The following is a 72089-nucleotide window of genomic DNA, read 5'->3' on the forward strand; positions in this document are numbered from 1 at the left end:
TACAACCATGAGAAATATGTAGATCTTCTTGTCTACGATCGTCGAAACTGGAAATTTGCAACACAAATATTGTGCAGAAGTACGAGATTAGGCTGCTGGTCAAAGAAAATTTCAAACAATCGATTGTGCACGATGAATCTGACAAAATTCGTCCAAAACAGCTCCAAACGGGAACAAGAAATTGAGCATGTACGGTCGACAAAACTACAAATCGATCGCCTGAATGAAACCGTAGCTTCGATGTGCATCTTTTTCGTGTAGAGATTACCTCGAATCGAAGCACCATTGTGTAGATTAGAGGGACATGGAAGAGAGGAGTTTACTGGAGGTTGAAGAAGACACCACCTAAACACCTCCCATCCCTCCCCCATCTCCACTTGTGCAAGGGCCCGCTCGCTTGCGCTCGCCTCGGCCTAGCTCGCAAGAAACTGCCGATCTGAGCGTGTCCAGCAAGTCAGGCCCAGAGGTGCTTTAAGAAGCATGCGATGCAGTCCTAACCGTGAAACCACACAACCAAAAAGGTCTCTTCCTTCCCGCGCTGGCCTGTTTGGACTCGATGCGGACAACCAAACACGCTCAATATGCATCACACCGTGCAGTTGGTGTAGTTTGAGTGCAATGCAGTGCGCGTGTAAAGCAGGAACCATCCACTACATATAGCCAATAGGTAGCCTAGCGTACCTGAAAAACAAATGGGAAACAAATAAGAAAAGAGAGAGCACGAGTGCTCGCTGCTCCGGCCCTTTCCACGGGTGCCAAACAATTAAGAACAGCACGCACGATCATCGATTACAATCTTGTGCAGGTGATCTCTCTTTGGACACGAGATCTTGGTTTCCTTTTGACCTCATCATTAGTCATGGGTTGTCAACTTAAGATAGTGAAAATCAAGACACACCGCAACAATAATACCTGGTAGACGACAGAGCAGAAAGGGACCAACTAATTAGACTGCATCAGCAACAACCCAACTAACTAAAGGAAGTGCCTCATCGTGTGCTTTGGTTTTGAAGGGTTGTGGGGATGATAATGCGTGGGGGTCATTAGGCTAATTTATAGTATTTTATAGCTATATGTGATGCAAACTACTAATCACGATGGTGATCTACCATACACCCCACTATGGATATCCAGACAGATAAGAGAAGGAACAAGCAAAATGTGTATCAGCAACTTCACTAATTAAATGGTTTTCAGATTAAAAGCTTACCCCAATTAAAGTGCTTGAAAAGAAAATCTAGCTAATCGTGGATGAGCTACGCGAACATTGCTAGCACTGAAGTGACAATATACGTAGAAACAAAGAGAATGTGGGATATGGCGCTAAAACCTAGTTGTAGCATCTACACTAGCCTAGCCACTGCTGAATATGTATGCACGGTTGTTGGGGTGTGATCTCGGAAGTGATCTCTGGTGCTGAAGCAAATGGGCCGGTAATGGTACAGTTAATGTGATGCTGACATTGATGTGGCAGGGTGTGTACCTATGCATGTACCAAGACTTGACGCCCATGTCTGTGCCGCCAATTAGCGTGAGCAACATGAACAGTCTTTGCTGCACTCGAGTTCAGGTTCTCTACTCTTCTAGATAGTTTCTAAAGAAAAGTTCATCGAGCGTGTGGATGAATGACACAGTGAGAGAGCACTAACAAGTGACAACTACAACTCAAGGACAAATGATAAACTTGTGACTGACGTGTAATGGAAAACTACTACACATTGTACCCTATTCACAATTAGTATATAGGATGGTCATATTGTACAAGACCCTAGGGCCTTGAAGACGTGTTAGGCATATCCAAGGGGACCCTCAAAATTCCGGTATATGTCTGACCGGACACTTTTGTTCACTTTCGCTATCCAACGTTGTCCTGCATCAGTACACGAAGTGGTCCGGACGTTCGTTTCCAGCAAAGTGGAGACAAACCTGGTATGTTAGTCAACATATCCAATTCTATATTGCATTTTTCTAAAGATGAGATTATTAATAATGCCAACCAATTAGGAGTTTCGCTAGGGAGTACTAATAGTGAAATTTCTAACTCGGTTAATGATATTCTAGATTTGGAAGCGGAACGCGCTTTAGAAACAATTCGAAACCTAGCAGCCGTAAAACCTATGAATGATGCAGAGATTGATGCGTTAGGGGTAAGAGTGCTAGATAATTTTTGTGCGGATCTTGCACCATCCACTCTTGAATCTGAGGAAGAGGATGTAGTTCTAGAGGAGGTAGTAGCAAGACCAACTGACCCAGGTTATGAGGACCGGGAGGAGGACTATAGTAAACCTAAGCACAAGTCGAAGCGGAAGGTTTATCCTGCTTCCGCGGTTCGTAGTAGTGCTAGGATCCGAAAGGCCAAAAAATTTTATGATGACTTATGGAAGGAATCTTTTGGAATAGCAGAGGTCTGAAGGACTTGGCTAAAAGAAGGTTTCTTGCTGAGGCGTCTCTTGAGCATCGATTAGATTTCATTGCTCTGTCTGAAACTGGTAGGGATAATTTTGCGCCCCAGTTTCTCAACACTTTATCGGGTGGTGTCGATTTTGATTGGCATTGCCTTCCTCCGAGAGGAAGATCGGGTGGGATCTTGCATGGAGTGAGATGCGATTCGCTGGAAGTCCGAAGTGTGGTGATGGGTGACTTCGCGGTTAAATTTCGGGTCAGGTCCAAAGCTGATGGGTTTAACTGGGCTTTAGTGGCGGTGTATGGTGCCGCACAACCCGAGCTTAAACCGGAGTTTTTGGCGGACCTGGTTCGAATCTGCGGATCCGAGCAGCTACCAATTTTGGTTGGAGGGGACTTCAACATCATAAGGAGGAGAGAGGAAAAGAATAATGATAATTTTGACGGCAGATGGTCGTTTATGTTCAATACCATTATTGAAAGCTTGGATCTGAGAGAGATAGAGCTTTCTGGTAGAAAGTTTACCTGGGCTAACGCTTTGCCAAATCCGACGTATGAGAAGCTAGATCGAGTTCTAGCGAGTGTTGAGTGGGAACAGAAGTTTCCTCTCGTCACGGTCCAGGCTCTCTCGTGCGGAATATCGGATCACACTCCTTTATTCGTGGACTCAGGTGAGCCAAACCACGTGGGAAACAAAAACACCTTTTCGTTCGAACTTGCGTGGTTTGAACGAGAAGGTTTCTTGGATCTAGTTGCCAGGGAATGGGCTAAAGATGCAGGAGGTACGAATTCTGTCCAGCGGTGGCAGAACAAGATTAGGCATTTGAGAAGTTTCCTACGGGGATGGGCTAAACACCTTAGTGGTGTTTATAAAGTTGAAAAGGAAAGACTCCATTCTCCGATTCAGGCCCTAGATATAAAAGCCAAATCCATGATTTTGCAATCTGCAGAGCTACAGATTAAAATAGATGCGGAGATGAGGCTGAAAGAACTTCTCCGCGAAGAAGAATTGAAGTGGGCATTGCGGGCTAAGGTTCGCAGAGTGGTCCAGGGGGACGCAAACACTCAATTCTTTCACTTGATTGCTAATGGCAAGCACAGAAAGAAAAGAATCTTTCAGCTTGAGCAAGATGAAGGAACGATTGTAGGGCAGGACAACCTGAAAATGTACATCACCGAATATTACAAGCAGTTATTTGGACCTCCGGAGGATAGTTGTGTCTCCCTCGATGAGTCCAGGATTGGGGATGTGCCTCAACTAACTGCTTAGGATAATGATGTTCTGGTTGCCCCTTTCTCGGAGAAGGAGGTGTTTGATGCTATAGCGCAGATGAAAAACAATAAAGCTCCCGGGCCTGATGGATTCCCGGCGGAGTTTTACAAAAGATGTTGGCACATTATTAAGGGGGATTTAATTCCAATGTTCCACGATCTGTTCTCTTGGCAGCTTCAGTTATTTCATTTAAATTTTGGAACAATAATATTGCTTCCTAAGAAAACGGATGCTGTGAGAATCGAGCAGTTTAGGCCGATCTGCCTTCTGAATGTTAGTTTCAAAATTTTCACCAAGGTAGGGACTAATCGGCTCACGCAGATTGCTCATTCTGTGGTGCAGCATTCCCAAACTGCTTTCATGCCAGACAGAAACATCCTAGAAGGGGTGGTGGTCCTGCATGAAACGCTCCATGAAATCCACTCGAAAAAGTTGGATGGAGTCATCTTTAAGGTGGATTTCGAGAAAGCGTACGATAAAGTAAAATGGCCATTCCTACAACAGGTGTGCGTATGAAAGGCTTTGATGAAATCTGGCGACGCCACCTGGAGTCGTATACGCAAAAAGGGAGTGTTGGAATCAAAGTGAATGACGAGATCGGTCATTATTTCCAGACACAAAAGGGCATGCGGCAAGGGGATCCGATGTCCCCTATATTGTTCAACATTGTAGTGGATATGTTGGCAATTCTGATAGGAAGGGCAAAGGAGGCTGGTCAAGTGGGTGGCCTGGTACCTCATCTCGTTGATGGTGGTGTATCCATCCTCCAGTACGCTGATGATACAATCATCTTTATGGAGCATGACTTGGCAAAAGTGAGAAATATGAAGTTGGTGTTATGCTTATTTGAACAATTGACCGGGTTAAAAATTAACTTTCACAAAAGCGAATTGTTTTGCTTTGGTAGGGCCAATGATGAACAAGAGGCTTATAGGCAATTGTTTAGGTGTGATTTGGGGGATTTACCTTTCACTTACTTAGGAATACCCATACACCATCGTAAGCTGACAAACAGAGAGTGGAAGTGTATCGCAGATCGTTTTGAAAAGAAGCTGAGTTGCTGGAAGGGCAAGCTTATGTCATACGGAAGCCAATTAATTCTGATTAATTCGGTTCTCACCAGTATGCCTATGTTTCTGTTGTCTTTCTTCGAAGTCCCAGTTGGAGTTAGGAAAAGACTGGACTTCTATAGGTCGCGTTTCTTTTGGCAAGGTGATGAGCTAAAAAGAAAATACAGGTTAGCCAAATGGGATATCATCTCTAGACCGAAAGACCAAGGGGGTCTTGGTATTGAGAATCTTGAAGTTAAGAACAAATGTCTTCTCAGCATGTGGTTGTGGAAGTTATCAAGTGGGACTGACGCCACTTGGGCGCAAATCCTCCGTAGCAAGTATCTTCAAACCAAAACTTTGTCTCAGGTGACAATAAGACCGACTGATTCACCCTTCTGGAAAGGGCTTATGAAAGTAAAGCTCTCCTTGTTTAATAGGACAAAGTTTATTGTTGGTGACGGTGCCAATACGAGATTCTGGGAGGATACTTGGCTTGGAGAGGCACCTTTAGCCATCCAATACCCGTCTTTGTATCGTATAGTTCAAAGACGTGAGATTTTTGTTGCAACAGTATTACAATCGATCCCCCTGAATATTCAGTTCAGGAGGGCATTAGTGGGTAATAGTTGGGAAGAATGGCTACATCTAGTTAGGAGACTAATGGACATTCAACTTTCCCAACAACCAGATGAAATACACTGGAAGCTCACTAGGTCTGGAGTTTTTACTGTTAAATCAATGTATATTGATGTTATCAATTCAAACTCGATCCCTAGTTCCAAACATGTTTGGGCTGTCAAAGTACCTTTGAAAATGAAAGTGTTTATGTGGTTCCTCCATAAACAAGTTATTTTAACCAAGGACAACTTGACAAAGCGTAATTGGACAGGACCTACTAGGTGTAGTTTCTGTGATCGGGATGAGACGATCAAACACCTCTTTCTTCATTGCCTGCTAGCTAAAGTTTTATGGAGGACGATCCATATTGCTTTTAATATTACTCCACCGAGTTCCGTCAACACGTTATTTGGAACGTGGCTTAACGGGGTGCAGCCCGAGTTAGCAAGACATATTCGTGTAGGAGTCTGTGCCTTCCTGTGGGCGCTCTGGAATTGCAGAAATGACTTGGTTTTTAACAGGACAGCAAACATTCATTTTTTGCAGGTTATTTTCAGAGCCACGGCGTTGATCCGTTCGTGGTCGCTACTCACTCCGACGGAGGCCAGGGAGCGTTTGGTTACTGGATATATCCGCTCGGAGATGGTAGCTCGGGATATCTTCAACCGGTTTGGATGACGATCATGTAATAGGATAGGCAATTAGTTTACCTATCTTTTCTTGTGCCAGCCGGGTGTGGCGTTCTTTATTTGGCTAGTTTGTGGTTCTAGCCCATTTTGGCTCTGTGTGAGCTTTGTTCGATTTTTTAGTTGGAGACTTGGAGACCTTGTTGGAACTTATATTTTTTTGATTTAATAAGATGGCAGTATGCATCGTTCTGATGCAGAGGCCGGGGAATTCCCCCTTTTCGAAAAAAGCTATACCAGAGACCAGACATCCACTTGACCAACCAAAATCCTCCGTGTGGTTCTCCTGTCTTCACTCTCTCCGCACATGCATGGCCTCCCTCTCCTCTCTCTCCTCCCGACCGGAGACCACACCACAATATCCTACCACATGCATGGTCACCACCTACTTTCTCTCCTCCTAGTGGCGGAGCCAGAATTGGAGCAAGCCCCGGGCCCAAAAAAAGTGTTCGCCACGAGGGAAAGACTTAATGCCCATAAGGGTTTTAGCTACCACCAAAGATACCCCATACAAAATATAGTGAATTGTACGAAAATTTCAAAATTTGAACTCAATACTTAGCGATACAAAAAAACATGATAAAAACTACAAAGAAAAGTACATGATAAAAAAAGTACCAAATAAATGTTTTTCTTCATCAATGCCTCACATAACCTCATCAACGGTGGAAGAAGAATCAACACCTTCAAGACATCAAAAGCAAAATTTCATAAGAGAAGTCATAAAAATCAAGTGAAACAATTATTATTTATACAAATCTACAAACTTACCACTTCCTTGATTAAAGCCCTTTGCAAGACCTATATGATTGAAAGCTTAATTCCCTCCATCTGAAATGATAGGTTTAGACACCCCATTGCAGACACCGGTGAAAAATATCTCTTCTTCCTTTTTCTACAATATATATATGAAATGAGATTGGCGATTACATCGGGATGAGTTCAACAACACCGTAAATATATGACTGTATACGTACACTGACACACACACAGACATTGACACATACATTATTTCAATTAAATTTCAGTTCACATTAACATTGTAGAACATGGTACAGGACTACAAGTGGAAAGCATCAGGGGAAATCAGGAAATCATCACAAAAAAATACCAAGATGCAGCAATCAAGCAGTCAGCAGAGGATGACGCTCCACGCGGATGAACCACGCACAGGAGGGCGGTGTCCAGGAGCCCTGGCAGTAGGTTGAAAATGTGAGGGGCGGAGGCCGCCAGTGGACGACGCCGCGGCGGCGGACGGCGGCGCCACGAGCGCTAGAGTCTGAACTGTCGAGCTTGATGGTGCGTGAAGCGAGTTAGGTCGGCGGCGGCCACCATCGCCGAACGTTTCCTGTGCGTACACAACTACGTACGCTACGAGTTAGATCGTGGCCTCATGGAGAGTGGAGGTGTTGCCTCATGCGTCCGTTTCAGCCTTTCACGTGAGACAACCCATCAGGCTTTGAGCCAACTTCATTTCCACGCCCTGGGCCTGCTGAAAAACATATGTATAATAGCCTGTTTGAATTTCCACGCCCCAGGCCTGGGCCCTGGGTGCCCGGGGCCCAGCTCCACCCCTGTCTCCTCCCAAACAGATACTTTATGAATGACATTGGATGGCTCTCTTCCGCATCATATTCACGGACCACGTCCAGACATAAAAAGGGACATTTACCGGAGCTATTTTGCGGGTTTGCGTTGTTGATGCCCTTAGTGAGCCCTTGGGATAGTAGTTCCCCTGAAGGTACCTGGAGCTAAACCTTAGCACAGGCAGCCTGACCCGAAAGCTAGGGTCCAAACTGGCGCGGGCCTTAGTTTTCAGCACATGGCCCATATCATAAGCCCAAAAAGCAAAGGAGAAATTGTTTTCGAGGGTTTGCTGACAAAATAGATATAATAATTCATCTTTAATCTTGAAAATGATAATTTATTGTTGTTAAATACAAAAACAACTATTTTCTGTGCTATCAGGTCGGCCGATGCAGGATTTCACATTTTTAGATTGGGCTCTTGCAAGCCCGGCCCGGAGTATGCCCAATTCTACACGGAGTACATGCCAACCAAGCTTATTTGCCCTTAGGTGAGTGCCATCTACAAGCCCTACACAAAGATGAGTCCAAACCTTGCTCGTCAAGACACTGTGACTACATAGAAGGCCTAGAGGCCTCTATAGAGAGAGAAGTGACTTAATTCTCACAGCCTTAAAGAATCCACAAGACGCACAAACTTTAGATCTTCTGAGGAGCCATGTTGAGGAGATTCTCCACATCCTCTGGCTAGTCATATATCCCACTTAGTTTAGCTACCCACTCCATTATTTTCCTCCTAAAGATGAAGTGAAATGCATGCCTAGTGCAGTTACCGAAGAGGGGGTTTGAACCTATATACATCAGCTAGTTCGAAGATCGCCTATGGAATCTCTGCCTCTCCTCAACAAAACCCTACTTCATAGCAGCATCAATACATCGACGATAGTACGAAGAATTTGTTAAGGGGGATCTTAAAAATAATTTCCATATGAGTAAGATCAGTTATAGTTGTCCATGTGAATTGAGTACATGTTAGTTGTCTACCACAATGAGATAAAGGAGGCAATAAATACCCTAGACATCAATAGGAGGACCACCCACATTTTCAATCTCCGCTGGTTCTCCTTGATAGTAGCCACTCTAGCATCAAGATGTGGGGAAATACATGGATCACATCAAGCGAGATGATTTGTTGGTACCTTTTTAGTAAGGTTTGTGGGTCCTTGGTGGTGGAGGCAACGTCATGCGGAATAAATTTCTTATTACTTCATCCTCGTCCCGTTGTTGCTATCACGGCCTACCCCATGGTGCCCGTGGTTCTTGCGACTCATCTCTTTGTGCTATTGCTCTTGTTCCTCATTAATTCAGTGATGGACTCGTGGTTTCATACATTGCATTGCAAATGGTATTGCCCTCGACTGCCACATATTTAGTGATATTAGGTTCGCACTTATTGAGTTGTCATAACTCATGCATCTCTTCAAAACCTATGGGGTAATTAGTTTAGTCTATGCATACTTGGTATTATATTGTTGTCGACAACAATACATGGAGAAATATCAGTATGCCCTAGTGTGGAACCCCCATTAGTGGCGTGTGGGTGGCATGCCACTCGTTAACGTTACTAGTGATATCTTTTATGCAAAAAATCGTGAGGCACACAACCTTCTTTGCTTCATCAATACTACTAGGCAACAAGGCCGCCGCGGAAAACACTTTGTGTAGAAACCTCAATGTCTCATCAAGGCTTGTGTCCGTTCTTTTGTATTTTTCCTTGATGTATAAAAGTTTAAGGGTGATATTGAGGTGGTGTGCTAGGGATCAAAACCATCATACGATGGAGTTTTTGAGTCTTCCTCCAGTTTTGCCAACTTAGTGGCCTCTACGAACAACCCTTTAATTAGTCGTCTATTTCAAAATCAACACTATGAATATTAGGGTTCTGCACCATTGCCGCCAACATGTATGGCCTATTCATCATGTCCGGCATCTACACCATGTCTGGGCGCCTCTTGGTGCTCTACCCCTCCTTCTTCCAGCTCTTCATCGTCATTTCATGGATAAGGTATTCTTTAATAGCAATATATCATTCTACTTTCGCCGCTCATATGCAACATCTTATCGGCAGATTGTCCCTAAATCTCCACTAAAGTAAGCATGTCATGATGTTAAAAATGATCACTTTTAAGATGGTCCCTCGTTGAGGTAAGAGAAACCTTAAATCTTAGCCATCCGTTGATGATGGTTACTTTTGGGCAAACTAAATAAATCTATTAAAGGAAAGTACCCACCCTTTGATTAAGCTGCACACGAAATTGAAAGTAGCAATCCGTTCAATCCTTGCAGAAATCCAAACCAAGATAGTTCATTAGTTCATTTACGTGACTGCTGCCTTATACAAAATTATGTCTACACGTATGATGATCAAATTACATACTATGTTACTTGGTCAAAATAATCATCATTATTAAAAGAAAAGAAACAAATTATATTACAGTTTTTCTGATTCAAATGTTTATACTCAGGAAAACAAAATACAATGTCTAAAATTAAGCATTAGTAAGAGTATGTAGTCATCTATTTAATCCAAAAGCAAGTTTTCGAACTTCACAATGCCTATATTTTATAACTATGTTAAAATTTAATTTGCAAATTTGCTCAAATAACAAAAACAATATTCCATGCGCATCTTACAACTTTTGTATGCTACCAAAATGTGTGAAAATGAGGGATTTAATGGCGGTATAAACTTTCATAAGTTTCCTTCCTTCAAAACATTGAATATTTTCCCAATTTTTGCATCTAGCATTAATGGCACGTGATATGCAAAGACACTTGTACCCTTTATATAATCATATCTAATAAAGTGTTCTAAAGAGCTTATAACCGAGTTGTTGATGTATTCCTTTTTGTTTATGTTTTATGGTAAAATATATCTTATATATATATGTTCCAGAGGGTTCAATAATCAAGTGAAAATGTTGCTATGTACTTATATTGAAAACTATCACTTATAATAACAACCAATGAATATCAAATTAATGTCTTACTCACAAAATATTAAATGTTATGGATTTTACTACTTTAGCATATTGTGAGAAGACAAGGTTGTGCATGCCCATAATTAGTAAATAAGTTCTGCATATGCCTTTATTTCTTACGTCATAATCTTCAAAACTAATGTTCGAGGAAAGTAGTACTTAAACCCCAGTGTAGGCACACTCCATGCATAGACATTTATCTTTTGTATTTCTCCCAAACGACACAACATATACACTTTAAAAGATCAGATCAGTAACACATTAGAACTACAATATGTAGAAATATTTTAAGTGTTTTTGGCGCAAAATAAATATCTAAGTGAGAGATTTTCAAATAGGCTCTATAATTTGAAGTATTGTCCAGATGCTTGATTCATAGTTGGACACAAAGTTGGAGGAACGGCGGAAGAGGAGTAATGGTGGGGATGAGAATGTGGTATGGCGAGCAAGGCTGCCCAACAATGGTGAGGTCGACAAGGTGCCCAACAGGTAATGAGCTTCCCGCGAATCTTAGAAGAAGACTTTACATCACCTACGGTGGTGGCTGTATTGGACCTCACGAGTCATTAGATCAAGCGGAAAGTAGTGGCTACTCTCGGGTGTACTACACCCAAGTTTGTCAAAAATATGACAAAACATTATCAAACAAAATCGAAGAATTCTGAAATTTTGCGACATCAAACTCTATCAAATGTTTGAGGTTGTTGCAAAAATTTCATCAAAAAATAACATTCTAGGTGCTCTCACAAAAAAAATGCTGCTCAAAGTTGTACGCACTTTTTCAGCAGCAGATTTTTTTGCTGGAGCTCCTCGGATGTTATTTTTGGATGAAAATTTGCATAAACCTCTAAAATTTGATCGATTTTGATGTAGCAAAATTTCTGATTTTTTTGGATTCTGCGTCATAACATTTTTTTCAGCTTTTGGACAACTCGGGTGTAGTACACCCGAGAGTAGAAAATCCACTCTCCAATGAAAAGGAGGTAGCGATAGGGACGCGAGAGATTGACGAGGAGTTTCATAGGGAGAGATTAGAACCAGGAAACGGTAGAGCGATCATGTTACGAAGAGGTGAAAACTGACAAAAAGAAGAAGATGGGGTGCATGTGCCCTAAGGGCATCTCCAGCCGTTGGCCCCCCAGGACGCATAAAAATCGTCCCCTGGGGGCGAGCCGGCGATACAATCGGCGCTGGGGACTGTTTTGCGCCCAGTCGTCGCCCCCAGCTCATCCCCAGGCGCCGAAATTGGCCCACTTTGCAGCCCAATTTCGGCGAATAAAGAGCCCATATGGCCGAGAATAGGCCCATATTCGGCGTGGTTTCCCCGTGTCTCGGCGTTCACTTATCAACACAATTATTTCTTATCACATATTTCATCACAGAAAAATCAAATACTTCAACAAAATAGTACAACAACAAATAGTTCAATACAAATTATATAGTTCAACAAATAAAAACTTGTATTTCATCACATGGCGTCCCCCTTGAGCCTCCATAGATGCTCAATCAGATCTTTCTGCAGTTGATGATGCACCTGTGGGTCTCGGATCTCCTGACGCGTACTGAGATAGGCAGTCCAAGTTGCCGGTAGCTGGTGATCAACTTCGGCTAGAGGACCCTTCCTGTAGTATGGTTCAGTGTCAAACACTGGGTCTTCTTGCTCGCTCTTGATGATCATGTTGTGCAAGATGACACAGCAAGTCATAATCTCCCACATTTGATCTTTGGACCAGGTCTGAGCGGGGTACCGAACAACAGCAAATCGAGATTGGAGCACACCAAATGCCCGCTCGACATCCTTCCTGCAAGCCTCCTGAACCTTCGCAAACCAGGCGTTCTTGCCTCCTGCCACAGGGTTTGAGATCGTCTTCACAAATGTCGACCATCTCGGATAGATGCCGTCAGCTAGATAGTACCCCTTATTGTATTGGTGCCCATTGATCTCGAAGTTCACTGGAGGAGAATGGCCCTCAACGAGCTTGGCAAAAACAGGAGAGCACTGCAGCACGTTGATGTCATTGTGAGTTCCTGGCATACCAAAGAAGGAGTGCCAAATCTAGAGGTCCTGTGTGGCTACCGCCTCAAGCACCACACTGCAACCGCCTTTGGCGCCTTTGTACATCCCCTGCCAACCAAATGGGCAATTCTTCCATTTCCAATGTGTCGTGGTTTTGTCACGGCAGATGTCCTAGAGAAAGGACTTAGTCGTGGAGTCGTCGCGACGGGTTAGCTTGAAGGCGTTAAAGCGGACATAGGGACGCAAGAGAGTTTATACTAGTTCGGCCCCTTCGATGAAGGTAAAAAGCCTAAGTCTAGTTGTGATGGAATTGATGGGGTTTCGATGACTAGGGAGCAAACAAGCTTCGCCTATGTCTCGAGTTGTTGTCTGTTGTCCTTGAACCGCCGCCGGGTCGTCCCCTTATATACACGGGTGACGCCCGTCGATTCACAGAGTCCTAATACCGGCTCATAGATCTGTCCGGTTTGATCTCTACTTATTCCTAACTTACAATACAAGTTACACTAGTAGAAAACAGGGCTATGGTCCAGGCCGGCTCAGCCCATTAGTCCCGGTTCAGTCTAGAACCGGGACCAATGTGGGCATTGGTCCCGGTTCGTGAGCCCAGGGGGCCGGCCGGGCCACGTGGGCCATTGGTCCCGGTTCGTCTGGACCTTTTGGTCCCGGTTGGTGGGACGAACCGGGACCAATGAGCCTCGCTCCTGGCCCACCACCATTGGTCCCGGTTGGTGGCTTGAACCGGGACCAAAGGCTTCCCTTTAGTCCCGGTTCATGTTATCAACCGGAACCAATGAGGTGCCTATATATACCCCCTCGCGCAAGAGCAGAGCTCAGTGCTCTGTTTTTTCTGGCCGAGGGGGAGAGGGCTTTGTGGTGCTCTAGCTCACCTCCTATGCACATGAGGTGTTCGATGGAATGCCCGAGCCACACTACTTAAGCTTTCTCCTCTCGAAGCTCGACCTCCAAGCTCCATTTTCCTCGAGATTTGTCTAGATTTAGCGGTCCGTCACGCCCCGTCCCCGTCTTCACCGCCGTCGATCACCCGCGCCGATCTCATCACCGACACCACCGTGGTGAGCCTCTTGTTCTTATCTTCTTTCTGAAAGGAAAAATATTCTTACTTGTATGTTTATATAGATACTTGTATCATTTTCTTACATTTATTATTGCATCTTATATAGTGCGATGGTTTTGGTATCCGCCCCCGTCGGCCCTCGTCCTGTCTATGATTCGGATTTGGTATGTATATTATCTTTATAACTATTGGTTCATTTATTGTTTATGAAAATTATGCCGACCAACGTGACATAGATTTTATTTATCTAGGATGTATGTGAATCGGAAATGCCAACCGACCCTATTGTCGAGAGGTTTAATTTGTTGAAGAAGAAAACAATTTGTTGAAGGAAAAAATAAAAAAAATTGAGGAGGAGAAGATGATATTGGAGTTGCATGTTGCGGATGTCGTCGATGATTTTATGTGTTGTCCATGCACTGAATGTGGGAATACGAGGTCTTACTCTAACCGGAAAATCCTTCACTCCCACCTGCTTTACAAGGGTTTCATGCCACACTATAATGTTTGGACGAGGCACGGAGAAATAGGGGTTATGATGGAAGACGGCGAAGAAGAAGAGTACGATGACAACTATGTGCCCCCTGAATAGGGTGATGCTGCAACGGGGGGAGCTAGTGAAGATCAAGAGGAACCAGACGATGTGCCCAATGATGCTGCCACGGGTGAAGCTGCTAAAGATCAAGAGGAACCAGAAGATGTGCCCGATGATGATGATCTCCGCCGAGTCATTGTCGATGCAAGGACGCAATGCATTAGTCAAAAGGAGAAGCTGAAGTTCGATCGCATGTTAGAGGATCACAAAAAAGGGTTATACCCCAATTGCGAACATGGCAACATAAAGCTCGGTACCGTACTGGAATTGCTGCAGTGGAAGGCAGAGAATGCTGTGGCTGACAAAGGATTTGAGAAGCTACTGAAAATATTGAAGAAGAAGCTTCCAAAGGATAACGAATTGCCCGACAGTACATACGCAACAAAGAAGGTCGTATGCCCTCTAGGATTGGAGGTGGAGAAGATACATGCAAGCCCTAATGACTGCATCCTCTACCGCGGTGCATACAAGGATCTGAACGCATGCCCGGTATGCGGTGCGTTGCGGTATAAGATCAGACGAGATGACCCTGGTGATGTTGACGGCGAGCCCCTCAGGAAGAGGGTTCCTGCGAAGGTGATGTGGTATGCTCCTATAATACCACGGTTGAAACGTCCGTTCAGAAACGAAGAGCATGCCAAGTTGATGCGATGGCACAGTGAGAACCGAAAGAAAGATGGGAAGTTGAGAGCACCCGCTGACGGGTCGCAGTGGAGAAAAATCGAGAGAAAGTACTGGGATGAGTTTGCAAAGGACCCAAGGAATGTATGGTTTGCTTTGAGCGCGGATGGCATTAATCCTTTCGGGGAGCAGAGCAGCAATCACAGCACCTGGCACGTGACTCTATGTATGTATAACCTTCCTCCTTGGATGTGCATGAAGCGGAAGTTCATTATGATGCCAGTTCTCATCCAAGGCCCTAAGCAACCCGGCAACGAAATTGATGTGTACCTAAGGCCATTCGTTGAAGAACTTTTACAGCTGTGGAATGGAAACGGTGTACGTACGTGGGATGAGCACAGACAGGAGGAATTTAACCTTAAGGCGTTGCTGTTCGTGACCATCAACGATTGGCCCGCTCTCAGTAACCTTTCAGGACAGACAAACAAAGGATACCACGCATGCACGCACTGTTTAGATGACACTGAAAGTATATACCTGGACAAATGCAGGAAGAATGTGTACCTGGGCCATCGTCGATTTCTTCCGATCAACCATCAATGTCGAAAGAAAGGCAAGCATTTCAAAGGCGAGGCAGATCACCGGAAGAAGCCCGCCATGCGCACCGGTGATCACGTGCTTGCTATGGTCAATGATTTACACTACGTAATCTTTGGAAAGGGTCCCGGTGGACTAGCTGTTCCGAATGACGCTGAGGGACACGCACCCATGTGGAAGAAGAAATCTATATTTTGGGACCTACCCTACTGGAAAGACCTAGAGGTCTGCTCCTCAATCGACGTGATGCATGTGACAAAGAACCTTTGCGTGAACCTGCTAGGCTTCTTGGGCGTGTATGGGAAGACAAAAGATACACCTGAGGCACGAGAGGACCTGCAACATTTGCACGAAAAAGACGGCATGCCTCCGAAGCAGTATAAAGGTCCTGCCAGCTAAGCTCTTACGAAAGAAGAGAAAGAAATCTTCTTTGAATGCCTGCTCAGTATGAAGGTAACAACTGGCTTCTCGTTGAATATAAAGGGAATAACAAATATGCCAGAGAAAAAGTTTTAGAACCTAAAGTCTCATGACTGCCACGTGATTATGACGCAACTGCTTCCGGTTGCATTGAGGGGGCTTCTACCGGAAAACGTCCGATTAGCCATTGTGAAGCTATGTGCATTCCTCAATGCAATCTCTCAGAAGGTGATCGATCCAGAAATCGTACCAAGGCTAAGGAGTGATGTGGCGCAATGTCTTGTCAGTTTCGAGCTGGTGTTCCCACCATCCTTCTTCAATATCATGACGCACGTCCTAGTTCATCTAGTCAACGAGATTGTCATCCTGGGGCCCGTATTTCTACACAATATGTTCCCCTTTGAGAGGTTCATGGGAGTCTTAAAGAAATATGTCCGTAACCGCGCTAGGCCAGAAGGAAGCATCTCCATGGGCCATCAAACAGAGGATGTTATCGGGTTTTGTGTTGACTTCATTCCTGGCCTTAACAAGATAGGTCTCCCTAAATCGCGGTATGAGGGGAGACTTACTGGAAAAGGCACTCTTGGAAGAGACTCAATAATATGCAGGGACGGATATTCCTGGTCTCAAGCACACTACACAGTTCTACAGAACTCTACCTTGGTGACCCCGTATGTCGATGAACACAAGAACAGTCTGCGCTCCAAACACCCGGAGCAGTGCGACGACTGGATTACATGTGAACACATCAGGACTTTCAGCAGTTGGTTGGAAACACGTCTCAGAGGTGACAACACTATTTGTGATGAGTTGTACTTGTTGTCCAGGGGACCATCTTTGACTGTATTGACTTACAAAGGATACGAGATAAATGGGAATACATTTTACACGATCGCCCAAGATCAAAAGAGCACCAACCAAAACAGCGGTGTCCGCTTTGATGCAGCAACCGAGAGCGGAAAGGACACATATTATGGTTACATAGTGGACATATGGGAACTTGACTACGGACCTGATTTTAAGGTCCCTTTGTTTAAGTGCAAATGGGTCAATCTGTTAGGCGGCGGGGTACAGGTAGACCCACAGTACGGAATAGCAACAGTGGATCTGAAAAATCTTGGGTACACTGACGAACCGTTTGTCCTAGCCAATGATGTGGCACAGGTTATCTATGTGAAGGACATGTCTACCAAACCGAGAAAAAGAAAAGATAAGGAAGCGAATACATCATACGATGAGCCAAAGTGCAACATAGTTCTTTCAGGAAAAAGGGACATCCTGGGAGTGGACGGCAAGACAGACATGTCTGAAGATTGTGAAAAGTTTCATGAAATTCCTCCCTTCAATGTCAAGGCTGACCCAAGCATCCTGATAAACAATGAAGATTATCCATGGTTACGGCACAATAAGCAAATGACACAAGCGAAGAAAAAGTGAAGACTTTCTCCCGCAACTATGGTTCGAAACGCTTTCATGTCTTATGGTTCGAAACTTTGATACTTCGAAAGTGATTGTCCATTTTGTACACGAAGTGCATCAAGTTTTTGTCATAACCCTCTCTACTTTTTGGAACATGCTATGTGGGTGAAATGATGATACCATGCCAACTTTCAACCTTTTCAGAGTTCATTTTGAAATGCTTTCCAATTTCAGAGTCATTTAGCTCAAAGAATAAATTAATAGCAAACAGAATGAACTACAGAACTTTTATGAAAATAAAAACAATCAATTAAAATATTATGTTATGATCAACTAAAATAAAACTATAATATTCTTCAATAGCAAAAAGAATATAATTTTTGTGACCTAAAATCAAACTATAAGTATTTAATTGTAAGTATAAATAAAAAATAAATAGCAAAGAAGAAAAAAAAATCTATTTTTATAGTAAAGTTATTTATAAACTAGTGATTCACACAAATTTTTAAAAATTCAAATTTAAACTATTCAAAATTTAAAACTAATGGCACTAACAAAAAGTTTATAATTTTTGTGACCTAAAATCAAAAAGAAATCACTAAAAACTATAAGTATTTAGTTGTAAGTATAAATAAAAAATAAATAGAAAAAATTCTATTTTTATAGTAAAGTTATTCATAAACTAGTGATTCACACAAATTTTTAAAAATTCAAATTTAAACTATTCAAAATTTAAAACTAATGGCACTAACAGAAAGTTTGTAATTTTTGTGACCTAAAAGCAAAAGGAACTCACTAAAAAAGTGTAAGTATTTAGTTGTAAGTAGAAATAAAAAAATAAAAAACCAAAAAATGTAGAAATAAAAAAGAAAAGCCCAAAAAATATGCCTCCTACTGGGCCTCCACGGCCTGAATATGATTAGAAACCCTACATGGGCCAGGATTCAGACCCGCAGAATGCCCAATAGGCCCACAGGCAGTAGCAAGTTTAGGCCCGAAAGCCTGCATTAGAGAGGAGCTCGAATGGGGAGGCACACCAGCGCTTATAAACTAGTGTCGGCGCCCTTCAGCTAGCGATGTGGGACTAAACTTTTCGGCGCGGGGCAGCAAAGGCCATTGGTCCCGGTTGGTAGCACCAACCGGGACTAAAGGCGGCATTGGTCCCGGTTCGTGGAACCAACCATGACCAATGCCCCCCTTTAGTCCCGGTTGGTGCCACCAACCGGGACCAAAGGCCGCCGCTTCCCGCCCTTTCGGCTGCTGAAAATTGGCCTTTGGTCCCGGTTCGTGGCACCAACCGGGACCAAAGAGGGGCATTAGTCCCGGTTGGTTTCACGAACCGGGACCATTGCTTTGGCTATATAAGCCACCACTTGTGAAATTTTGGCCAACCGCTCCCATTCGCCCCTAGGCCGTTCGTCGTCGTCGTCGCCGCCCCAAGCCCGTCGTCGCCCCGCGCTCGCCGCGCGCCGCCCCGAGCCCGTCGTCGCCCCGCGCCGCCCCTTCCCTGACCCCGTCGCCGTCACCGTCGCCCCGCGCCCGCCGCCGTCGCCCCGCCCCGTCCCCGAGCCCGTCGTCGCCCCGCGCCGTCCCCGAGCCCGTCCCGCGCCGCCCCGTCCCCGCGCCGTCGCCGCCCCGCCCCGCGCCGTCGCCCGCCCCGTCCCCGAGCCCGTCGTCGCCCGCCCGTCCCCGAGCCGCCCGCCCGCGCGCCGCCCCTTCCCTGACCCCGTCGCCGTCGGCGCGCCGCCCCTTCCCCAACCCCGTCGCCGTCGCCCCGACCACACGCCGCCACTTTCGGTCCGGCCGCCGGCGCCCTTTTTATCACTGATTTTAGGTTGATGATATGATGATGTTTTTTTCTGTTGATGATATGATGATGTTTTTTTCTGTTGATGATATGATGATGTTTTTTTCATATATGCATTTTTTCATATATGTATTAATTTTTTTAAGTTGTTAGTAGATATCGATTTTAGGTTAGTGCATTTTATCACTGATTTTAGGTAGCCTCTTTAGTGCATTTTATGTTTGTTGCATTTTAGGTTAGTGCATTTTATGTTAGTGGAGAGGAAAAAGTAAAATAAGGAAAAGGAAAATAAGTAGAGAAAGAAGGAGAAGAAGAAGGAGAGGACGAGGAGAGGAAGAAAAGGAAGAGGAGAAGAAGAAAGGAATAGAGGAGAAGAAGAAAAAATAGAATTTTTTTCTATTTTTTCTTCTTCTCCTCTTTTTTTTCTCCTTTTTTTTCTTCGATCTTCTCCCCCTCCCGATAGGAAAGTTTTATAGAGAAAGTTACAATTTTAGGAAAGTTTTATATATGCAAAAGTTACAATTTTAGAAAAAGAAGGATAGGAAAGAAGAAAATAAGAAGAGGAAAGAAAGAAGAAGAGGAGAGGAAAAGAAGAGGAGAAATAAATAAGAAGAAGAAAAAAGAAGAAAAAGAAGAGGAGAAGAAGAAAGGAATAGGGAGAAGAAGAGAAATAGAATATATTCTATTTTCTTCTTCTCCACTATCTTTCTTCTTCTCCTCTTTTTTTTCTTCTTTTTTTTCTTCGATCTTCTCCTCTAGCTATTCTTTCTTCTTCTCCTATTTTTTCTTCTTCTTCTTCTTTTCTTCTTCTTTTTAATTTTTATCGGGAACGAGGGTGTCGAGGATCGCCGAGGGGTCGAGGGTCGGGAACTAGGGTAGAGGGTCAAGGGTCGTTAAGGGGTCAAGGGTCGAGGGTTTCAGGGTCGAGGGTTCTATAGGGTCGAGGGTCAATGTTTCCAGGGTCGTCTAGGGGTCGAGGGTTCCAGGGTCGTCGAGGTTCGAGGGGTCGAGGATCACCGAGGGGCGAGAGAGGTTTCCTAGTGTCAAAGTATTGAAGAAATCCATGCCTTCATCATTATCCGGAAGTAACCAGGGCATGTTGGTACGAAGTTCTGCAAAGTTGTTCTGGAATGGAGTCCCGGATAGAATAATCCGCCTTTTGGTACGAATTCAGCAAAGACCTTCCAAATAGCGATATTCGGAAGGCTCTTGCTGAACTTTGTACCAAAAAGCGAATTATCCTATCTGGGACTCCGTTCCAGAACAACTTTGAAGAGCTTCGTACCATCATGCACATGTTACTTTCGCCTAATGATGAAGACATGGTTTTGTTGAATCCTTTGACACTAGGCAACCTCCCAACCCCTCGGCGATCCTCTCGAACATGAGAGGAAGAAGAGGGTCGTTCTAGGGGTCGAGGGTTCCAGGGTCGTCGAGGGTTCGAGGGGTCGAGGATCGCCGAGGGGTCGAGAGAGGTTTCCTAGTGTCAAAGTATTGAAGAAATCCATGCCTTCATCATTAGCGGAAGTAACCAGGGCATGTTGGTACGAAGTTCTACAAAGGTTGTTCTGGAATGGAGTCCCGGATAGAATAATCCGCCTTTTGGTACGAATTCAGCAAAGGCCTTCCAAATAGCGATATTCGGAAGGCTCTTTCTGAACTTTGTACCAAAAAGCGAATTATCCTATCTGGGACTCCATTCCAGAACAACTTTGAAGAGCTTCGTACCATCATGCACATGTTACTTTCGCCTAATGATGAAGACATGGTTTTGTTGAATCCTTTGACACTAGGCAACCTCCCGACCCCTCGGCGATCCTCTCGAACATGAGAGGAAGAAGAGGGTCGTCTAGGGGTCGAGGGTTCGAGGGTTCTTCTCCTCTATTCTTTCTTCTCCTCTTTTTTTCTTCTTCTTCCTCTTTTTTTTATCAGGAACAAGGGTCGTCGAGGGACATAGATGTAGTGTCATCGTTGTCGATATATACCCCCTCCCGATAGCTTACTATGATTAGGTAGCTAGTTCTACGTTTGGCACTAATATATCCATCTGTCATGTTTGAATAATAATTGCCATGTTGTAAATATTTGTAGAAACTATGGACACGGCCCTAGACGAAGCAACAAAAGAAGCGTTGTTGAGGGACATAATCGCAGAAGGAAGTGATGCCATCTCGTTGTTTCTCAACAAAACCGATGGTCTGGAAGGAGAGGGTGAACAAGATGGCTATGGTGACCTAATGCCGGTGCAAGAAGAAGAACATGAGGACGGCTCCGGTGACCCAATGCCGGTGCAAGAAGGAGACTGTGATGATGGCTCCGGTGACCGAACCGAGTCCGGCCAGGTATATATATTAGTTAAGCCTATGCTGACTAGCTGATTGATGCATTCATTGTTTTGGTATGTACACATATTAATTAAGTCTTTGTTCTTTTTTCTAGCCCTCCGGATCGAGCACAACTTCGGTAAAGAGACGAGGCCCAAAGAAAAAGTTGAGCTCGGATGAAAAGTTTGAGATCATAGCAATCGTGCCTGACGGCCAACCTATTGAACCCCTCCGGACAAAGAGCGCATTTGTTGCTCAGTGCGGGGTTCTGGTTAGGGACAAGATCCCGATAAGCATCCAGCAATGGTTTAAGCCGGCTACAGAAGACCCTGAGGTCTCTTATGTCAATGATATGCAGAAAAATGATCTTTGGACTGAGCTGAAGTCAAATTTCACCCTACCGCCTGAGGATAATCCAGAGAACCCAGTTAAAGAGAAATTAATCAAGTCTTTTGCTCTGAAGAGGATGGCAGAACTATTCAGGAGGTGCAAGAAAGAGCTGAATAAGTTTATCGAAAATAATGAGACACCAGAATTCAAGGGTAGATATGAGAAGATCAGAGATCACTGGCCCGCATTTGTGGCCCACAAGACATCGGAAAAGAGTCAGAAGATGTCGGCGACAAGCAAGCAAAATGCTGCGAAGAAGAAGCTTCACCATCGCACGGGGTCAGGTGGCTACCTCGTAGCCCGGCCTAAGTTGTCCAAGACTGAGAATGATCTGGTTCATAAAGGGATCGAACCAGAGACAATTAACTGGCCAGACCGTTGCCGGACTTGGTTCTTCAGGGCTGGCGGAACCCTGGACCCTGTAACAGGGAAGTGCATTTGGACGAACGATCAAATGGACATACCAGTTAGTAAGCTTAAGCAGTATATCGAAGCAGCGCAGGAAGGGACGTTCTTTCCAGACAGAGAGAACGACGAGCTCACAATGGCCCTCGGGAATCCTGAGCACCCTGGACGGACACGAGGCACGCTAGGCTCCATTCCGTGGAAGGTTGGGTTTCCGGACGCAGGCGGTTACAAACCCCATGAGAGGAGGAAAAAAGTGCAGCAAACCCAAATGCAGGCGCTGCAAGAAAGGGTACAAGCGATAGAGGAACGAGAACCAAATCGCAGCAAACGTACTGCCGAAGCCTCCCCCGAAGCTACCCCGCCATCTCAGCGCAGAAGCAGCGTGGTTTCCACCGAGCTGCTTCAGCCGGAGCATGCCTTGACGGCTCCTGCCAGCTATCCTGTGGATGCTATAACGGAGTCTCAAAATTGCCACCTTATGACGCAATGGATGAATTTGAAGGTCAAGGCGGCTGTTGGCTCTGTTTATCCTACTGAACCCGGCGCAACTTTTCACTGCCGGCCGATTCCAGAAGGATATGCTAGGGTGATGGTGGATGAGATAACGGAGGGATTTGAGGACCTCCAGCTTGACCACCCTACTAGTGAAGGGGAGACTCGGCTGGGGTCTGCTTTGAAGACTCCATGCCTATGGTGGAAGGAGCTCATCAACCTTCCGAACTGGACGCCACCGCCTCCTCCTCCTCCTCCGGCGAGTCAGGGCACTCCGCCTCCACCGCCTCCTCCTCCGGTGAGTGACGATCAGGTCCCTCGGCCGGCTCCTTCTCCGGCGCATGGCGGCACTCCGCCTCCTTCTCCGCCTGCGCCGACGCGCCCGAGCAGCCAGCCTCCTCCTTCTCCGCCTCGTCAGCAAGGGCAGAAGAGACCTGCCGCCGCTCCAGCTGCTCCGGTGCGTCGTAGTCCTTCTCCTCCGCCTCTTAAGCAAGTAAAGAAGACAACCGCTACGTCTGCTCGGTCGGCGTCTAGCAGTACAACCAGAGGCGGGAGGACATACAGATTCGGTCCTTCTCTGAAGACTCTAGAGAAGTTACCATACGAGAGGACCCAGGAGGAGAACGCCGAGATCGCGCGAGAAGAAGTGAAGAAATTCTTTGAAGGGGTGAAAGCAAAGAAACATCCACCTCCGGAGGAGAAGGTAGATCGGGTGAAAGTGAAGCGCACTCTGGCTGCCCTGACAAAACCACCGAAGTCTGATCCGCCGAAAGGAAACTATGACCGCATTATTGGAAAGGAATTTGCCGAAGCGGAGCGGTCGGGAAGTACTGTCAGTGATCAAAGGCTGAAAGAACGACGAGCTGGGAAACAAATTGCCCAGCTCGGTGAACAAGCGAAGCAATCGTGCCCCCCGCTCAAGGTGCCTAGCCACAACGTCGCTAATGATCCGAGGATGGTGCCCGGTTATAGAAATCTTGCAGATTACCTGCCCGACGAAGTACATTATGAACCCATGGACGTGCAGATACAAAGATACGAGTACGGGAAGCCTCTCGTCAAAGATGAAAGATCTCTATCAACGATGATGCGAAGATTGCATGATTGGTAATTGAAAATCTGCAGAGACTCTGGGGGGAGGAGTACTTTGTATGTGAAAGTTAAAAAGGAGCATGACCTCGTTGGAATTGATCTGTTGCCTGTTCCATTTGAGGAGTTCTATCAGTTTTTCAATCAATTGGCCCTCGATAAAACAACGGTCGCCTGCTACTGTCTGTAAGTAGTACTACTTCTGTCATTAAGTTTCTCTATATAGCTTAGCTCTTTCATTGCATGTATTTATAATCATCCTCACTATATTATGCAGATTGAAGATCGCCGAATTGAAGAAAAGACAAGTCGGTGATATTGGGTTCATTAACACATATCTCATAGATGCAACTGAGGTTAAACTTCATGCCACAGCTACCGAGGCCAACTTGCTACGATCGTTCGTAATAAATCAAAATAAAGATATAATACTCTTTCCTTACAACTTCAGGTGAGTGTTACTGTCTTGTGCGTATTCGGTTTCCCTTATATATTAGTCAAGGTTATAGTAATTTAATTGATGAGTTATGCATGTGTGTGCAGTTTCCACTATATTCTCCTAGAGATTAAGCTTGAGCAGGGAGTAGTAACCGTCTTAGACTCTAAACGAAAAGATCCCCAAGACTATGCAGACATGATTCAAATACTCCAGAAGTAAGTTAAATCGATCATTATCCACCATATCAGTAACTTTGTTCATTTCCTGATATCAAGTAATTGTTTTCTTTGTCCGGCAGGGTTTGGAGAAAATTCACCAAAACAGTTCCGGGACTGCCGAAGGAGCTGGAATTTAGACACCCGAAAGTAAGTACTATAGTAGCACGTTCCGTGCATCTCCTAGTGATACAAGCGCTAGTTTCATCAATACCATTTAGCATTCTTGCTTATCAGTTTGATTGACCTCTATTTCTTGTAAAGTGGTTGTGGCAGGAACAAGGGAATGATTTCTGTGGATACTACATCTGCGAGTCCATCCGCCACATGACCTGTGAGCGGGGCGGGTACTCTAACGAACAATATGAAGTACGTAAATAACAACATTCACAATTTTATTTTATTACCATAATTTGTGTTGAGTTTCATTCATTCATATATATATATATATATATATATGTATTGACCCCCTTCTTCAAATTAGATGTTTCGGAAGCGGGATGAACTCCTAGCACCAGCTCGCATGCGAGCAATTCAAGAGGAATTGGCGGCATTCTTTCTTGTATATATGTAAGAGATTATATTTGGACCCTGAGTGGACCCTGAGTCCATATGATTATATTTGTAAGAGATAATTATTGTATATATGTAGCCGGTAGTGTCAGATAGATATACGAGAACTTGTTGTTCGACCAATCTCTCGGAGAAGGAGAGGTGGTCGATATCACTTCTCTCTGTATGCATATGTGTTCATGACGATCTTCTGTTTCCTTCGTTTGCTTACTAGCTAGCCAGCGTGTCTAGTCCTCTCTATACGTATGTATAGTACGTAACGTCGACCAAGCACGGACATAAGAGAGGACACTTCTCTCTATTAATTATAGCTAGCTAACACAATATATGAAACACCTAAATTAACCCCCCAAAACCCCCAACCCCCCCTTCAAAACAAAAAACAAAAAACCCAGCCACAGAAATGCTGACGCGTGGATGCCTATTGGTCCCGGTTGGTGCCACCAACCGGGACCAAAGGGTCTCCTGACTGGGCTCTGCGCACTGCCCACGTGGAGGGCCTTTAGTCCCGGTTCTGGATTGAACCGGGACTAAAGGGGGGAGGTATTAGTACCGACACTTTAGTCCCGGTTCCGGAACCGGGACTAAAGGCCCTTACGAACCGGGACTATAGGCCCTTTTTCTACCAGTGTTAACTACTAACGCCGGTTTACGGCTACAGGCCTTGAACCGACCATGGGCCTTGAGCCCTCATCTGCCTTCTTGGGCTTTAACATACTTAACTACTGATGAAGTTAATCCGGCCCAGACAGGCCGGTTTACGCCCAGTAGTAATATCCCCAACATTAGGCCCAGATTGATTTGAACATGTTCATGTCAATCCTTTAGCAAAAATCTTCATCTTCAACATCTTCTCATAAATTGGTAAACCGCCATGATGTCATCTTCTCTGATTGCTATAAACCGGAGTGACGTCACCTGTCATAACGAAGCTTATCCTTTATGCTTCCTTGTTTAATAGATCTGCGGAAATCGAGGTGACAGCTCCGTTTCTTGGCCCCTTGATTGTCGCGCCTGACACATGTCCTTTTGCCTTATAAATAGGACCGAAGGGTCATTTCTTTTCTCCCCTTCGTGCCTTTCTTCTTCGTCTTCCTCGCGTCGCCAGCCTCGGAGCTCCGCCGCCGCCGTCAACTTCTGCACCAACCTTGGCCGCTGCATCAACCTGAACGCACCAGAGCACCGCGGCAACCTTCCGCGTCTTCCTCAACTCTGGTAAGCCTTCTGCTCTTCTCAACACAGATTTGTTCTAGGGATTCGTGTTCTTGCAGTGGTCATCACCTGTTCGTGTTCATATACTAGCTCCTGGATGCATCTGTGAACCCCTGTTCTGTGTAGCGGTAGCTTTTAGTATCCGCCTTTAGTTTCATGCCCAAGACCATAGATCTCACATATATTTCTGCCCATTGATTCAATACTGTTCTGCTTTGAGATTTTGAATATTTTTCTTATTTTCTGAACTTACTTCAGATCCAACGCTGTAGAGAAATCTTGTGAAATCTGTTTCTGCATACTTATCCATCCGCAGTCTCAGCTATTTCAATGCTTAGACCAGGTGGTTTAACTTTGTAGAAAAAATTGCCAAACCGGTATATACCATTAGTCCCCTTGTTGAACCGCCAGTTGTTGTTGCCTCATAAAACTCCGGTTTAGATAGATCAGTCTCCGGTTTAACATTGCACATACCACTATACCTTAATCAATGCATTTTTGAACCGGGATCATCTACCTTGTAGGTTTCATCATGGCCAAGCAAGTATATGAGTGCAACTGGGTTCCTTCTCGCGTCACAGAGGCTCAACTAGACGATTTAGTCCTGATTAGCGCCTTAGGCAGCAAAGATACCATCCATTGGAGGGCTCCTGGCAAAGAATGCCCTCCCACACCTCAAGAAGGAGAGGTCGTCGTTTTCATAGATCACTTAGCTCGGGGCTTTAAGCCGCCCGGTTCTAAATTTTACCGGGACGTGTTAGCCGATTTTCAACTCCATCCACAAGATACTGGCCCCAACTCTGTTACAAACATGTGTCACTTCCAAGTGCTCTATGAGGCGTTCTTTCAAGAGGAGCCCACAGTGGAATTGTTCAGAGACTGTTTCCATCTAAACCGCCGTACTGAGTTTACTGACGGCTCCAATACGGAGTTGGGTGGCGTGGCGATTAAAAAAAGGAAAGAGGTCACATACCCTCACGCCAAACTGCACAGCCACCCCAAAGAGTGGAATCAAACATGGTTCTATTGCAAAGACACCTCCCCTGCTGGTGAAAATCCCTTGCCTGGCTTTCGTCCGGAGCGGCTCAACAATACACATCCCTTTCCGCAAAGGTTGACTGCCCAGGAGGGAAGCAAATATGCTCCTCAACTGTCGAAGCTCAGAGCCTTTATGGCCAACAGTTTAACAGGGGTTGATCTCGCCAGCTGTTGGATATCATGGAGCATACTGCCCCTTAGTCAGCACTTCGGTTTGATGTGTGAGTATACTGGCAGTGTTGATGACCCACTGCGACATTCCAAAATCCAGCTCACCGATGAAGAAATCACAAAGGCTGTGAATAAGATGCTGAATGAACCGGAACATATCTGTGCTAAAACCAGCCTGCTTCCCTTCTGTGCCACCAACAAACCGCCAGCTGTAAGAGTTTGATTTTTCTTTTTGCTAAATCTGCTATTGATATATCTAGTCATTGTTTAATATCAGTGTCTGTGTAACCAGGGCAATGATCCGTTTTGGAGCAAGAAACTGCCGCAGGAGAAACTAGAAAAACCAGACAAACCGGAAAGAGCAACCCGGCTAAAGACTAAAGCTGTGAAGAAGACTGCCCACAGGAAAAGAACCACTACATCCTCTAACCCGGCTCCTGATGATGATGTGTATAATCCGGACCTTGAGGTAGTGCTTGACTCACTTGGCTTATTCTTCATGCGTCTTATTGATGATGATATTTGTCAGGATGATGCCGAAGCCAGCCATGCTGATGCTGCAGAGGTAATTATTCTCTCTTCCGATTCAGAACCTTTGCCTTCCCTAAAAATCCGTTAGGCAAACCGGAAAGTTAAATTTTCTCATCTTCTTGCTTATTTGGATCCCAAATTTCTTATGAAGACCCAACAGCACGAAGCTCGTCGCACAACCCGGCACAGCGGCCAGGTAGTTACCTCCGCCAGTTTACCGAACAGTCCGGTTCGGAAACGCCGTTCAGAGGTCTCTAATTTGCTTGTCAGTGCTTGTCCTAAAGCGGGCTGCTTTCGTCAACCTCTTAATCCATCTGACTCCGATTATTAGGTTACTTCCCACTCATCTTCTGGCGAGTCATCGGCTACTCAGCTGTCACCGCTCAGAATGGTGCTTGGGTAAGCTATACTTATCATAATATTTGCAGCACATCGCCTTGGAACATATGCTGTATTTGATTTTGTTATTCCTTTCAGGGCCAAGCCTAGGCCAAGCAATAAGGCTCGTCTGGACAAAGCGGCCGAAGAAGATGCCGTCCTTGAACCGGGCAAAACACCAGATCTTGAAGCGGCTATTCCTGAGGATATACCCAATGATCCGCCGCAACAAGACGACGATCTTATTGCTGAAGAGAGTCCTATTGATACCTCAAGTCCTGTCAATCAGCCCACAAGCTCTATCCGGATTGAGAAATCCACCGGTCCAACAAAGCCTACTGACAAACCAACAGCCCCAGTGCAAACCGGCGATACCAAGGATGATGAGGTTGTCATTACTGGCATTGGCCATACAGAGCCAAGCAATCCTGTCGCTTTGTCTAAACATTCTGCCAAGGAAGAATTTGCTGCCTTTGGCAAAGGCAAGTGGAATGCTGATCTGGCGACTTACCCTGCTTTGAACGCCCAAGAAATCCATTCCGGCTACCTGAACCGGCTGTATACCAGTCGTGACTATGAAGCCGGTCTGATAAATATGATGAAGGATAAATATGAGGTAACTTCCATATGCTCTTTCCTGTTTGTATATCTCAATTCTTGTTGACGCTCCTAGCCCCCAAGGACCGGTTTGCAATCTTCTTTCAAACCAGGACTTACTAATACAAATCTTAATGCTTTGAAATTCGCTGGTGTAGTCCCCAAGGGCCGGTTCAACTTAGTGTAGTTAAACCGTGACTTTAAGTAATTGAGATCGCCGCATTAGAATATATACGAGCAAATAGCCATTAGCCCCCAAGTGCCAAGTTGAATACTTGTATTGATCTTGGGACTTTGCAAGCAATTGAAAGATGAAGATCGAATATGCATTAGCCCCCAAGTGCCAAGTGCATCACTTGTTATGTGGTTGGTACTTCAATCCTTGTACCGTTTTGCTGAATCATATAACTGTCTGCATGCAGGCTGAGCTGAAGACAAAAGAAAGCCAAGTCGCCGACCTCCAAGATAATCTGAAATCCCAACAAGCTGAAACCTCCAAAGCAAAAGAAGAATTAACCAGCGCTTTAAGCGCCATGGAACAGCTGAAGGAGAGCTTCAAGAAGAAGCGGGCGGATTGGGCCATTGAAAAATCCGCTTTAATCAAATGAGCAGAAGATGCCGAGGCTGCACTCAAACCGGTGGCGGATGAACTGACCAGCATAAAGCGGCACGTGCATGCCATGACCACTGCTATCTTTGGTAAGCCGGTTTGACTTCTGAACTGATTCTGCCGTCTTACAGAGATGCCGGTTTGTTAAACCTTTATGATAGTTTAGGGACACGCATTGGTCACTTGGGGTCAGATGTGCGAAAGAAATTGAAAGCCACCTATACGTTGGTCGAACAACTGTACACTGGTGCATAGCGGATCATCTGTACTGCATCCCACAACAAGCCAGCGCCCACCTTGATTCAGGACACTCTGATGAAACTGTCGATGCTTCGTGCCCAGGTTGAAGAGCTGAAGAAATCTGCTGCTCGAACCGGTGCAATCAATGCCTTAATCCGGGCAAAAGCTTGGGTGCCGGATTTTGATCCTATTGAAGCGGCTCAGGGCTATCCCAGCTTGAAGGAAGACGGGTCAGAGTTTGGTGAAGCGGATCTGCGAGCAATAAACCGGGAGGTTCGTCCGCTAGCTTGTCAATTGGCTGAAGAAGCAGACTTGTCTCATTATCAAGCCCAATATGACAATCAAAACAAGCGAATAGCTGCACCAATTCATGAAGCGGAAAATCTTATTCCTCCAATCCGTAAGAATACTTACGCTCCCGATATTGACCCGTCGTTGTTGATCCATGATGAAGTTGTTTTTCAATCATTAATGAGAATCGACTGGACAACTGTTGATTTCCAGCCGCTGGGTAGAGAATCTGAAGCTAAAGCGGCGCAGGATGACCCACAACCATCAGGCCAGGCTGGTGACCAAGCTTTAACCGGAGGCCGGTTTAAAACTGCTTCTCCTTTGCGAAAAACAATGATCTTATTGTGGGCACCGTGTTGCCTTGCAATAAGCTAGCTGATACTTTTGATGTTGATATGCCTTCGTGCATAATCGCTGCCACTTGCTCTTCCTTTGGGTGATGAATTTTCCAAAGTACTTTCTGCAATAAAAAATCTTCAAGTGCCACCGCAGTTGTACAGTCAGGCGGAATATGATGTCTGCATTCATGAAATCAAAACATCCGAAATTTTTAAGTATATGACCAAAATTTTGAGATACATAATACCTGCCATCGTTGAACGTGAAGTTGGCTTGGCCAATCTTGAAGCGGAGTTTTATAAACCCACACTGTTGGAGGAGATAGCAGCTCCCATATATATATGACGCCGGTTTACTATGTAAACTGTGCCGGGTTATAATAAACACCGTGTTACTCCATAAGAGGATGATAACAAAAAAGATCAAACCGAGCAAATAGTCTCCGGATTGAAATGAACCGTGTTCTGTCAATTGACAGTCTGAACCGGTTGAAAACTTTGTCCGTTTAAAAAACGCAATAAAAAGAAAGAAATATCTTTCAAAGAAAAGTATGAAGCAAAGGCAATGACAAAACCGTTTGCAAAAAAAGGCTTATTTAAGCTGATCAGATGGCGTTACCATGGCCGAACACGACCAAGCTCCCGATAGGTGTAACTATGGTTCTAGTCAGCCAGGTCCCCAAATGAAACCTTGGCATTTATGCCAATCAAGTGGCATGGCAATGGTTCGGGTTCGACCAAGCCCCCAAGTGATTCTGTGGCCTTAGGCCGATCAAGAGGCATGACTGGTTCAGACGTGACCAAGTCCCCAAGTGATCTGGTGGCTCTCGCCTATCAAGAGGTATTGTATTGGTTCGGACACGACCAAACCCCCAAGTGATATAACATGATGCCTTTTAAAAAAAGCCAACTTAAGGGTAAACCGGAGGCCGCTTTAGAACAACTCCGTGTAACCACACATGATGTAAAAGAACAGATACCCCGCTTTAGCTGAGGTTCCGGTTTATTATATTTAATCATAATATATACATCGTCGTAATATGTACATAAGTAGAGCCAATGGCTTAGGTATAGTAAGGCCGAAGATGAGCTATGTCCCATAGCCTGTTGGTCTCCTCCTCTGATGTACGTGAATCCTTATGCTCTCGAATATCGATCAGATAGTATGACCCGTTGTGCAGATTCTTGCTGACCACGAAAGGCCCCTCCCAAGGTGGGGATAGCTTATGCATATCAGTCTGATCTTGGATGAGCCGAAGCACCAAATCTCCTTCCTGAAAGGTTCTGGTTCTGACTCGGCGACTGTGATAACGACGAAGATCCTGTTGGTAAATCGCTGAGTGGGCAGCTGCTATGTCACGTTCTTCATCCAACAGGTCCAAAGCGTCTTGCCGTGCTGTGTCATTGTCCTCTTCAACATAAGCCGCCACACGGGGTGAATCATGACCGATATCACTAGGGAGAACCGCCTCCGCTCCGTAAACCATGAAGAACGGTGTGTATCCTGTTGATCTGTTGGGTGTAGTATTGATGCTCCATAACATAGATGGTAATTCTTCTACCCAACAACCCGGTGTTCTCTGCAAAGGAACCATAAGCCGGGGCTTGATGCCTTTCAAGATCTCTTGATTAGCCCTTTCTGCTTGACCATTGGACTGTGGATGTGCCACCGATGAAACGTCGAGCCGGATGTGCTCCCGTTTGCAGAACTCCTTCATGGCACCTTTGGAGAAATTGGTACCATTATCTGTGATGATACTGTGTGGAAAGCCAAACCGGAAAATCACTTTTTTGATGAACTGAACCGCCGTGGCCGCATCACACTTGCTAACAGGTTCTGCCTCCACGCACTTTGTAAACTTGTCAACCACCACCAGGAGGTGGGTCTTCTTATCTTTGGACCTTTTGAAAGGCCCAACCATATCCAGCCCCCAAGCCGCAAACGGCCAAGTAATTGGAATCATTCTCAATTCTTGAGCCGGTACATGAGCACGCCTTGAAAACTTTTGGCAACCATCACATCGTCTGCCAGATCCTCCGCATCAGCATGGGCAGTTAACCAATAGAAGCCATGGCGAAACGCTTTAGCCAACAGAGATTTTGAACCGGCGTGGTGACCACAATCTCCTTCGTGGATCTCACGCAAAATTTCACGGCCTTCTTCAGGAGACACACAGCGTTGAAACGCCCCTGACACACTGCAATGATGCAACTCACCATTGATAATAGTCATGGACTTGGATCGCCAGATTATCTGTCGGGCCAGAGTCTCATCCTCTGGTAACTCACCCCGGTTCTTGTACGCCAGGTAAGGAAGCGTCCAATCCAGAATAACATGAAGAGTTGCCACCAATTGAGCCTCCGGATCAGGAATAGCCAAATCCACTTCACCAGGGATCTTGACCGACGGGTTGTGCAGTACATCCAGAAAAATATTGGGTGGGACCGGTTTGCGCTGAGAGCCTAGCCGGCTTAAAGCATCCGCCGCTTCATTCTTCCGTCGGTCCACGTGGTCCACCTGATAGCCCTTAAAGTGACCTGCAACAATATCCACCTCACGACGATATGCTGCCATGAGTGGGTCCTTGGAATCCCAAGTGCCAGATACTTGCTGAGCCACAAGGTTTGAGTCACCGAAGCACTTAACTCGACTTAGATTCATCTCCTTAGCCATCCGGAGACCGTGGAGCAAGGCTTCATACTCAGCTGCATTGTTAGTACAAGGGAACATTAAGCGAAGAACGTAACAAAACTTATCACCTCGTGGGGAAGTTAATACGACTCCAGCCCCCGAGCCTTCCAATTGCCTGGATCAGTCAAAATAGATGGTCCAATATGTGTGATCCGGCTTTTCTTCAGGTGCTTGCATTTCCGTCCAATCATTGATGAAATCAACAAGTGCTTGAGACTTAACCGCCGTCCGAGGCACATACTTCAAACCGTGCGGCCCAAGCTCTATAGCCCACTTGGCAATCCGACAAGTTGCTTCCCAGTTCTGGATGATATCCCCCAAAGGAGCAGAACTGACCACCGTAATTGGGTGCCCTTGGAAGTATTGTTTAAGCTTCCGGCTTGCCATAAAAACTCCATACACCAGCTTCTGCCAATGCGGATACCTTTTCTTGGACTCAATGAGTACCTCGCTGATATAATAGACTGGACGTTGAACCGGATACTCCTTACATGCCTCCTTTCGCTCCACCACAATAGCCACGCTGACCGCCCGAGCATTAGCAGCAACATATAGCAGTAACGGCTCCTTATCAATGGGAGCAGCAAGCACAGGTAGATTGGCCAATTGCCGCTTTAAGTCCTCAAATGCTTCATCAGCAGCAGAACTCCAGACAAACTGATCCGTCTTCTTCAACATCTGATACAAAGGGATTGCCTTCTCACCAAGACGACTGATAAACCGGCTTAACGCGGCAATCCGGCCTGCCAGGCGTTGAACATCATTGATACACTTCGGTTTAGCCAGGGAGGTGATGGCTGTGATCTTCTCCGGATTAGCCTCAATTCCTCTATTGGACACCAGAAAACCCAGTAACTTGCCCGCCGGTACACCAAAGATGCACTTGTCCGGATTAAGCATCATCTTGTATGTCCTCAGGTTATCAAAGGTTTCCTTCAAATCATCAATCAGAGTCTCCTTCTCCCTGGACTTAACCACGATATCATCCACGTAAGCATGTACATTACGGCCAATCTGTTTGTGAAGACAATAGCGCACACACCATTGATAAGTTTCCTGGGCACTCTTGAGCCCAAAGGGCATAGACACATAGCAGAAGGCTCCAAAGGGAGTTATGAACGCCGTCTTCTCCTGGTCCTTAACTGCCATTTTGATCTGATGATAGCCAGAATATGCATCCAAAAAACTCAAACGCTCACAACCCGCCGTAGCATCAATAATTTGATCAATACGGGGGAGGGCAAAAGGATCTGCTGGACAAGCTTTATTAAGATCTGTGTAATCCACACACATGCGCCAGGTGCTGTTTTTCTGAAGGACCGGCATCGGATTGGCAAGCCACTCAGGGTGAAAAACTTCAACAATAAAGCCAGCTGCTAAGAGCCTGGCTACCTCTTCTCCAATCGCCTTGCGTCTTTCTTCGTTAAATCGGCGGAGGAACTGTTTCACCGGTTTGTACTTAGGATCCACATTAAGGGTGTGCTCAGAGAGTTGCCTCGGTACACCTGGCATGTCAGAGGGCTTCCATGCAAAAATGTCCCGATTCTCATGGATGAACTCGATGAGCGCGATTTCCTATTTCGGATCCAAGTTGGCACTGATGCTGAACTGCTTGGACGAATCGCCAGGTACGATGTCAACAAGCTTAGTTTCTGCTGCCGATTTGAACTTCAGGGCCGGATCATGCTCCGTAGTTGGCTTCTTTAATGGAGTCATGTCTGCCGGATCAACATGGTCCTTATAATACTTCAGCTCCTCGGTGGCACAAACCGACTCTGCATAGGCCGCATCTCCTTCCTCGCACTCCAAAGCGATTTTGCGGCTTCCGTGAACCGTTATTGTCCCCTTGTGACCCGGCATCTTGAGCTGCAAATACACATAACAGGGTCGTGCCATAAACTTGGCGTAGGCCAGTCGCCCAAACAGGGCGTGATATGGACTTTGGATTTTCACCACTTCAAACGTCAATGTCTCCGACCTGGAATCATGATCATCCCCAAAGGCCACTTCCAAAGCTATCTTACCAACAGGATATGCTGATTTGCCAGGTACTACACCGTGGAACACCGTATTGGATGGTTTGAGATTTTTATCTGTTAGTCCCATACGACGGAAGGTCTCATAGTATAAGATATTAATGCTGCTCCCTCCATCCATGAGCACCTTGGTGAACTTGTAACCTCCTACCTGAGGCGCCACCACCAGAGCCAACTGACCCGGATTATCAACCTGGGGAGGGTGATCCTCTCTGCTCCATATGATTGGCTGTTCAGACCAGCGTATATAACAGGGTATGGCCGGTTCAACAGAGTTGACCGCCCGCCTCTGAACCTTCCGGTCTCGCTTGTCCAAGATAGTGGTGAAGACATGGTACTGCCCACTGCTCACCTGCTTTGGGTTGCTCTAGTAACCTGACTGTTGCTGCTGTTGGTTGTAACCACCCTGGTTGTTCTGACTATTTTGATTATTATGTCCGCCCGGATTACCATTAAATCCTGAACCGGAATTTCCTCCACCGTAACCCGGCCAGGACCCTGAGCCACTGCCGGAGCCGTGATCATACCGAAAAGCATTAGAATTCTTGAACTCCTGCATAATGAAGCAATCCTTCCAAAGGTGGTTTGCTGGCGCCTCCTTCGTCCCATGTCTTGGACAGGGCTGGCTCAGTAGATAGTTTAGGCGGTCCGGGTTAGGGTTGGGCGCCCCATTGCGATTTTTCATTTACCCTTGCGTCGCTGGCCATTGTCCTGCGTGTTGGTATTAGCCACAAAGTACATGTTACCATCCGCTTTACGCTTCCCTCCACCACCATTGCCTGCCCAGTGATGCTGCTGACCTTTGGAGTTGCTATTCCTCTTTCCCTTCCCTGCCTTGTCATCATCAGATTCGGGATCCTTGGTACTATCAGAATCAGCATACTTTACCAAAGCAGCCATGAGGGTTCCCATGTCAGTGCAATGATGCTTCATCCGTCCCAACTTCAGCTTTAGGGGCCCAAACCGGCAGTTGCCTTCTAGGGTTAATACAGCGGTATCAGCGTTGATGCGGTCTGATGAATGCAACACTTGTGAAACCCGGCGCACCCAATGAGTCGTCGATTCTCCTTCCTCCTGGACACAGGCAGCTAAGTCCACTATCGACATAGGCTGTTTACATGTATCCTTGAAATTGCTGATAAACCGGGCTCATAATTGGGCCCATGAACTGATAGAATTAGCCGGCAAGCTTTTTAACCAAGTACGGGCCGTTTCTTCAAGCATCATGGTGAAGTATTTCGCACACGCCGCGTCATCCACATCAAGCATCTCCATGGCCATCTCATAGCTCTCCACCCATGTCTCTGGAGGTTGATCCGCCGTGTAATTTGGTACTTTGCGCGGGCCTTTGAAATCCTTGGGCAGGCGCACATTGCGTAAAGCGGGGATAAGGCAAGGCACCCCCAAAGAACTAGAAGGAACACCAGGTTCGATCGAGATAGTTGGACGAACCGGCGTGAGCTGCCGAGCCTGATGCTGTGCGACTAACTCGGCCTCCCTGCGCGCTCGGGCCCGGTCCACCACTTCCTGAGCGTTATTAGCACCACCCGCCGGGTTGTTGCCGCAGGGTGCTCCACGTCGTTCATTACTCGAAACTGCCGGTTCATCCATATGTCTGCTATAGCTCCGGCTTGGACGGGGGGTCGAGTGGATCCGGTCGCGGCTGTACGAGTATGCTTCCTGTTGGACCAAAGCTGTCCTCAGAAGCTCCTTGACCCGTCGCGTTTCTACTGCATGCGGCGAGTCACCTTCAATTGGAATGGCCTCCAGCCGTGCAGCAGCGGCGGCGAGATTGTCCATTGGGTTGGAGTAGTGACCCGGAGGTGTTAAAACAGCCTGAGGTATAACGGCGTTTTGACGAGGCGGGTCCATCTGACGAGGCTGAACCGGTGCACCAGTCCCAGGAGCTTCCGCCCGGTTTCCCTCCAGCGGATTGCTGGTTCCTGCTCCTGGGGTGTTGAAAAGGTCTCTGGCCTCGAAAACCGGAGGCAAACGGGATCGGTACTTCCTCCTCATGACTTCTTGCGACGCGCTCTGATCCAACATGAGCCTGTAGGCTTGTGTGTCTAAAGCGGCCCGCTCTATGGCCATCCTGGTGTCCTCAGCTGCCAGATCCGCCTTGGCCTGGGTGATCTGTTCCTTTATCTTTGCAATCTCTGCGTTGTGGACGTCCTGATCCGCCAGATTAGCTTCCGCCATAAGCACAACCAATGCATCAAATAGCTCTGATAGAACTTGAGCCGGCGGGCGCACAGGGCCTCCTGCCCCGGCAGCCGTCGCCCCTGCTGAACCAGAGGTTGTTGCCGCAGCGGTCGAAGAATGAAGCGCTGCTTGTGTGCCGGCCATGAATATTCCAACTCGGTTGGGCAGATCAGAGGAGTCCGGAATACTGTCGCCATCGGAACAGCCCCCAATCCGGCCATCTTGTAGCTAATAAAGAGATTCGGTTTCCCCGGTCGATGACTCGTCATCGGAACAAACGACGGTCTCACCGCGAGATTCCGATCCATCCTCATAACTTCCTCCATGGATGACCCCCACGAAGGCACGCTTCATGGCCGGTTTAACCCGGGCGGATCGCGCACGTTGAGCCGTCTCGATGAGGTCGGTGCAGATGTCCGGCTCAGGGCCCGGTTCACCGATCTTGCCAATGAAAACGTGAATGCCACCAAAGGGGGCCCGGTACCCGTACTCAACTGAGCCGGCCTCGGGGCCCCAGCCTGCATCGTCGATGTAGAGCTTGCCGCGACGACTCTTAGTCATCCGGCCTACGGCATAGCCCTCGAGTCCTTCAAAGCGGCCCTCCAAGAACTTGAAACCATCGTGCGATAGCCCCACGGTGGGCGCCAACTGTCGTGGTTTTGTCACGGCAGATGTCCTAGAGAAAGGACTTAGTCGTGGAGCCATCGCGACGGGTTAGCTTGAAGGGGTTTAAGCGGACATAGGGACGCAAGAGAGTTTATACTAGTTCGGCCCCTTCGATGAAGGTAAAAAGCCTACGTCTAGTTGTGATGGAATTGATGGGGTTTCGATGACTAGGGAGCAAACAAGCTTCGCCTATGTCTCGAGTTGTTGTCTATTGTCCTGGAACCGCCGTCAGGCCGTCCCCTTATATACACGGGTGACGCCCGTCGGTTCACAGAGTCCTAATACCGGCTCATAGATCTGTCCGGTTTGATCTCTACTTATTCCTAACTTACAATACAAGTTAACTACTAACGCTGGTTTACGGCTACAGGCCTTGAACCGACCATGGTTCTTGAGCCCTCATCTGCCTTCTTGGGCTTTAACATACTTAACTACTGATGAAGTTAATCCGGCCCAGACAGGCCGGTTTATGCCCAGTAGTAATATCCCCAACACAATGCATGCAGTCGATGCTTCCAAGCATCCCAGGAAATCCTCTTGCTGCATTCTGGGCTAGGATCCGAGCAGTGTCTTCCGCATTGGGTGTTCTCAAGTATTGTGGCCCAAACACTGCCACCACTGCCTGACAGAACTTGTAGAAACACTCTATGCTGGTGGACTCGGCCATGCGCCCATAGTCGTCGAGTGAATCACTGGGAGCTCCATATGCAAGCATCCTCATCGCTGTCGTGCACTTCTGGATGGAGGTGAATCCAAGAGCGCCAGTGCAATCCATCTTGCACTTGAAGTAGTTGTCGAACTCCCGGATGGAATTCACAATCCTGAGGAAGAGCTTTCGGCTCATCCGATAACGGCGCCGAAATGTTCTCTCGCCATGAAGTGGAGCATCGGCGAAGTAGTCGGAGTAGAGCATGCAGTAGCCTTCGAGACGATGCCAGTTCTTTGCTTTCATCTGCCCCGGTGCCGAGCCACCTCGCCGCGGCTTTTCATTGCTCGCCAGCAGCTGGGCGAGGGCGGCGAGCACCATGAGATGCTCTTCTTCCTGGACGTCGGCCGCGGCTTCCTCCTCCAGCAGCGCGGCGAGCTCTTCCTCCTCATCCGAGTCCATCGCCGAGGCAGGCAAAACGCCGAACACCTTGCGCTCGGTGGGCGTGTACCCGCCGTTAAACCGCGCCTCCGCGGCCGGAAACGGCGGCCGGAAACGCCCAGCTGCTGTGGGAGGGGCTGCCGCGGCGAAGCGCTGCTATTTTCCGGCGGGGAATGGCTATCTGACGGAGTAGGGCGGCGGCCGTCGCCAGGATATAGCTAGTGGTGGCCGAGGGCGCGGGGGGTGCGAGGCGAGCCGGGGGAAGAAAACCTTGACTTTTCCCCTGTCGGTGTGGGCCAGGCGTGCTTTACCCTAGCGCCGGAGCCCCCAACTGCTCCCCAGCGCGCCGGGTTTGGCCTGTGACCGCCGGGCGGAAAAAAGGTCCGAACCGGCGATTTTCGGCGTCCTGGGGGCGCGACTGGGCCGTTTTTTCGGCGCCGGCGCCGAAAAAGTGGCCTGGTGGGCCCTGTTGGGGGCCCGGCTGGAGATGCCCTAATACTACCGTGTGACTTATGCACCACCGTGCTTGTTATTGCTTTTCAAGTTTATATGTGAAAAATATTACACTCTGTTAATCATATTTTTATGTCTTTGAGTGTCAAAAAACAAAACAAAAACTGTCCACCACCTAAGTTCAAAAAGAAAAAACTGTCCACCACCTCACCAAGCAGACTGAAAACCACCGAGGCCCATCCCTACTCTACTACAGATATACTAGTGCTGTCAAATTAAGCGTAAAGAACGGGCTATGCGGATTCTGACTAGGACATACGGTGCCTACCAGCTAGCACTATGTCACTAGCAACGTGCCTGAGCTAAGCTATTGGCGGAAGCGACAAGAAAGATACTGAAACGAAACAGCTACCTCCAACTCCATGGACGGCCTTTTGTGCTCGCATGTGTCCAGCAAATTTTCCACGGAGCACACTAGTATAAACCTCGTCGTACATGGCCGGTCCCGTAGGACGGGAGCACGGAGACAGGGGAACTGATACGGAGACGAAGGAATTCAGGGATCCTTCGAGCATTCGAATCTGGGCGTACGTACTGGATAGGGAAAAAGAACAGCAGGAGTGGCCAGTGGGGTAGTAGTGCGTACGTACTAGCTAGTCCTATTTCTGTCGGGATGCTGAAAATGAAATGAATAATGGAACCGGCCGAAAGCCCGTATATATGGATCAGGCTGGCAAGATTCGGAGCTTCGGTTCATTTGAAGATACTTCATCAACTATAGTCTTCACTTTTACTTATCCATAACCGTACCCCACTCTATAGTCAATTAGGTCAAAACACGTACTACAAGTTATTAAGGATAGTTTAGTACGTACAGACAAATTCCAGAAGACCCGCCCGGTGAGGCGTACGCTCGTCTGCTTAAATTGTTCTAGATTGATGGGCTCCTGTTTGGATATAGTATACATACAGCAACTCAGTATCCAAAGTTTGGCTTCGACGGGAAAAACATGAAAAGTTGACTGGGGTTTGGATCCGAGCTTCGTTTCCGGTCCTACACGGTTAACACAACGCAGGAACTCGACGGCACCGACAGCAGACTGGGCATTGATGGTGGCTTGCTTGAAGGGAGAGTGCCTATTTGTCTGTCGGTAAAAATGTTATTTCTAAATCAGAGACCATAGATTAGTTTCTGCAACGGCAGAGCGGGTGGATTAAGAGAACATGCTGCCACGGCCATCACAGCAAAGCGCAGCTAAAACACCACGCCACCAGCCGCTGTAAGCAAGCCAGGCGACATGTTATTGATATTTCTTAATAAAGACTATGTTCCTGTGGCCTGGTACAATGCAATGTGTTTAGGGAGGTGCTTAGTAAAATAAATTAAGTTTCTTGTAAGCACCAGTGCTCATCTCTAAAGAAGAGCCGCCTAACTAAGCGTCTATCCTCTACAATGAAGCACCGGTACTGGAAGAAAAACTGGTTTATTTCTCTAAGCACCTCTGCTAATTAAGGACCTTTCTTGTTACAAGGTCTGAGTGTATTAGAAGTTCATGCCCAAAAGTACGTGTTTCTTACTTGACTGGCAAGGTGACCCACGTCAATTGCGTACAACAATTATTTAATATAATAACGCCACAATCCATTGGATATGCTTAAGCTGTCACGGACATTTCGAAAATGAAACGCACATTGGAACAAACTCCAAACCAATTTAGTACTTTGAGCATTTGAGAAAAAGATCATGAGTGCCCTAATCTTGAGCACAAAAGGCACAACATTTTTTTACCTATCCAGCCTCTCCCCAGAAATTTTTCTTTGGTTAAGATGCTTTTCCTAACCATGAACCATAAAAACACTTTGATAATTGGAGGAGCCGTAATTTTCCACAGGAATTATGTGGGAAACAACTATCCACAATAACTAGTTGTCTATAAAGAGGTTTAACAATGGAAACACCATAAGAGGTCAACATCCGCCTGATGGTATCTTTCATGCATGTTTGACATTTCAACCTTTTCATAATTTAATTTCAAATAACTCAAGAGTCTCCCTCCACGAAGTTCTTCTAAACTTGAAACCCACCAACCTTTTTAATTACTAGTAGGTTCAGTCACTGTTATCTCATGATCAAAGCTCAAGTTATAAAGTCTCACCTAAGCATCTTGTAAAGGCTTGTCACTCGCAGACTAAGGCATAGCCTAGTGGTGGGAAGGGTTTGATGCCTTCCCACCCACCCAGGTTCAAGGCATGATACTTGCAAGTTGGGTTTGTTGCACCAATTACACTGTAGGGGACCATTTGCCACCTATTTTTTACAGTGTTTGTAAAAAATATTTTTTTTTATTTTCATCAAGCTAGACCAAACATGAGAATCCCCCTTTTGGCTTAGTCCCAGAGAGACATCTATTTTGTACATGTTTATTTAACAAGATAGATTGCCAAACAAAACAGAGACACCATACATCCATCGGTGTGTCTCGACAAATTCCATGCACTGACAGGTACAGGCGGAAGTGAGGATTGGTGAACAACGAAGGTGAATAGGTAGGGTTTGAGTGACAAAATGCAACTTCCCCAATCCCCGCAGCCAAACAACTCCCCCTGCAATCATGTTGGGGGCATGCAATTATAGTCGGGGGCAATACTTGCAGTTGTGAGTCTAGTGGTCGTCATGCAACCGGGTCTGAGGTTGGGGCAAGTTGTGTGTCACGGTGGACATGCAACTGCGTAAGGTTGGCACGAGTTGCATACAGGGACGGTCCTAAGAATTTGGGGGCCCGGGGCGGAACTATAATCTGGGGCCCTTAATATAAAGAATGAAATAATGGCCTATGGAGGAAGTAGACAAATGTCTGTTGCCTATTACAAGTTATTCCTGGAAATGGGAATCCATGTTAAATGTGAGGCTTGTACTACAACTATAGGATCACATTATATGTCTGATGTATCAAAAGGTTCAGAGAGACATGTGAGTTCATGAATAGTCCTAACAGCGCGTTTGTTTGGGGGAGTTGAAGATTGGGAATGGGAGTTTAAGGTAGACGGGACTTTAAATCCTTTGATTGGCTCGGGTATATGATAGTTAAGTATAGAAGGGGAAGAGGAATTAAGAGGCCCAAGTCCCTCAGATCTCTTCCCTGGGGGACCCCAAGTAATTGAATGGAGGATTGGGAATTGACAGAAAATAGATAACGATATGTTAGTTGTGTGCGTCGGCATGAGAAGGTGCCATTGCAAACATTTTATTCTCTTGCCCAATCCCATCAACCAAACAAGGGAAGTTAATTTTCTCTTCAATTCCCACTTTTAATTGCCGTCACTTGCCAAACAAGGGAATGGGACTTAAAATCAATTTCCCCTGACTAATCCATCGACAAACTCCCATTCCCTCTCCCTTCAGTTGCCAAACACGTTGTAAAAGAAGTTTGCATCCCAAATGAAGAATTGGAATGCTCATTTTTCTGTTCTTGGAATGTGTTACACCAAATAGAAATTAGGATGGATGAGCAAATCCATATGAGTGAGGAGAACAATATTTCCTTCACGTCTTCCAAAATTAAATCAACAGCACCATGATACTGCAAATTTATTCTACCCTAGTTGTTCAATTGAATAAATCTAGAGTTATACCTCATTTCTGTAGTCTCAGTTTATGTCAAAACTAGATGCCATGATCATCATCCAGAGCCTTGCTCTTCGTCTCGATATGTTTGACATCTACACCACAAGTACTTCACTCATAAACCGCGGAAACTGAAGGCTAATACAAATACCAACAATGGAAGGATGTTGACCTACCTGAAACACTCACGCTTCCATAGACAAACACAACACCGGTTTGCCATCAAGCTCCACAATGCAGCTGCATCCCTTGCGAGCCGGGCTTCCTGATTCATCTGTCGCGGTTTGGTCACGAGACTAAAAGGCAACGTGATGCGTGCATGATGCCTCGCTCAAGTTCCTCCCTTTCTTACGACGCGTGTGTTATGGGATGTATTGCTCCAACTATAGGCAATGGATACTAGTTGGGCCATCCGATATACTATGTTATACAATGGAGGTCTAATGTAGAGCTATACGCATATGGCCCCACTCCACTTTGGGAGCCTAAGGAGTCCACCCGCCTCCCCTCTTAGGACCAGCCCTGGTTGCGTGTCGATGGCTGACATGCAACTGCTACCTCTTGAGTTTGCATTGGTTTTTCCCTTGAAGAGGAAAGGGTAATGCACCAAAGTACTGTAAGTATTTCTCTCAATTTTGAGAACTAAGGTATCAATCCAGTATGAGACAACGCGACAAGCCACTGAATACCTGCACAAACAAACACCAACTTGCATCCAACGCGACAAAGGGGTTGTCAATCCCTTCACGGTTATTCGCAAAGTGAGATCTGATAGAGATGGATAAACGGTAAAGTAATATTTTTGGTATTTTTGATTTATGGAACAGAAAGTAAAAGATTGCAAAGTAAGGAAACATCTACAAAATTGGCAAGTTGATGGTAAACTAATATGTAGTAAAATAGACCCGGGGGCCATAGGTTTCACTAGTGGCTTCTCCCAAAAGAAAGGAATTATTACGATGGGTGAACAAATTACTGCCGAGCAATTGATAGAAAAGTGCAGAGTTATGACGATATCTAAGGCAATGATCATGAATATAGGCATCATGTCCGTATCAAGTAGACCGAAACGATTCTGCATCTACTACTATTACCCCACACATCGACCGCTATCCAGCATGCATCTAGAGTATTTAAGTTCATAAAGAACGAAGTAACGCCTTGAGCAAGATGACATGATGTAGACGAATTAACTCAAGCAATATGATGAAAACCCCATCTTGCTATCCTCGATGGCAACAATACAATACGTGTCGGTTCCCCTTCTGTCACTAGGATCGAGGACCGCAAGATTGAACTCAAAGCTAAGCACTTCTCGCATTGCAAGAAAAACCAATCTAGTACGCCAAACCAAATCGATAGTTTGAATAGACATGCAAAGATATCAAATCATGCATAAAAGAATTCAGAGGAGATTCAAATAATATTCATAGATAAGCTGATCATAAATCCACAATTCATCGGATCTTGGCAAACACACCGCAAAAGAGTATTACATCGAATAGATCTCCAAGAACATCGAGGAGAACAAGGTAGTGAGAATCAAAGAGAGAGAAGAAGCCATCTAGCTACTAGCTATGGACCCGTAGATCTGAGGTAAACTACTCACGCTTTATCAGAGAGGCAATGGTGTTGATGTAGAAGCCCTCCGTGATCAAATCCCCCTCCCGCAGGATGCCGGAAAAGGCCTCTAGATGGGATCTCACGGGTACAGAAGGTTGCGGCAGTGAAAAAATGGTTTTGTGGCTCCCTTGGAAGTTTTTGGGGGATAAGAGTATATATAGGAGGAAGATCTAGGTCAGGAGGTCTACGAGGGGCCCACAAGGTTGGGGGGCATGCCCTACCCCCTGGGCGCGCCCTCCACCCTTGTGGCCGCCTCGTGGCTCTTCCGACTTGCACTTCAAGTCTCCTGGGTGTCTTCTGGTCCAAGAAAGATCATCGCGAAAGTTTTATTCCGTTTGAACTCTGTTTGGTATTCCTTTTCTGCGAAACTCTAAAACAAGAAAAAAAAAACAAAAGCTGACACTGGGCTCTAGGTCAATAGGTTAGTCCCAAAAATTATATAAAATACTCCCTCTGTTCCTTTATATAGTGCGTGTTTGGTCTGGGCTGCAATACCAAGGAGTGTGCTGGCGTGTGTACGGTGGACCCTGATGCCCTCCACTCAGTCTGCTCACATGCATGTGCCCAACAATGGACACTTCCCAGCCACACACTCTCAGCCCAGCCAAGGGTATTTTTGTCCAAAACTCCAACTGCGCACTACATTGTGGAACTTTGCTAGAAAAATAAGGCGCACTACATACAGGAACGGAGGGAGTAACATATTAATGCATATAAAACATCCAAAACAGATAATATAATAGCATGGAATAATCAAAAATTATAGATACGTTGGAGACGTATCAGCAACTGAGTCGAGCAAATTTTGTATCCAGGATGGACATGCAATTGGACCCAGATTTGGCAAGTTGCATCCAGAGGTGGACATGCAACTAGGTCGGATGAGTTCTGTGTCAAAAGGTGTGCATGCAAGTGTGTTGGGTGAGCTAAGTTGTGTGTCGAGAATGGACATGCAACTGGTGATCTGTGTCGTTTGGGCAAGTTGCGTGTTGAGGGTGGACATGTAACTGAGTCGGACGAGTTGCATGTCGAGGATAAGCATACAAATAGGTCGGTGTTAGGCAAGTTGTGTATCTAGTGTGGACATGTAATTGGTTCAGGTTGGACAAGTTACATATCTAGCATGGACATGCAACTGGGTGAGGGTTGAACACGTTGTGTGTCTTGGGTAGACATGCATTTGAATCGATTGTGAGGTAGGTTGCATGTTGTTGGACATCCAACTGAGTTAAAACAAGACAAAATTACATATAGAGAGTAAACGTGCAACTGGATCACATGAGTTGCGTGTTAAAGGTGGCCATATAACTCTCATTCATTAGAAAGGTACAATGTGTATCACACTAAAAGACGGCATTTTATATTAAGAGATGTTATTTTTTATTATTAAGAGATGGCAATTTTATTAATAAGAGATGACATTTTTTTATTAAGAGATGGCATTTTTATATTAAGATATGACATTTTGGCTTTTAGATGGCGTTTTTTGTTTATTAAGAGATGTCACTTTTTGCATCATAGCATTTTCTTTCTTTCTTTGTGTCCACATGGCACATTTTTGTTCATGCATTTTCATCCCAAGAATGGCAGTTTTAAAATTTAGCATGGCATTTTTAATTTTTGTAGTTCACACAATTTTTTCTCAATCATGCTCATTTGTATATCATATAAAATTAGAGAGATGGTAGTTTTTATAAAGTAGCATGGCATTTTTTTAATAGGTTAGATCATGCAAATTTAGGGTCTTTTGTTGATTGCATTTAAAAAAATAGTTAAGTTTTTTTTGCGGGACAAAAATAGTTAAGTTGGGCCTCTGGCCCAATGGGGAGTTCACCCCGGGTCTCCTCCTGGCGATTAATCGAGGATGGCTTAATCGTTCGCTGGGAGCTGCTCTCCCGAGTCCCTCCCCTGGCTGACGGACGCTAGATATTAAGGTCCAAAAAAATTGACACGCCAATGAGAGAACCTATCTGCTCATAGACAACAACACATGAACTAAAAAAACCTCACACACTGACAACGGTCCAGCGAAAAATGTTGCCAGAACAAGGACAGCGGCCTAACGCAAATCTGCATGCCCGGTCCCGAAAACAAAACAAGTCTTGGAGCATAGATTAGACGGGTTGCGCTGATGTACTTTGTTAGAGCAACCCTAGCAGACCCCGCATATCGCGCGAACCCGCATAATTTCGGCGAGTATACGGGTTCGGCCCAATTTTCTGACCAGAATAGAGGCTGTATATTCGTCCGGCCTGTATATATTTTTGTCGCAGCCTGCAAACATTACCCCTGAAGTGGTATAACTACGGGTTTGCGGAGCAGATGTGGATCGAAACCCAATCCCCCCGCAGCCGCGTTTCCCCCCAATTCCCCATCACGCCGCTCGATTTCTCGCCGCCGGCAAACCTGCGAAAGCCATGGACGGCTCCGGGGATGAGGCGGAGCACCGCCAGCGCGCCAGATCTAACGCCGCGCGCAAGCAGGAGGCGCGTCGGTGGCTCAACCGCGATAGCCGGCCGCCGCCGGCGTTCGACCGCCGCAAGCTGGACGACTTCGATCGCGATCTCGCCCGCCGCCGCGCGCGCCTCCTCTGGCTACTGTGTCTGCGGGGAGCTCATCCGCGGGTGCATCGAGCTCGTGGCTCATTCTGGTGAAGAGGGAGCCGGGGGAGGAGCTCTCGCCTCGCGCCGTAGAGCCCGATGCACGGCCACGCCGAGGCGTCATCGGGCCCGTGGACAACCTCCCCCGGGGCAGGAGGAGCTCCTCGAGTGCATCGTCCTCGAGCGGTCGGCGAGGGAGCATGAGGAGATGGAAGAGTGCATCCGGCGCGAGCTCGAGTACGAGCGGCTCTTCCTCCAGACGGGTGTCGCCGCGTCTCAGGCGCACGCGTCCAAGGAGGTTGACCTGCGACTAATGAAGGCGGAGCAGGCGAAGTTCTGCATCGACCTCGACTCCTCCGACTCCGATTGAGCGCCGCCGCTGGGCAGCTACAACACGAACTCCGGTGAGCTCAATTTTTTGTAGTGGTACGGTAGCGTAGGCTCGGTCTAGCTCCGGCGAACTTATATGTAATATATGCATGCCGTGTACGAACTTATGTGAAGAAGAACTAACTATGCGAAGAAGAACTATCTATCACTTAAATTTCTTGCGCGAAACAAGTTTTTTAAAATTTTACGGATTTGATACAGTTTCTGTTTTGCCGTGGCAATTTTAAGCCCGCATAAACGCCCCCGTGCGAACTGTAAACACAGTTTACAGTTCAACGGAATGCGGGGTCTGCTAAAGAAGCTCTTATAACCCCCACACACAAATGATATGCACATACCTGAAAAATATAATAAAAATCACAACACACTTAAAACACAGAGGACCCATATAACCCAAGCACAGATATATAAACTACATGTGTCCAGGCGCATCATATCGCAAAAGATGGCCCAAGAGAAAAACAAAGCACACGACGCAAAAAACACAGACATAGCGCGAGCAAGAGATCTCGACAGTCTGCACGAATTATGAAACATCATAATACTGTTGTGAGAGGTGGTGAGAGGTTTAGACATGACATAGAGTATCACACGGAAACCAAGTTTCAAAGAAAAGTTTGTGAAAACCACATTTGAACGTTTCAATAGAAATCTAGAAAAATACGGGAGGTTAAGATAGTGATGATCTCTTGCCATGGCAAATTACAAGTTCAAGTACATTACCATTTGCGAGCTATGAAAAGAACAAATATAGCAACGAATAGTGGCGTTTACTGTTTGACAATTTTCAATGTTAATTCTGGTTTTTCCGTACCTGTTAAATGGTAATGTGTATGAACTTTGAAATTTGACATGCTAATAGAACATCCCACTCTTAACATTGCGTATTGTTTAAAGATTTCTGGAAAACTTTAAAACATTGTCTACACATAGTTTTTATCGGTTTCCATCAAAAGTTGGTTTTCATGTGATATTCTCTCTAGTTATTTCTCATCTACAGAACTACTAGGAAATAAGAAAAAGAATAGACAGCGCAGCAGGATGTGACCACGGCGACCCAGCGTGCAAAAGAAGGCGCGCACCAGTAGACGTATCTGTCTGTCTAGTATCTTTGGCCCGAAGGATCGAGCCTGTTCATCATCCTTGACGTGCATGCCAGAAAGGCCAGGGCCGTACAGCTAATGTCGTGTCAGGCAGCTGTAGCTGGACGTACAGCTCAAGGCCGTACGAACGGCCAGAAACAGCAGAGGAGACGATTCGGCCATTAGCTACAGCTTTGGTCTCTACGCTTTGCATCGGAAACGGCGCCGGCTCTGGATACGACGTGCATGCTTAGCTTAGGTTTCTTAGTGTGTGTCCGTGTCGGTGCCGTGGAGTCAGCTTTTGCATCTATATATAGACGGGTAGTGTGCGTGAGTTTTGTAACACCGGTGACGAGAAAATACCGCGAAAATAGAAAAGCAATAAAGATGAATTTAGAGGGTACGAGATGTACTCTTGGCTAAAAGTGTTTATCACATGTGTCCATGATATTTGATGTGATCGATTCTAAGGGTGAATTTTCAACAATTGGTATCTAGAGCAAGGTTCGAATGAAGCTGCACTTGCCCCGGGGTGGCGACCTTGCTAGCGCCCCGGGGCGGGCGATATAGTTGCTGGGATGCAGCGACAAGGAGGATCGGACAGTTGTCGTTTGGAGGAGCGGCGACAAGGAGGATGGGCAATCGTCGTTCGACAGAACTACCCGAAGAAGGGCGACAGGCAGTCATAGATAAGGCGTTGGTGATCGTTGATGGTTATGGAGGTGCCGAAGTTGTACACGTCAAGGAAATCATCGAGATCATCATTGGAGGGAGCAAGGTGGAGACGACAAATTTGCGAGCCGTCATCAAGGTGTGCACATGAGTTCTTGTAAGGGACTTTTTGCAAGCAATGTTAACTTACAAAAACATCTTATATTATGGGATGGAGGGAGTAGAAATCTACAGAGATAAGAAAAAACAATTGCTTGACGGTGGTTAAAATCTGGTTCACGTTAACTGAGTTGTGTAACTCTATATTTGTAGGTTCATTTCGATTTGATGCTTAAGTTGTGGAGGATAGTCCGGTTAGGGCATCTCCAAGGCGGACCTATACATCTCCCGCAACCATCCGGACCGTGTTGCCTGGACCTCGAAAGCCATCCAACGTGGTCTTGTATCGGTCTGCGGGGTGGTCCTGGCGTGATTTCTCCCGCAAAACAGATACAAAAGTGACGGAGTATTGCCGGAGTCCGGACACGTGAAACCTACGAACCTGACACCCCAGGCCGACCCAAAACCATCCCGGACCCCGTGACTCCATTCTCCCCATTTTCTCTCCTTCCTTCTTAATTTCTCTCTTGTCGTCGCCGCCGCTCCACCACCCTAGCCACCACGCCACACCCCTGCCAGAAATCTGCGTCTCCGTCACCTCCGCGATCCAGTAGGGCTCCCCGCCGCTTCTCCTCCGTCTCCGTTCAACCCCATGTCCCCCGACCGTCCCGCTAGGTATCACCCTCTACCATGCCCCACAACTGTTCGACGAATCGCCGAAGCTAAAAACAGTTGTCCCTTCTTCCCTACCAATGTATTCTGATTTGGAGTACACATACGAGCAGTATGTTGAGTCCTCCCACGGCTCGTCGGACGAGGAGGAGTACTCCGATGAGACGGCGATGATGTAGGCGCCCTTGAAGACGTGGAGCGTGCGGAGGAGCATGTTCTCAATTTCAAGGGCTCGATAAGGGTTAAGTGCTTAACCGCAACAGGGCGCGCGGGCATTTGACACTGATGGCCGACTACTTTGCCCCCGATGCACTATTCGCTTACCATTTTTGCCGGCGTTTTTGGATGCGCAAGACTGTCTTCAATTGTTTGTACCATGGCGTCCGGTCCTACATGACTACTTCATCCTGAAGAAGGACGTCATAGGAACGATTGGCTTCTCTATTTACCAGAAGTGCATGACCGCACTCCGGATACTTGGATATGGCACGGGCGCTGATTCGTGAGACGAGTACCTACGGATGACTGAGAGCACATGCGGAGATGCCATGGTCAGGTTTGCTGCCGTGGTCGAGGTGTTCAGACCTCAGTACCTGAAAGAACCAATTGTGGCAGATATCGAGAGGCTCCTGGCAATCTCAGAAGCAAGAGGGTGGCCAGATTTGCTTGGATCTCTTGACTGCATGCATTGGAAATGGAAGAATTGGCCGAAGGCTTTACAAGGGCAATATCAGAGTCATGTTAAGAAACCCACTTTTTGAAGTGGTTGCATTACAAGATTTTTGGATTTGGCACGCCTTCTTTGGCATGTCTGGGTCTCACAATGACATCAATGTGTTGCAACGATCGCCGTTGTTTGTGAGGCTGACTGAAGGAAAAGCTCCTCCTTGCCACTATATTGTCAATGGACATGAGTACAACATGGACTACTATCTGGTTGATGGTATCTATCCTCCATGGGCTACCTTTGTCAGCACCATCTCGAACTCACTTGGCAAAAAAAAGGGCTCACTTTATCCAAAGACAAGCAGCAAGAAAGGATGTCAAGAGGACATTGTTCTTCAGGCCCGTTTTGCAATTATTTGTGGACCTGTAAAACAATGGTATCCGGAGACCTTGTGGGAGGTGATAACATGTTGTGTGATTATTCACAACATTATCGTTGAGGATGAGGTTGACGATGCTGCTGCAGCCCTGGAATTTGAAAACATGGGTGATCTTATCCAACTTCCGGACTAGAATCTGGCCACATTTGAGGAGTTTATTCAAATGCATCAACAAATTCGGCATCGACCAACTCACGAGCAGCTCAAGGAAGATTTGATTGAGAATCAGCGGGCGGTGAAAGGGGATAACAATATTGAGACATAAATATTTGAACTTTTTAAAATTTAAACTAGTGGTGCATGCATGTGGCTATTTGAACTTTTCTGCCCTTTGCATGCGGCTACTTGATCGTGCAAACTGGAAAAAAAAACAAAATACCGTATGTATACGACTACGGTTGGATGTCGACCTCCTGCATTCATGTCTGCGGACTGATCCTCTATCCGGTAGACGGATGCTGGAGGTTTTTTACAGGTGCGGTTGGAGATGCCCTTATGCTAGGTTTGCAACGCATGTGGCTCCTAACCATCGTCGGAGCAGCCGGTACGTGCAGTGCACCCACCGCGTGCTTTGTCTAGCCAATTTGCAGGTCTGTTTGAGATAGACGAGCAAGAGCACGTAAGAGCATGACGTAGGACGACAGCACCCGGTGGCCATACCGTGCCGTTGTGTGCCGGCCCGGCCGGTAGCATCGGCGGCGTGTGGGCCGATCGATCGACACGGTTGCTTCGCTCGCTTCTCCTGCATGCATGCATGCTGCCCGTGCGTACGTGCGCACGTACGCAGGAGACAGGACAGGCTAAGCGCGCGCACGGACGGACGGAGAGAGCCACACGCCTCTCTCGGTTGGCCGTTGGGACACACGCGGGGGCTGCTCGGCCTCTCCTGCTGGTGACCTCGGTTTCGCCTCTACCATGCGCGTTAATTAGTCGCAACCACTGGCTGCACTGTTGAGGAGACCGCTGTTGCAGCACGGCCATCGATAGATCTCTCTCGTTGCTTTTTTGTTTTGAGAATCCACTCTCGTTGCTTGATTCGTGCCGTCTCTTCTTCATGACTGGACTTCATAACGTACTGCACGGCCCAGCAACTTTTGTGTACCGCCGCCATCGCGTATAGTGATTTTGGTCATGCTGAACTGAAGCAGGGGCGTCTAATCTCATCTCCAAGCTCGAGTCGGTCCGCCTTGTCTCCGATGCCCTTAGGTCCATGGCGGCCCGATGGATCTCGGCCCTTGTCGGCGAAAGAACTTTGTTTTCAGTTGTTTTTCATGTTTTGTTAGGATTTGTGTCCTATTCAGAAAGACGAGACGATGGCGGCTCCTTGAAGATAAAATAAGGTTCTCCCCGTCTAGCCCCCGTCCCGATGGTGTGTCTAGCATCGTCGGTGGGCGTGTGGAGATGTGTCTTCGGTGGATCTGTCCTTGGTGGATTTGCTCGGATCTGGTCGTAATTCGTCTACGTTCATGTGTTTTCAGGTTGAATCCTTCTGATCTACGCTACTCTTCATCGGCGGCGGTTGTTGTGCTGTTGCGCTGGTCCTACGGGGTCTTAGCACGACGACTTCCCGACTGTCTACTACAATAAGTTTTGCCCAACTCCAACGAGGGAGGAGCGATGACGGCGGCACGCCTTCGGCACGCTTGAATGCTTGTATTTGTCGCTAGGTTCTACGAATCTGAATGTAATTTTTATTATTTCTGGTGTTCGTTGCATTGCCATGATTGAAAATAAATAGATTGAAAGTGCGTGCAACTTTTGAACAACTCAGCAACGGATTGCTTCCCTGCAATCGTACGCCCGGCCAATCCTATTCGCCGCCCGCAGGCGGCAAATAGGCGAAGCCGCAGCAAAACTGGCCAGCCCATTTGGCAGAACTGCTTTCCTTCGGCTTTTTTTTTTCGTTTCGTTTTCTTCTTCTTTATCTTATGTGTGGTTTGTTGTTTCGTTTGTTTATAACCTTTTCCTTTTTTCCTTTATTTTTATTTTTCAGATATGGTTTTATAATAATTCAGGATTTCAAAAAAGTTTTGACTTCCCAAAAAATGCGAAATCTTAAAAATATTCATGAATTCAAAAAAATTCATCATTTTTAATACTGTTCAGTAAAACATAAAATGTTCAAGAATTCAAAAAATGTTCAGGAATTTTAGAAAAAAATTACAAGATTTTAAAAAATATTCGTAAATTGCACTAGATGTCCCAAACGTTTAAATAAAGTTCATGGCTTCAAAAAATCATGAACTCGGAAAAAAAATTCAAAACAAAAAAATATTTGTAATACCCCGGCCACTGTTTCTGGCCGTTACGCCTGGCTAGATCTAGACTGAAACCGCAGACTGGCACTAGCCTTTTTTGTGCATTTCCCCTCACTCATGCGCATCCGGCATCAACTTCCTAGTCCAACTCTCATCCTCAAATCGCTTCAAGCCAAGCATGCTTAGCTTTGGAGTTTTTTGCGAATGGGCTCTTAGAAAAAAAGGATTCCTTTCACAGAAGGTTTTGTCGATCCTAAATGCGCTAACAAAGTGTGCAATCTCCAGCGATCCATTTATGAACTGGTGCAAGCATCTCAGAGTTGGAATATACGCTTCGATAATGTGATCAAAGCATATAGTTTTATACAGACTTTCGAAGAAGTCTGTATTTACAAGAAAGTGAGTGTGAGCTCTGTAGCATTTCTAATATTATATGTGTATGACATATTGTTGATTGAAAATGATGTAGAATTTCTGGAAAGCATAAAAGGATAATTGAACAAAAGTTTTTCAATGAAAGACCTCCGGTGCCCATCTCCTGGTATATAAGTCATTTTGACCTAGAAAAAAAATAAGGAGAGGACTTTTGGGACAGAGCGCTGCCGTCTCGCGGCGGAACCTGGGCAGGAGCACTTTGGCCCTCCGGCGGAGCGATTCCGCCAGGGGAACTTCCCTCCCGGAGAGGGAAATCATCGTCATCATCATCACCAACAACTCTCCCATCTTGGGGAGGGCAATCTTCATCAACATCTTCAATAGCACCATCTCATCTCAAACTCTAGTTCAGCTCTTGTGTTCAATCTTGTTACCGGAACTATAGATTGGTGCTTGTGGGTGACTAGTAGTGTTGATTACATCTTGTAATTGATTACTATATGGTTTATTTGGTGGAAGATTATATGTTCAGATCCAATATGCTATTTAATACCCCTATGATTTTGAGCATGATTATCATTTGTGAGTAGTTACTTTTGTTCTTGAGGTCACGGGAGAAATCATGTTGCAAGTAATAATGTGAACTTGATATGTGTTCGATATTTTGATAGTATGTATGTTGTGATTCCCTTAGTGGGGTCATGTGAACGTCGACTACATGACACTTCACCATATTTGGGCCTAAGGGAATGCATTGTGGAGTAGCAATTAGATGATGGGTTGCGAGAGTGATAGAAGCTTAAACCCCAGTTTATGCGCTATTCCGTAAAGGACCGATTCGATCCAAAAGTTTAATGCTACGGTTAGAATTTATTTTTAATACTTTTCTCGTAGTTGCGGATGCTTGCAGGAGGGTTAATCATAAGTAGGAGGTTTGTTCAAGTAAGAACAACACCTAAGCACCAGTCCACCCACATATCAAATTATCAAAGTACCGAACACGAATTAAACCAACATGATGAAAGTGACTAGATGAAAATCTCATGTACCCTCAAGAACGCTTTGCTTATCATAAGAGACCATTTTGTCCTGTCCTTTGCCTCGAAAGGATTGGGCTATCTTGCTGCACTTTTGTTACTACTATCGCTACTTGCCCGTTACAAATTATCTTGCTATCAAACTATTCAGTTACTTACAATTTCAGCACTTGCAGGCATTACCTTACTGAAAACTACTTGTCATTTCCTTTTGCTCCTCTTTGTGTTTGACACTCTTACTTATCGAAAAGACCTACAATTGATCCCCTATACTTGTGGGTCATCAAGGCTATTTTTCTGGCGCCGTTGCCGGGGAGTCAAGCACCTTTGGTAAGGGGAATTTGGTAAGAAAACATTTATATAGTGTGCTGAAATTTATTGTCACTTGTTACTATGGAAAACAATCCTTTGAGAGGATATGCACTTGATATATGTAGAACAAATTTGTGTATTGTTCAAGCTTGCAGGTTTACCCGGGGATGAAGTTATGAAAAAGGTTTTCCTTTATCTTTGAAGAGAAAAGCATTGGCATGGTATAGGCTATGCGATGATATTGGATCTTGGAATTGGAATCGTTCAAAATTGGAGTTCCACCAAAAAAATTATCCTATGCATCTAGTTCATCGTGATCGGAATTATATATATAATTTTTGGCCTCGTGAAGGAGAAAGTATCGCTCTAGCTTGGGGGAGGCTTAAGTCAATGTTATATTCATGCCCCAATCATGAGCTCCCAAAAGAAATTATTATCTAGAACTTTTATGCTCGACTTTCTCGTAATGATCAAACCATGCTCGATACTTCTTGTGATGGTTCTTTTATGAAGAAGACTATTGAATTCCGATGGGATCTTTTGGAAATAATTAAACGCAACTATGAAGATTGGGAACTCAATGAAGGTAAAGAGTCAGGTATTAAGCTTAAATATGATTGTGTTAAATCTTTTACGAATACCGATGCTTTTCAAAAGTTTAACACTAAATATGGACTTGGTTCTGAGATAGTAGCTTCCTTCTGTGAATCTTTTGCTATTCATGTTGATCTCTCTAAAGAGAAGTGGTTTAAATATCACCCACCTATTAAAGAAGAAATTAAAGAACCGGTACCAATTAAGGAAGAAACCATAATTTATAATGTTGATCCAGTTGTTCCTTCTGCTTATATTGAGAAACCACGTTTCCCTGTTAGGATAAAGGAACATGCTAAAGTTTCAACTGTGGTTAACAAAAGCTATATTAGAACACCTAAACCTGATGAAAAAAAATCAAAGTAGAACCTAGTATTGCTATGGTTAAAGATCTCTTGGGAGAGGATATGGATGGGCATGTTATTTACATCTGCGAAGAAGCTGCTAGAATTGCCAAACCTGATAAAATGGATAAACATAGACCTATTGTTGGCGTGCCTGTTGTCTCAGTTAAAATAGGAGATCACTATTATCATGGTTTATGTGACATAGGTGCTAGCGTGAGTGCTATTCCTTACACCTTATATCAAGAAATTATGAATTACATAGCACCTGCAGAGATAGAAGACATAAATGTTACTATTAAACTTTCTAATAGAGACATTATATCACCAATGGGGATTGTTAGAGATGTTGAAGTCTTGTGTGGGAAATAAAATACCCTACTGATTTTCTTGTTCTTGGTTCCCCACAAGATGACTTTTGTCCCATTATCTTTGGTAGACCTTTCTTGAACACCGTTATTGCCAGAATAGACTGTGAGAAACAAACTGTCGGTGTTAGTTTTGGTGATGAGTCTCATGAGTTTAATTTTTCCAAGTTTAGTAGAAAGCTTCATGAAAAAGAATTGCCTAGTAAGGACGAAATAATTGGTCTTTCTTCTATTGCTGTACCACCTACTGATCCTTTAGAACAATATTTGCTAGACCCTGAAAATGATTTACATATGCATGAAAGAAATGAAATAGATAAGATTTTCTTTAAACAACGTCCTCTGCTTAAACACAATTTGCCTATTGAAATTCCAGGAGGCCCTTCTCTACCTAAAGGTGATCATGTGTTTGAATTAAAACAATCGCCAGCCACTTTGAAATATGCCTCTCTCGATGAAAAGAAGATACATCATGTTATTATTAGTGCTAACCTTTCAGAACATGAAGAAGATAGATTATTGAAAGTTCTAAGGAAGCACCAAGCTGCTATTGGATATACTCTTGATGATTTAATGGGCATTAATCCCACTCTATGTCAGTGCTACCTCTTGAGCATGCGTTGGTTTTCCCTTGAAGAGGAAAGGGTGATGCAGCAAAGTAGCGTAAGTGTTTCCCTCAGTTTTTGAGAACCAAGGTATCAATCCAGAAGGGAACTACACGCAAATCGCCTAGTACTTGCACAAACAAATAAGAACCTTGCAACCAACGCGATAAAAGGGTTATCAATCCCTTCACGACCACTTGCAAAAGTGAGATCTGATAAAGATAATAAGAGAAATATTTTTGGTATTTTTGTTGTATAGATCGGAAAATAAAGAATGCAAAATAAACAGCGACAGAAATAGCTAGTTGACGGGAAAATAATACGATGTAAAGTAGACCTGGGGCCATAGGTTTCACTAGTGGCTTCTCTCAAGATAGCATATCTTACGGTGGGTGAACAAATTACTGTCGAGCAATTGATAGAAAAGTGCATAGTTATGAGAATATCTAGTCTTGATCATAAACATAGGCATCACGTCCGTGTCAAGTAGACCGAAACGATTCTGCATCTACTACTATTACTCCACACATCGACCGCTATCTAGCATGCATCTAGAGTATTAATTTCATAAGAACAGAGTAACGCATTAGGCAAGATGACATGATGTAGAGGGATAAACTCAAGCAATATGATATAAACCCCATCTTTCTATAGTCGATGGCAACAATACAATACGTGCCTTGCTGCCCCTGCTGTCACTGGGAAAGGACAACGCAAGATTGAACCCAAATCTAAGCACTTCTCCCATTGTAAGAAAGATCAATCTAGTAGGCCAAACCAAACTAATAATTCGAAGAGACTTGCAAAGATATCAAATCATGCATACAAGAATTCATAGAAGAATCAAATACTGTTCATAGATAAACTTGATCATAAACCCACATTCACCGGATCTCAGCAAACACACCGCAAAAAGTATTAGATCGAATAGATCTCCAAGAACATCGAGGAGCTTCGTATTGAAGATCAAAGAGAGAGAAGAAGCCATCTAGCTAATAACTATGGACCCAAAGGTTTGTGGTAAACTACTCACACATCATCAAAGAGGCTATGATGTTGATGTAAAAGCCCTCCGTGATCGAATCCCCCTCCGGCAGATCGCCGGAAAAGGTTCCTAGATGGGATCTCATGGGTACAGAAGGTTGCGGCGGTGGAAAAGTGGTTTCGTGGCTCCCCTGGATGTTTTCAGGGTATAAGAGTATATATAGGCGGAAGAAGTAGGTTAGTGGAGCTACGAGGGGCCCATGAGGGTGGGGGGGCGTGCCGCCCTACCTCGTGGCCACCTCGTTACTTCCTTGACCTCCACTCCAAGTCTCCTGGATTGCGTTTGTTTCAAAAAAAGATCCCCGCGAAGGTTTCATTCCGCTTGGATTCTGTTTGATATTCCTTTTCTGTGAAACACTGATATAGGCAAAAACAACAATTTGCACTGGGCCTTCAGTTAATAGGTTAGTCCCAAAAATAATATAAAAGTGCATAATAAAGCCCATTAAACATCCAAAACAGATAATATAATAGCATGGAACAATAAAAAATTATAGATATGTTGGAGACGCATCAAGCATCCCCAAGCTTAATTCCTGCTCGTCCTCGAGTAGGTAAATGATAAAAACAGAATTTTTGATGTGAAATGCCACCTAACATAATTTTCAATGTAATTTGTTTATTGTGGCATGAATGTTCAGATCCGAAAGATTCAAGACAAAAGTTTAATATTGATACAAAAATAATAATACTTCAAGCATGCTAACCAAGCAATTATGTCTTATCAAAATAACATAGCCAAAGAAAGCTTATCCCTACAAATCATATAGTTTGTCCATGCTTCATTTTCGTCACACAAAATGCTCCCATCATTCACAACCCTGATGACAAGCCAAGCAATTGTTTCGTACTTAGCCTTTTCAAAAAAATTTCAATTTGCATGCAATATATGAGCGCGAGCCATGGACATAGCACTATGGGTGGAATAGAATATGATGATGGAGATTGTGTGAGAAGACAAAAAAGGAGAAAGTCTCACATTGACGTGGCTAATCAACGGGCTATGGAGATGCCCATCAATTGATGTCAATGCAAGGAGTAGGGATTGCCATGCAATGGATGCACTAGAGCTATAAATATATGAAAGCTCAACAAAGAAACTAAGTGGGTGTGCATCCAACTTGCTTGCTCACGAAGACCTAGGGCATTTTGAGGAAGCCCATCATTGGAATATACAAGCCAAGTTCTATAATGAAAAATTCCCACTAGTATATAAAAGTGACAAAATAGGAGACTCTCTATCATGAAGATCATGGTGCTACTTTGAAGCAAAAGTGTGGAAAAAGGATAGTAACATTGCCCCTTCTCTCTTTTTCTCTCATTTTTATGGCCTCTTCCTTTTTTATGGCCTCTCTTTTTTTCTCTTTTTTTTCGTCCAGAGTCTCATCCCGACTTGTGGGGGAATCATAGTCTCCATCATCCTTTCCTCACATGGGACAATGCTCTAATAATGAAAGTCATCACACTTTTATTTACTTACAACTCAAGAATTACAACTTGATACTTAGAACAAATTATGAGTCTATATGAATGCCTCCGGCGGTGTATCGGGATATGCGATTAATCAAGAGTGACATGTATGAAAGAATTATTAAGGTGGCTTTGCCACAAATACGATGTCAACTACATGATCATGCAAAGCAATATGACAATGATGGAGCGTGTCATAATAACACTACAAGAAACCTGTTAATCCATGACGGATTTCTGGTGACATTTTCAGAAACTGTCATGGACGGCCTGGTAGAGCCCCGCAAGCCCGCCGAAGCTTGCCAAAGCCCGTGTAGACTTCACCCATATAAAATTCTAACCCTAACCCTCATTCTCTCCCTCCCCCGGAGCCCCTTCTGATTCCCCATCGTCCCTCCCACATCGCCGCCACCAACCATTTCCTCGCCTTCCTCCTATCATTGCTCACCGCTGGCCCTCCCCCTTCTCTCCTCTCACCTTGCAGCACCAGCAGCTACTAGATCCGCCGCATCCCACACGCATCGCAGCCAACGCCCGCCGGTTCCGGTGACTCCACCACCGCCTAACACACACATGAGCTGGTCTCCGACCCCTCCGTCCTCCAGGCAGCTGGATCCGCCGCTCCCGTTCTCCGGCGCTCGCCCACGACGCCTAGCCTGTGGCTAGGGTTTCGACTGCAGCGTCGCGTCCATCGTCGGCACGTCTCCAGCAGCTTCGCTCCATTGCACACCGCGCGGCCTCGCGCCCTCTCCACCTTCTGGATGGCGTCTTCCAGCTCAGTGTGTTCGCCCGCGTTGGGCTGCACGGCGGCGACCCTGACCTCCTCTCCTCTGCAGCATTTGGACCACTGGAGGCATCCCTTGCCCATGTGAGCACCTCAATCCCCATCTTCCTCTCCCCTTGCCATCTTATTTTTTTGTTAGGATGGGCTTTGACTGACCGAATGTGCTCATCTGTCTAAATAAAGAGGCAATGATTCAGCCTAAATATTTATAGGTTCCTGAAAGTTTTTGAACATCAAATTTTCACCCAATTGTTATAGGTTCTGCCATCTAATTTTCACCCAATACATAAAGATGTCAGGAACAATATTTACCCTATATCTGAATAAACCATATATCCAGGACCATTAGTTCATCCATGAATTCTAGGCAAGAGGAATAAGCTTACCCTGTACAAACATTGGTCCATGAGAATACGGAAACAGAGTCAGACCACAGCTGTTTCTGACCAAAACATAGCCAACTCAGTCAGAGTACTTTGACATCATAGTAACAGTTCTACATGGAAATAAACTAACATACCAATGGTATTTTTATAAATAGAAATAATCAATGGCAAAGTCATAGTTCCACAGGAGTCTAGTGGTATTGTCACAAACTACTCATTTACTCTTAAGAAAAATGACACTGTATCCTTTTACATAAAGAAATCAATTGCTCTAACTACACATAATAAGTGTTCAGCATGCAGCTGTATACATATGCTGAGATTATACATATAGCTCACAACCATGAGTGTTGCAGGTCCTGAACATACACTTGCTCTGACTCAAACATACTAAATTAGATACAAAAAGGTCGCAGGTAGAAGAGATGTCTAGATATCTTAGTTACAACTAGCATGCTCCAATTAACAGGTAGAGATCATGGGCAGTTCGATGCATGCCTAAAAGTTTCCTATTTACAAACCAAATACTACTGATCTGAAGGTATTTTCATGCTCAATGAGATTGAATGGCTCAATGTAGTAGATCAGCCCTTCACTTTGCCGGCCCCTGAATTCTCTGAAGAACTATTCCTTCCATGATGTTGCCCCACGTGTGAGTAAATAATATCATAGTTAAGGAGGTAATTCGTTACGTACAAAGTAAAATGTAAAACATCAGCAGCAGTAGAATGAACTATCAATAATGGAAAATGTATGTCGATCTTGTCGCATGGTAAACAAAACATGATTTGAGGTAGACACATGGATGAACTGTGGTGACCATGTGGATATTAATCAAGGAGAAAGAATACAGAGATGGTTAGTTGCATATCTTTTAAAGCATGAACAGTATTCTCATCCAAGTGGGCTGCTGTACCAGTACGTATTCATTCACAATATTCAGGAAAATCCTAGATAGTAAAACATTGTAGATCAGAAGTGTTTTTTCTAGGTAAATTCCATGTCAACAAAACAAACAGAATATAGAGTGGTCATGAATTTGGAACTATAACAGTAGCAAGGCAAAAGGAAGTCAATATGAGGAGAACATTGTTGGGTGGTACTCACTGAACCCTGCTGCAAACGAAGATATGGTAAGTTATAGCTTCATGGAGAAACTACACATCAGAAGATTGTGGATCAATGAGCCCCAACAAAATGGGAAGTTAAAGCTTCATGTACAAAAAAGGGCACTATCCTGCAGCAAAAGTAAATTAAAGAAATCACATCAAAAGTAGAGTAGGATATGTTCAGAACTACAATTAAAAATGCGAGAAAACCATGCTCAGCTTTCTTTAGCAACAGTTCACTTTCACCACTACCTGGTTGTACCTCTTTAATGTCCACGAATGTTTTCTTCTCAGCATAGAGTATGGGTCAAAAGTCAAAATGGCGAAAAAGGCGCCGACATCGGTTACTTGGAAACAATAATTAACTTTTGTAGTTTGTTTACCTTCTTTTGTCTCTGGAGTATACTTTGTCTGTCTACACTTCTGCTCCAGAAAGACAGGAAAATTGTAAGTAACAATGAAAGAAAGAAGAATTGATTACCTGACTTCTTCATTACCGCCTTGATGTCTTGTTCAATTATTACCTAACTTCTCAATATACTTGGATGAATAATCCTTCTGTTTTCCCTTCTTTTTTGTGTTTGCAAGCAACAGTTTAAATGATGCTAAGTTTTTTTGCTTATTACAGCAGGGGTGATGGATTTTATACTATTGTATTTCTAGAAATGCAGTGATGGATTTTATACTATTGTATTTCTGGAAATGCGTGTACACTAAATTGCAATCTGAAGGAGCGATGGAAGTGAAGGCTGCGTGCTTTTTCTTGAAGATAATCTAATTGCATGCTTTTTCTTTAAGATAATCTAATTGTGTGCTTTTTCTTTAAGATATCTAATAGATGATATATTACTTTTGCTTCAGATTTAAGAGTGTTCGATCTGCTACATACAAAAAAAATGAGATCTAGGTATATTCCCTTGAATTATTTACTACATACATTTTCATGTGAGGGCTGTTTATAGAAAGCAACTGAAATAATAATCAGGAATAGAGAATATGCTAGTAATCCTTTTTTATTATACTTTCCCTTGTATTCATTTTGTTGTAAAGATAATAATCAGGAAGTGGCAGGTATACAATTTCAACATATGTTCTGTCTCAATTCTTTATCCCATCTCATATTGAAGTGTGGGCAGAGATAATTATACATTGTATGCCATGAGGCTAATCAGTAAATTGGAGAATGCATGTTTTTTTATTCCAACATATGTTACTGTTCTTCACAATTCCCAGGTGTGGTTAATCTAGATGTGAAGGTTATCGTACTAAGTGGATCATTTAATTGGCTAAAATGGTATTGCCTTTGAGTGGTTTTATTTTACAATTGCATGCAAAAGGCAAGTTTATTGACATAATTACTTTTAATTGATGAACAAAGTATGCCTCCAATATTAGTATTATGCTTTTCCTTAGCGTGCGTTGCCCACATTTCTTATGCTACCTTAGTATAGTAGTGGTGTGTGCATCGGATGATTGCTTGGAAAATCATCTAATTATTGCTCTTTGTATTCATTTGGGAGCTGGCTGTTATAACTTATTATAATTTTATATATGTTTTGGATTCTTTGCAGGTTTTGCAGTTAGTCTGGAGATTGAAGTTTTTCAGTAGGATTACTTGGGTCCAAATAGCTGTGTGGAATTGGCTATGTAGTGTTGGAGATTAAAATCACCTAGTGGTGCATTTTCAACGAAGTCATGTTACTCGATTTTTTAAATGCTTATAGCGCCTTCTAGATATGCTTGTGATGTTTTGATATTAATTTTGTTTTTTGAATCAGACTTGTATTGTCTTGTGAACAAATGCTATTTTTTGAATGAATATAATTGGTTGTCTTGTTGTAAATTGTGATGCATTGAGAAAACAAGCTGGACTAAAAAAGGGGGCTAATGGGGCGGATTGCAATGAAATTATTAGGCCAAAACCCTAATTGGGCTTTACTACAGGGGCCATGCTCGCCTCCATGTCAGATCCACGTAGACGCCAAGTTAGGTTCATGTTGCTTCCACATCATGAAAATCGGTGACGGCTTGTTCCGTCATATCCTAGTTTGGGCCGGGCGGGCCTGGGGCAGATCCATGACTGCCAAGGATCGTCATGGAAGGTTATATGTGAAATTATGACGCGATATACATGACGGATTTCAAATCCGTCATGGGTGGGCACGCATGATAGTTTTTGGTTGATCTGTGACGGACTAGGTCCGTCATGTATTAAGAACTTTCTTGTAGTGTAAACGGAACGATGAAAAGTTGCATCGCAATATATCTCGGAATGGCTATGGAAATGCCATAATAGGTAGGTAGGGTGGCTGTTTTGAGGAAGATATAAGGAGGTTTGTGTGTGATAGAGCGTATCATATCGCGGGGTTTGGATGCACTGCCGTAGTTTGCACCAACTCTCGAGGTGAGAAAGGGCAATGCATGATACTGAAGAGGCTAGCAATGATGGAAGGGTGAGAGTGCGTATAATCCATGGACTCAACATTAGTCATAAAGAACTCACATACTTATTGCAAAAATCTACAAGTCATCAAAACCAAGCACTACGCGCATGCTCCTAGGGGGGTAGATTGGTAAGGAAAGACCATCGCTCGTCCCCGACCGCCACTCATAAGGAAAGCAATCAAAGAACTCCTCATGCTTGAAATTTTTCACACAATGTTTACCATACGTGCATGCTACGGGACATGCCAACTTCAACACAAGTATTTCTCAATTCCATAATTAATCAACTAGAACAACTCTAATATTACCACCTTCATATCTCAAAACAATCATCAAGTATCAAACTTCTCATAGTATTCAATGCACTCTATATGAAAGTTTTTATTATACCCATCTTGGATGCCTATCATATTAGGACCAATTTCTTAGCCAAAGAAAATTACCATGCTGTTCTAGAAGACTATCAAAATAATATAAGTGAAGCATGAGAGATCAATAATTTCTATAAAATAAAACCACCGCCGTGCTCTAAAAATATATAAGTGAAGTACTAGAGCAAAATTATCTAGCTCAAAATATATAAGTGAAGCACATAGAGTATTCTAATAAATTCTGATTCATGTGTGTCTTTCCAAAAGGTGTGTACAGAAAGGATGATTGTGGTAAACTAAAAAGCAAAGACTCAAATCATACAAGATGCTCCAAGCAAAACACATATCATGTGGTGAATAAAAATATAGCCTCAAGTAAAGTTACCGATAGATGAAGACGAAAGAGGGGATGCCTTCCGGGGCATCCCCAAGCTTAGGCTTTTGGTTGTCCTTGAAGTTTACCTTGGTGTGCCTTGGGCATCCACAAGCTTAGGCTCTTTCCACTCCTTGTTCCAAAATCCATCAAATCTTTACCCAAAAACTTGAAAACTTCACAACACAAAACTCAACAGAAAATCTCATGAGCTCCATTAGTATAAGAAAACAAACCACCACTTTAAGGTACTGTAATGAACTCATTCTTTATTTATATTGGTGCTAAACCTACTGTATTCCAACTTCTCCATTGTTCATACCCCCCTATACTAGCCATAGATTCATCAAAATAAGCAAACAACACACGAAAAACAGAATCTGTCAAAAATAGAACAGTCTGTAGTAATATGTAGGTTTCGAATACTTATGTAACTCAAACAATCCTGAGACATTAGGACACCCTAAATAATTTGTATATTTATCTAATGCAGTTGGAATTGGTATTTTATCGCTCTCTGGTAAAAAAGTAAAATTATTCTCGTGAGTGCATACTTTCTGTTCTTTTCAGCAAGATCAAACAACAATTATCCAAGAAGATCCTAAAGGCTTTACATGGAACAAACACTAATTAAAACATAAAAAACACAATAATAATAGAGGATAGATGATTTATTTATTACCAAACTGGCACAAAAATCAAGGAACAAAAATAAAATTGGGTTGCCTCCCAACAAGCGCTATCGTTTAACGCCCTTAGCTAGGCATAAAAACAAGAATAGATTTAGGTATTGTCATATTTGGTATGCAATCCATATGTGGATGTCATAGTAAATTTATAAGGTAATTTAATTTTATTTCTAGGAAAGTGTTTCATGCTTTTCCTTAATGGAAATTGTAATCTAATATTTCATTCTTTCATGTCAATAATTGCACCAATCGTTCTAAGGAAAGGTCTACCAAGAATAATAGGACATGTAGGATTGCAACCTATATCAAGAACAATGAAATCTATGGGTACATAATTCCTATTTGCAACAATAAGAACATCATTAATTATTCCCATAGGTTTCTTAATGGTGGAATCCGCAAGATGCAAATTTAAAGAGCAATCATCAAATTTACGGAAACCTAACACATCACACAAAGTTTTGGAATCGTGGAAACACTAGCACCCAAATCACATAAAGCATAGCATTCATGACCTTTGATCTTAATTTTAATATATAGTAGGTTCCCACTCATCATAAAGTTTTCTAGGGATAGAAACTTTCAATTCAAGTTTTTCTTCATAAGATTGCATTAAAGCATCAATGATATGCTTAGTAAAAGCTTTGTTTTGATCATAAGAATGAGGAGAATTTAACACGGATTGCAACAAGGAAATACAATCTTTCAAAGAGAAATTATCATAATTAAATTCCTTGAAATCCAAAATAGTTGTTCATTGCTATGTAAAGTTTTGACCTCTTCAATCCCACTTTTACCAATTTTTGCATCAAGATCTAAAAACTCCGAATCATTGGGACGCCTTCTAACTAAAGTTGACTCATCTCCAGTCCCATATTTATTAAGATTCATATTGGCAAACAAAGACTTAATAGGAGACACACCAATCACTTGTAGATCTTCATCATTATTATCATGAAGACTAGAAGAACACGCTTTCACAAAACAATCTTTTTTAGCACGCATCCTAGCGGTTCTTTCTTTGCACTCATCAATGGAAATTCTCATGGCTTTGACAGACTCATTGATATCATCCTTAGGTGGAATAGATCTAAGTTTCAAAGAATCAACATCAAGAGAAATTCTATCCACGTTCCTAGCCAACTCATCAATCTTAAGCAATTTTTCTTCAAGGAAAGCATTGAAATTCTTTTGCGAATTCATAAATTCTTTAACACTAGTCTCACAATCAGAGGGCATCTTAATAAAATTTCCATAAGAGTTGTTGTAGGAATTACCATAATTATTAGAGGAATTACTAGGGAACGGCCTAGAATTAAAATTTCCTCTATACGCGTTGTTACCAAAATTGTTCCTACCAACAAAATTCACATCCACAGATTCATTATTATTCTCAATCAAAGTGGACAAAGGCATATCATTAGGATCAGAAGAAGCACTCTTATTAGCAAAAAAATCATAAGTTCATCCATCTTTCCACTCAAAACATTAATCTCTTCAATAGCATGAACATTTTTGCTAGTGGATCTTTCGGTGTGCCATTGAGAATAATTAACCATAATATTATCTAGGAGTTTAGTAGCTTCTCCTAAAGTGATTTCCATAAAAGTGCCTACCGAGGCCGAATCTAAAAGATTTCTAGAAGAAAATTCAATCCAGCATAAAAATTCTGTATAATCATCCATAAATTCAATCCATGTGTAGGGCAATTACGTATCATTAATTTCATCCTCTCCCAATCTTGTGCAACATGCTCATGCTCAAGTTGCGTAAAATTCATAATATCGTTGCTAAGAGAGATGATCTTAGCGGGAGGAAAATACTTAGAGATAAAAGCATCTTTGCACTTATTCCATGAATCAATACTATTTTTAGGCAAAGAAGAGAACCAAGTTTTAGCACGATCTCTAAGCGAAACGGAAATAGCTTCAATTTAACAATATTATTGTCCACATCTTTCTTCTTTTGCATATCACACAAATCAATGAAGCTTTTTAGATGGGTAGCGGCATCTTCACTAGGAAGGCTAGAAAATTGATCTTTCATAACAAGATTCAACAAAGCGGTATTTATTTCACAAGATTCAGCATCGGTAGCAGGAGCAATCGGAGTGCTAATAAAATCATTATTGTTGGTATTGGAAAAGTCACACAATTTGGTGTTATCTTGAGCCATCGTGACAAACAATCAATCCAACACACAAGCAAACAAGAGGCAAGCGAAAAGAAGCAAACGTAAAAGGGTGAATAAAACGGCAAAGGTGAAGTGCGGGAGAGGAAAACGAGAGGCAAATGGCAAATAATGTAATGCGAGGGATAAGAGTTTGTGATGGGTACTTGGTATGTATTGACTTGGCATAGATCTCCCCGGCAATGGTGCCAGAAATCCTTCTTGTTACCTCTTGAGCATGCGTTTGTTTTCCCTTGAAGAGGAAAGGGTGATGCAGCAAAGTAGCGTAAGTATTTCCCTCAGTTTGTGAGAACTAAGGTATCAATCCAGTAGGAGACTACACGCAAATCGCCTAGTACCCGCACAAACAAATAAGAACCTTGCAGCCAACACGATAAAGGGGTTGTCAATCCCTTCACGACCACTTGCAAAAGTGAGATATGATAAAGATAATAAGATAAATATTTTTGGTATTTTTGTTGTCTAGATTGGAAAATAAAGATTGCAAAATAAACAGCGACAAAAATAGCTAGTTGACAAGAAAAAAATATGATGTAAAGTAGACCCCGGGGCCATAGGTTTCACTAGTGGCTTCTCTCAAGATAGCATATCTTACGGTGGGTGAACAAATTATTGGCGAGCAAGTGATAGAAAAGTGCATAGTTATGAGAATATCTAGGCATGATCATGAACATAGGCATCACGTCCGTGTCAAGTAGACCGAAACAATTCTGCATCTACTACTATTACTCCACACATCGACCGCTGTCCAGCTTGCATCTAGAGTATTAAGTTCATAAGAACAGAGTAACGCATTAGGCAAGATGACATGATGTAGAGGGATAAACTCAAGCAATATGATATAAACCCCATCTTTTTATACTCGATGGCAACAATACAATACATGCCTTGCTGCCCCTGCTGTCATCGGGAATGGACACCGCAAGATTGAACCCAAAGCTAAGCACTTCTCCCATTGCAAGAAAGATCAATCTATTAGGCCAAACCAAACTGATAATTCAAAGAGACTTGCAAAGATATCAAATCATGCATATAAGAATTCAAAGAAGAATCAAATATTTTTCATAGATAAACTTGATCATAAACCCACAATTCACCGGATCTCGGCAAACACACCGCAAAAAGTATTACATCGAATAGATCTCCAAGAACATTGAGGAGAACTTTGTATTAAAGATCAAAGAGAGAGAAGAAGCCATCTAGCTAATAACTATGGACCCGAAGGTCTGTGGTAAACTACTCACACATCATTGGAGAGGCTATGATGTTGATGTAGAAGCCCTCCGTGATCGAATCCCCCTCCAGCAGATCGCCGGAAAAGGTCCCTAGATGGGATCTCATGCGTACATAAGGTTGCGGCGGTGGAAAAGTGGTTTCGTGGCTCCCCTGGATGTTTTCAGGGTATAATAGTATATATAGGCAAAAGAAGTAGGTCAGTGGAGCTACGAGGGGCCCACGAGGGTGGGGGGCATGCCGCCCTACCTCATGGCTGCCTCGTTGCTTCCTTGACCTCCACTCTAAGTCTCCTGGATTGCGTTTGTTCCAAAAAAGATCCTCGCGATGGTTTCATTCCGTTAGGATTCTGTTTGATATTCCTTTTCTGCGAAACACTGAAATAGGCAAAAAAACAGCAATTTGCATTGGGCCTTCGGTTAATAGGTTAGTCCCAAAAATAATATAAAAGTGCATAATAAAGCCCATTAAACATCCAAAACAGATAATATAATAGCATGGAACAATCAAAAATTATAGATACATTGGAGACGTATTGATCAACACAATATTAATATGGAACCTGATGCTAAACCCGTTGTTGATCACCAACGTCGGTTAAATACGAAAATGAAGGAAGTGGTTAGAACAGAAATCTTAAAACTTCTGGAAGCAGGTATAATCTATCCCATAGCTGATAGTAGATGGGTAAGTCCTTTTCATTGTGTCCCTAAAAAAGGAGGTATACCGGTTGTTCCTAATAATAAGAATGAACTTATTCCACAAAGAATTGTTAAGGCCATATAATTAATGGTAATTGATTTTAGAAAATTAAACAAAGCAACTCGGAAAGATCATTACTCTGTGCCTTTTATTGATCAAATGCTTGAAAGATTATCTAAGAACACACATTTTTGCTTCCTTGATGGATATTCTAGTTTTTCACAAATACCTGTCTCTCAACCTGATCAAGAAAAGACCACTTTTACTTGTCCCTTTGGAACCTATGCTTATAGTCGTATGCCTTTCGGTTTATGTAATGCACCTGCTATCTTTCTAATATGTATGATTGCTATATTCTCTGACTTTTGTGAAAAGATTGTTGAGGTTTTCATGGACAACTTCTCTGTTTATGGGAAGTCTTTTGATGATTGTTTAAGCAATCTTGATCGAGTTTTGCAGAGATGTGAATAAAAAAATCTTGTCTTCAATTGGGAGAAGTGCCACTTTATGGTTAATGAAGGCATTGTCTTGGGTCATAAAATTTCTTAAAGAGGTATTGGAGGGGACAAAGCTAAGGTTGATGCAATTGAGAAAATGCCATGTCCTAAAGATATAAAAGGTATCTGTAGTTTCTTAGGTCATGCTGGTTTCTATAGGAGATTTATCAAAGACTTTTCTAAAATTTCTAGGCCTCTTACGAATCTTTTGCAAAAGGATATTCCTTTTGTTTTTGATGATGATCGTTTAGAAGCCTTTGAAACACTCAAGAAAGCCTTAATTTTGGCACCTATTATTCAACCACCTGATTGGAACTTGCCTTTTGAAATTATGTGTGATGCTAGTGATTATGTTGTTGGTGCTATTCTAGGACAAAGAGTTGATAAGAAATTGAACGTTATTCATTATGCTAGTAAAACTCTAGACAGTGCTCAACAAAACTATGCTACTACTGAAAAAGAATTCTTAGCAATGGTGTTTGCTTGTGACAAATTTAGACCTTATATTGTTGATTCCAAAGTAATTGTTCACACCGATCATGCTGCTATTAAATATCTTATGGAAAAGAAAGATGCTAAACCTAGACTTATTCGATGGGTTCTCTTGTTACAAGAATTTGATTTACATATCATTGAAAGAACAGGAGCTGAGAACCCCGCAGCTGATAATTTATCTAGGCTTGAAAATGTGCCTGATGACCCAGTAGCTATTGATGATAGTTTTCCTAATGAGCAGTTAGCTGCAATAAATGTTGCTCATAATACTCCTTGGTATGTTGACTATGCTAATTACATTGTTGCTAAATATTTGAAGGAAATATGCCCTAGAGACAATAATAAAGTTGTTATTTATATTTCCTTATATCATGATAAATGTTTATTATTCAAGCTAGAATTGTATTATCCGGAAACTTAGTACATGTGTGAATACATAGACAAACAGAGTGTCCCTAGTATGCGTCTACTTGAATAGCTCATTAATCAAAGATGGCTAAGTTTCCTAGCCATAGACATGTGTTACCATTTGATGAACGAGATCACATCATTAGAGAATGATGTGATGGACTGGACCCATCTGTTAGCTTAGGACTATGATAATTTAGTTTATTGCTATTGCTTTCTTCATGACCTATACATGTTCCTATGACTATGAGATTATGCAACTCCCGAATACCAGAGGAACACCTTGTGTGCTATCAAACGTCACAACATAACTAGGATGATTATAAAGATTCTCTACAGGTGTCTCCGATGGTGTTTGTTGAGTTGGCATATATCAAGATTAGGATTTATCACTCCGTGTATCGGAGAGGTATCTCTAGGACCTCTTGGTAATGCACATCACTATGAGCCTTGCAAGCAATGTGACTAATGAGTTAGTCATGATATGATGCATTACGGAACGTGTA

The sequence above is a fragment of the Triticum urartu genome, chromosome 4 (genome assembly GCF_003073215.2).
Source record: "Triticum urartu cultivar G1812 chromosome 4, Tu2.1, whole genome shotgun sequence".
NCBI classification, from domain to species: Eukaryota; Viridiplantae; Streptophyta; class Magnoliopsida; order Poales; family Poaceae; genus Triticum; species Triticum urartu.